General features: G+C 38.0%; 4 protein-coding genes across 8 annotated transcripts; 1 reads left to right on the top strand and 3 right to left on the bottom strand.

The window, feature by feature from the left end:
* Positions 1–9780: 9780 nt before the first annotated feature.
* On the top strand, positions 9781–39743 carry LOC122069784 (glycerol-3-phosphate acyltransferase 9-like). 4 transcript variants are annotated; one of them, XM_042633874.1, is made up of 13 exons: positions 9781–10106; positions 10202–10259; positions 11999–12117; positions 16106–16205; positions 23608–23703; positions 23839–23935; positions 24309–24396; positions 24482–24578; positions 26859–26944; positions 36269–36388; positions 36566–36664; positions 38308–38370; positions 39568–39743. In XM_042633874.1, exons 1-12 carry the CDS (start codon positions 10000–10002, stop codon positions 38354–38356), a joined length of 1116 nt encoding a protein of 371 aa, XP_042489808.1. In that variant the 5' UTR covers positions 9781–9999; the 3' UTR covers positions 38357–38370; positions 39568–39743. The 4 variants fall into 4 exon arrangements, with proteins under 4 accessions (XP_042489808.1, XP_042489810.1, XP_042489809.1 ...); XM_042633876.1 differs by lacking the exon at positions 39568–39743 and adding an exon at positions 39060–39102; XM_042633875.1 differs by lacking the exon at positions 39568–39743 and adding an exon at positions 38689–39102.
* A 1044-nt stretch (positions 39744–40787) lies between these two features.
* Positions 40788–42100, bottom strand: LOC122069783 (protein NDR1-like). The gene has a single exon (XM_042633872.1). It carries the CDS (start codon positions 41884–41886, stop codon positions 41251–41253), a length of 636 nt encoding a protein of 211 aa, XP_042489806.1. The 5' UTR covers positions 41887–42100; the 3' UTR covers positions 40788–41250.
* A 17171-nt stretch (positions 42101–59271) lies between these two features.
* On the bottom strand, positions 59272–60285 carry LOC122069779 (NDR1/HIN1-like protein 26). The gene has a single exon (XM_042633869.1). It carries the CDS (start codon positions 60026–60028, stop codon positions 59336–59338), a length of 693 nt encoding a protein of 230 aa, XP_042489803.1. The 5' UTR covers positions 60029–60285; the 3' UTR covers positions 59272–59335.
* A 3571-nt stretch (positions 60286–63856) lies between these two features.
* Positions 63857–65738, bottom strand: LOC122069774 (peroxidase 3-like). Of its 2 annotated transcripts, XM_042633864.1 has the most exons (5): positions 65492–65738; positions 65196–65387; positions 64944–65106; positions 64172–64594; positions 63857–63931 (listed from the first exon to the last, which is right to left on the bottom strand). In XM_042633864.1, the coding sequence occupies exons 1-4, from the start codon at positions 65735–65737 to the stop codon at positions 64179–64181; spliced, it is 1017 nt and encodes a 338-aa protein (XP_042489798.1). In that variant the 5' UTR covers position 65738; the 3' UTR covers positions 63857–63931; positions 64172–64178. The 2 variants fall into 2 exon arrangements, with proteins under 2 accessions (XP_042489798.1, XP_042489797.1); XM_042633863.1 differs by lacking the exon at positions 63857–63931 and having other exon boundaries at positions 64056–64594.
* Between the last annotated feature and the right edge of the window lie 4328 nt (positions 65739–70066).

Raw genomic sequence — 70066 nt, 5'->3', positions numbered from 1 at the left:
TGGGGTGGGGGGTGAGATAATGAGACCGAACAAAACTTGTATTTCTTAAAATCCCAAACCCAAACTGAACCAAGAACATAAACGTTTGGTTGGTTTAGGTTTTATCGGGTGGTTTTGGCTTAGTTTTGCTCCTCTCCTCCTCAAATCCCCATAACAGTAAAATTTGGTCAATCAAATACCATGGACAGGGGGAATAATCAGGACCCAAGTAGATGGGCCCAAAACCATAAAACACCCACATCTTGAGTCTCAATTCTATCATACTAAATCTGTTTGGGTTCATAGCAAGGCCAAAATTAAATTTTTTTTCCCCGAATTCAAAATAAAAAATACCATCTTCATCTTTAGGACTCTATTGTCTAATGTCAGGTCCCTTCTCTCATCTGCTCTCCTCCTTTCTCTATTCTCTTTCTCTTCTACTTTCCTTTTGTTTTAAAACTCTTACCTCTCTCTCTCACTCTCTCCTCCTTTCTCTACTCTCTTAGTCTCCGTCTCTTTCCCGTCTACTTTCCTCTTTGTTATAAAGGCCATTGTGAGTGGGAGAAAAATGAATATTGAGAAAAGCTTATCCAACCACAGAAAGCGTTTAATGGCATTGAACAGTGAGAGCCCTTGAGGTTGAAATATCTTCCCTCCCTTTTTCTTTCAGTGTATGGTATTGTCCTTATCACTATCAAGCTTAGTGGTTTGTTTAATGCGTAGGTATTCAGCAGCAGATGTCTTTCTAGTGGGTGCAAAACCCGTCATCTATCATTTGAGTGAGGCCCCAGCAATAGGTAATCATGAATACCAGAAAAAGACTTCCAAGCCATCTTTTAAAGTCCACAAATTTTGGAAATCAGCTTTAGACACAGACATGCAAACAGTAATGAATTTTTGGCAGTTACAATACAATGGGATATTATAACACAATTTTCTATAACTCCTCGGATGAGATTCAAAGAGCATCGGCCATTTTTTAATTCAAATTTATAGTCTTTGATGGAAAAAGCATCTTTTTCCTCCAATAGGAGTAAAGAATGATGTTTGACAATTAGCATGAAAGCAGGATGTGAGGAAGGAATCTGAAATTTTACAATTTGGAAATGAAACTCAGGAGCACTACCAAGACAAATTTCCAAATAATTGATAATAACAACAATTGAGTGACCTTGAGCATAACAAAATGTGCCAATCACAACGATAAGAACAAATTTTTTTCCCCCTTTTCTCAGAGTAGGTGAGGTAAGATTCATTTGAAAAGAAAAAAGAAAGAAAGAAAGTTAGTTAGGAAGGTGAAGCTCAAGAGAAATAGAAGTCTAACTTATCAGATATACAAAGGATAAGCAGCACAGACTATAACGGTGAAGTGCAAGAGATAGAAGTGCCTTTCATTCTTATGGAGCTTATCCTACACTTATCCTACAAGAAGAATAAGGCGGAACACGTTTCGGCAATCTACTACATTGTGTATTCTCTATCTAATATTAAGAGAAGAAATAAGGACAATTTTCATTCTTAGAAGACAAATAATCAAGAAAAAACTCGATCAAAGTAAAGTAAGAGTGAAAAAAGTCGATAGAACTTACTATTGCTTTCGTTCTCATCCTCCTGGAGTCGGCAACATACCCTAAATCGATTCTGAAGTTACAAAATAATCTGTGTTGTCTGAAAGTTGCGACCTTTAACTACAATATTGTTGCCATCAACACCTTGTGTCCAAATTGCATCACGCCTTATCAAGATTACCATCACCATCAACTGCCATTGCATGTATAACATCAAAGGAAGCACAATTTCAATTCATAAAATCAAGTGTGATTGATTCTCCTTTGGTATAAAATAATTTCACACTCAATAGATAGGGTGAGAAGCATTATCTTACTTGTAAATTAGTCATTTGTACAAGATCCAAATTAAGAACATGCCTTAGAAGCAATCCCAAGAAGTGAACTTGAGTGGCACACAACTCTTAAGAATTTAAAATCCCAATTCTTCTAGATTTGGATAACCGATTCCGATTACTCAGACCTTGCTTCTTTTTCATTAGAAAGAATTGAGTTGATGATCAAGAATGTGGAAACCCCAAAGAGAACATAAAATTTTCAGTACAAATGACAATCAAGGCAAAAAAAATTTCCTAGCCTCAATGTAAATAATCACGTACATGCCCCAATCTTCTTTCTGATCTTTGAGTTTCTTGAGCTTTGAGAGAGATAGAGAGAGGGGCAAAAAAGAAAGAGTGAGTGGATAAAATCTTGTGAGAGTGAGAGGGAGAGTTTTAGTAAGAAAATGAAAGAAAGAGTTTTAATTAAAAAAAGAAAGTGGAAAATATCTTATGAGAGTGAGAGGGAGAGAAAGAGTTTTAGTTAAAAAAAGAAAGTGGATAATATCTTATGAGAGTGAGAGGGAGAGAAAGAGTTTTAGTAAAAATAGAAAAGTGGATAATAGGAAAAATCGTGTGAAAATAGGAGAGAGAGATAAATAGTATTTAAGTAACATAAAAATACAATAATATAAAGGGTACCAGTAATTTAAGAAAATGAAAAAAGAATAGAAAAAAAGATAATGAAGAAGAAAGGATAAAATTGGCAAATCTTTCACCTGACTACTTTACCCTTTACTTATTATTTAAATACCATATTTCCTTCACTAATCTCCTTCTCTTTGATTTTTTATAAATTATAAATTATTGGTACCCTTTTATTTATCTTTATTAACAATTTTCACTACTTTCCTTCTCTCTCAAACTCCCCCATATAGACTCACTTCTCTTTCCTTCTCTCCCCAAACTCTCCTATTGTCACGATCTCCTTTCCTATCCATTCTCTACTTTAAGATAAGAGAGTTGCGAAGGGAGAATTTAGGAACATGATTTCCTTATCTACAAACTCTCCCCTTGCACACAAGGCTAATTTATTATCCATAAAAGCTAAAGTTTAAGTCTAGGCTCATGTAGGTAGATCGTTCATATCTTTTTTTGAGTTCAGAATCCAGATCCTCTCCAACTGCGTTCTACTAAAAGAAATCCTTTCAAACTACAATTTCTATCCATTGACAGAGGAATCCTTCATTATCTTTTATTTACTTCCTATTTTCCTCCTCCCCCCCTCCCCCTCTTTCTCCCTTTTTTTTTTTTATAGTAATACATTCAATGTAATTCCTACCAAATAGGAAATTAAGATAATCAAATTCTTTCCTTGAATCCAATCTCTCAGGTCTCTCATTATTCAATCTCTTCCGCGCTCCTTGCCAGTTGCCTTCCCCATGCGTCATCAGTAGTTCACTATGCATGTTGAGCTTAATTATTCCAATCAAATGGTAATGATTGGTTTTTGATAGATTAGAGAATAGCTCCTTCTGCCAAGGTGTAGTCGGGAAATCAAAATGTACTGATGATATCTCCAATTCATGGATTGAAGAATGTGAACCAGAATTTTATGAACTCAGTGATGCGAGTCTTTCGCTCATTTTGGAATTGTAGGTGGGCTCAGATTGCAGTACAATTATGCAGGAGAACAAATAATGAGATTAAGAACTTTTGGAATTCATATCTGAAGAAGAAACTCAGACAACGAGAGATTGACCTAAAAACCCACAAGTCCTGGAGTGTATTTGAAGCACAAGATGAGAAGAGATTACAGAGAACAAGAAGACTTCTTGCAACCATCTTGTTCTCTTGCAACCATCTCAATCCAAGAAACAGATGACCCCATTAGTTTCCATTAATGATTCAAGCTACTATGATCCCGAGCCAATATTTGATCCCTTTCCTTTGTTTGAATTGCAAGAAAGCACAATCAATCCAACGTGACCTAATTCCAACTTTCTATACCATCAATACAACCAAGATTTAAGACTTTTAAATCAAAATCAGAACCAGAACCATTTGGAGATGACCTCAGATTTTGGGTTTTCTTCGATGCTCCATCTAGCTGCTTGGGATAATGTGATAGAGACATATACTTTGAGATAATTTCATCACTACATCAAGAGTGAGTATTATGTTCTTCTTCAATGAAGCAATAAGAGAGAGTTCTAGCAACAGCTGCAACATGAACAGTTCTAACGTGGCATAATTTCAGGCTTGGGATTCAATGTTTCTGTTGGATCTGGGTCAAAAACTGATCTACGAAGTCATCGTGAAGCTCCAGTATTGTAGGTAGCACTGTACCTCACTATTCGATGCAAGAATTGTAGAGGATTTGGATTCATGGATAACCAATCTTACCATATTTTCAGGTAACATGCTACTTAAAACCACCCAAAGCAGAATACTATGAATAAATCATATATAACGTCGTGTCTTTTTTTTTTTAATAAAAATTGTGTGGTTCTAGCAAGGAAAACTTTTTGAAGGCTTTCCCATTTTATGATTCAAGGCCACTTCCTTGTTCACATCCTCATATACTTTTTTTAATATTCCTTTCGTCTGTTACTGATATAAAATAGTCTCCACTCTCTAATGGTTTAACAGTACATTGGCAATTATTTACTATAGCAAATCATGACTTTCGTTTGTGGTGATACGATTTCTTTTGAATTTGGTTAGTTTTTGGTTTTCCCATTTTATGATTCACTTTAGCTCTTGTTTGTTCTTAGAGGGAGCTTATTTCTTTATAGGACAAGTCAAAATTCCTCAGACATGTGTGAATTTCCGCAAGGTGAGGTGACAGAGTTCAGCTGCTTCCTTGGTGATCAACGACATTGGTAAGTTTAATTTCTTCTCCCTCTGTTTGAGTGGTGATTGAAATTCTGACTTCTCCACAACATTGTCGACCCTATGGAAGATGTCAGAAATATGAAATATATCTCTCATATTCCTTTGCCATTGTAAGTGTTTGAGTTGAAGATACTTGGGACTTTCCCTCCATAGGATAGAGTATTACACTTTCTTTTTTCTTTTATTATTAATTTTTTTAATTTTAAAGATTTTCTGCATTGAGGGTCTCATGATCTTTTCAACTATAAAGGCATTGATGGTTACTTGATTTTTTTTCTTCTTTTAGTTTGCTATCTTATTTGCCTACTTATTTTGAGATTTGGCCTAATCGTAGTAGCTCTTTAGAGTGCTCTAATTAGCTATCTTCTTGGTATCAATGGCACTTTCTTTTTCAATTACTATTTTGATTAGTCCTCTTTTTCTTCCTTTCTCCAATATTGTTTTAATTTCGATAAATTTTAATTATTTGTGCTTATTTGGCGGAACTTGTGATATAGGTTTTGAAGGTATAATGGTGGATGAGAGTCATGAGAGAAAACTATTTTACTATTTCATTGTTTCGATATGGAACCCATCGAAGGACTCAGTTGTTCTGTGGCTTAATAGAGGACCAAGCTGCTCTAGATTTGATGGCTTTGTGTTTGAGCATAGTAACACTCTCATATTCTCTCTCTCTCTCTCTCTCTCTCTCTCTCAAATTGTTTTCTTATTCTTAGATGTGCAACTCATTTTATTAAGTGACTATATCATTCGCCCAATATATTTCTCTTTCTTTTTTCTACCATGTGCTTCACTATAGTAGGTGAAATTTAATGTTCTATTGATTTCCGTCATTCCTGGCACAATAAGCATTTCTCTGTTTTGATTTTCTTTAGTACATATAGCCACACGTGCATTTGCATGTGTAATTTTACTAGTGTATATATATATACTAGTAAACTTGCGCGTGCAAATGCACGTTTGGTCAAATATTTAGATATAAAATTCAAATTTTTTAGAGTTGTTACATTCAAGTGTTAGTTTTATTATTTAAAAACATATATTGATCATAAAGGATTAAAGCTGAGGCAGTAATAATACCAACCTTGCTTGTAGGAGCGGAAGGTGAAAGTAGAGGCAACAAAGAGAAATGGAGAAGGTGGTGTGGGTGTTGGTGGGGATCCAACAAAGAAATTGAGAGGATACTTGTGCAGCAGCCTCATTGAGTGACAGAAAAACATACAATCACATGGCATTTCCCAACAATCTCAATGGGTAGAGTAAGATTGAGAGAGGGAATTTGAGATTGTAATATCTGAATAATTATTAATTAATAAAGGAGAATCTAGATGGGAGTTCTATCTACAGGATTCTGTAATTCATGGTCTATTCTTCGGCAAGAACTTCCCACAAGGTTGGAGCCTAGAGGAGGTCGACAGAATAGTTGATCGGTTATGAATTTCCATGTAGACACTAAAGTATATAGATTCTAACTCTTCTTTGATCCAAGACAGAGGGTCCTATACAAGTTGAGGACTGGATATGTTTTGCTGCCATAGAAGGAGTTGAAGAGGTTGATCTAGACTTCTCTCCAAGGAGGAACTTTAACTTAATAAGGTTCCTGATTTTCTCTTAGATTGCGATAAATGTACGTCCTTATATTAACTTTGTACGTTTCGGGCCTTGCTTTCAGCTTTCAATGGTTTGTACCTATATACTCACCTGCCTATCTCTTAGACTAGTTGATGCCATTAAGACATAATCCAATATGTGTCTTGGACATGTTTGCTTCTAGAGAACGTAGTTAGGCTTTATAGTCCAGATTGTTGCAATCCATTTTGGAATTGAATATTAATGTCCCCATCCTTCGTTCACTGCATTTCTCCTCCAATTCTCAAGTCTAAAAGATGCAATGCTTGATTTCTCAGCTTCAATGCCTAAAGGGATTGATGAGACTTTATACATGAAAAAAAAATCTTTCAATTTATTTATGTACGATAAGAGAATGAGCTAATGCCCCTCTTTCCATATAGCACTCGTGGGAAGATACCAACTGATCATTCAAATACAAAAAATATATAAAATTAGTGTTTTTACTTTAAACTAAAAAAAAAAAATCAAGAATCCAACTAATAATATTTTCATCAAGTTGAGCCAGAGGCATGCTCCAAAGTTGCTAGTATCTCTTCGCAAATCGAGATTCCCCTATACACAGTACAAATTATCATATGATCTCTATATCTAATTGAATATTTTGGACAATCCCCATCCGAGCTTTCAAGATAGGAGTTGTCAACCAAATTTAGGTAAGCCCTTGCTTCCCATTTTGAAGTAATCTAAAAATTAAAATTAATTAATGAATAAGAAAATGAGACAATTCTTGATTTCAAATTACATAATGGGAAGGTCTAATGGGAAATTTTGAGGTTCATTTTGTTTTACCAGTATAGAAACTTATTGCATTGAAAACTTGACATAAACAAGTGTGAAATTTTTGTCAATTATCTAGAACCTTATCATATTTCTTCATGATCTTTGAGAATGCTAAGAGTTTCAAAAATCTGATTAATGCAATTATTAAAAACGTCGATAACCTGCTACCAGAAATATATATTTCCACTAACATAATAATTCTTTGTCCATTTCTCAATTCTTCAGGAGATCTCAGAATAAGAAAAAACCAAATCTTGTTACTCCTCTATCCAAATCTTCAAATACAAGAAACACGAAGTTCCTCTCTACATCCAGGAAAATACAAAAATTAGAGATGGAAATACATAAATACTTGTAAATTGGAACTGTAAGAAAAAATAGTCACACTAACTACATACAATAACAAGGGCTTTCTTCAGAGTTAATCTATTTCCATGAACGGGAAGAACCTGAGAGACTGAGACCATAATGTTCAATCCAACAAAAATTTCTACCGCAAATGAACCAGAAGCAGTAAAATCTGGTTTCTAAGCGAATCTCTCGATCTAGAAATGCTTCAACTATGAATCCATCTGAAAATGCAGGCTTCTACACAGTAGAGAAAAAACATGCAAGTACGTAATAATCAAAGAAGAAAGTAAGAAAGCAGTTTCTTTGTGATTTTCAATGTTTTTTTAAAAACACTGAAAGAAAGAAAAAACGGAAGAAGAAGCATTAAAGCTCTGGTTCCACCATGAAGAGCAAAACCAGATTCTGAAGAGGAAACCCAAAAATACCAAGAAAAAAGGGAAAATGGTATTTATAGGAGAAGAGTAAGAGAGATTCTAAGGCTAAAAACCGGTGGTTTTGTTGGAAACCTAATACTTAATAATTATAATTAATTATTACTTCCCTTTCTCCTCCACGTTTAGGGAGAGAGGGAGAAGGAGTTATAGAGAGTTTATTATTAATTTTGATCATCTTCCATTTTGAGGGGTGAGAGAATTATAGTGAATTATATAATTATTATTTGTTTCATCTTCCATTTTGAGGGGTTTTTTGTCATTTGGAGATTTTTTTTTCAGTGTTTTTTGGTCATTTGAAATTTTTTTTGAGTAGATGTCAATGGTTTTTTGGTCTTTATGAAAAAGTATACCAAAGAAGGGGAGTAAGCACTTTTATATAGTAGTATGATATTATTATTATTATTATTATTATTAATTATGGAGAATTATAAAGATTTTTACTTCCTTTTTCTCCTCCATGTTTAGGGAGAGAGAATTATATAATTATTATTTGTTTCATCTTCCATTTTGAGGGGTGAAAAGATGAGTGTGGTTTTTTTTTAGTATATCTCTCTCCATATTTACCTTTTTAATATCTCCATAATTGTTCTGGGAATTATTTTCCTTTTCTCCTATACGTTGAGAGAGAGAGAGAGAGAGAGAGAGAGAGAGAGAGAGAGAGATAATTATTATTAGGATTTACTTACCAAAGACACTGAGAGGATGAGTGGGGTTGTTTTTGTTTTTTTTAATATATCTCACTCGATATTTACCTTTTTAATATATCCATAATTGTTCATTTCTTCCCCATTCTCCATAATTCTCTCTATTTCCTCTGTACACTCTCCCTTTCTCCTCCATGTTTAGAGAGAGAGAGAGAGAATTATAGTGAGTTTATTATTATTAATAATAATTATAGAGAATTATAGTTAATTTATTATTATTATTAATAATAATAATTATAGAGAACTATAGTGAATTATATAATTATTATTTGTTTCATCTTCCATTTTGAGGGGTTTTTTGTCATTTGGAGATTTTTTTCAGTGTTTTTTAGTCATTTGAAAATTTTTTTGAGTAGATGTCAATGGTTTTTTGATCTTTTAGAAAAAGTATACCAAAGAAGGGGAATACGCACTTTTATATAGCAGTATGATAATATGATATTTATAAGGTTGAATTGGGCCGGATTGGTCTCAACCCAAGCCCAGCCCACCCTTGCATCGGGTTTGACAATTCCAGCCCAGGCCTTGATAGAGCTTAGGGCAGGCTAAGGTGGGTTCAAGTTGGCCGGACTTTTTTGACACCCTTAACTAGACACTCCTTACTGATGAAATCTCTATGAGCTGTTTTTTGATTTATCTCTATCTCTATAATATCTCATTTTCCATTCTTATCCCTTCATATGTGTATGTTTACTTGTATATATTTCACATCTCCAATAATAACAACACGTGTAATTTTTTTAGACATACCTTAAAGTAAGGGAGGATTCTCTTTGGAAGCGAGAATTTTATTTTGGTAAAACTGAGCAAACGAGATAAGGTAAGCAAAACATGACACCACATGTCAATATAGTGCCGGGGAGGAAAGAGAGTGTCAAGCATGATTTCAAGAATCGGTATTAGATGGGTCGAATCGATCCCTGTATCAATATTGACAGAGGCTGATACCGATTCTCAGCCAGGCCCAATCCCATACCTATCCATCGATACGGATCAATGGTAAAATTATAAATAAAAACCAATTTTTATTGAATCCGTTTGATCCATTCAATATTGACCGATAGGATTGATATCGTATCGATATCGGCCAAGACCGATACCGCATCCAATATCGTACAGAGCCTAATATTCCTTGTAGCATCCAGTGATCCACACGAAATTACAGAATCATCATCGTTATCATGCCACTCTTTCCTATTCCCGAGAGAGAGAGGGGGAGAGAGGAAGAGAGAGAGAGAGATGATGTAAACACGTGTTGAAGCGCCAGGGAATCTAAGCAAACTCTGAAATAGGGATGACTTGTGACTATTATCCTCCAATTTAGCTAGGAAGAGCTGAAGCATATTACAGAGTGAAGCACTTCTTGAGAGAGAGAGAGAGAGAAGGAGAAGGCATCATGAGCAAGGTTCACTCCTCGACTTCGGAGGTGGATTTAGATCGACCAAACATTGAAGAATACCTGCCCACCGATTCCATTCAAGAATTTCACGAGAAGCTTCGCCTGTAATGAATTCCCTTGTTCCTTGATCCTGTTACCTTTTTTCTTAATTTAATTTGTCTATTTTAAATGTTTCATCTCTTTTAATTATGGCAATCAGGCGCGATTTGCTCGACATTTCGCCTGCTTTGACAGAGGCTACTGGAGCTATCGTTGATGTATGGTTCTGTTTACTCTTCTTAGCTTCTTATATGGTGTTCTGGTTCTGTTCAATTTAGATCCTTAATGGCATCCTCCTTTATATATGCAGTGATCTTAAGGAGAATTATATGATACTAGTTCATGCATACCTGATTTAGTAGATAATTTCGATAATTTAAGGCTTCACAAGTAGGATGAGGTCTGCTTATCCCGCACTTCTTCATCACATTGAATGAAATGGTTCCATTGTTATTTCTTCATTGAATCGATGTAAATAGAATTATGGATATTTTCCTTTCCGCACTTAAATATGAATAACTAACCAGTTGACAGGTTCTCTAATTTTATGATACACTTAAAAAAAAAAAAAAAAGAGAAGGTTTCATTCCATGAATACCTTTAGACAACATTAATGATGTCATTTGTATTTTCCCAGTAACAAACCATTAAATTGAAAAAATAAGCTTTTGCACACAAATGGTTCAAGTTGAAGTTAGCTCCTTTTCGTATTCCAATTAAAATTACAACCTGTCGAGGGAAAATGAAGAATTTCATGGGGAAAGTAAATCCTTTCAAGCAGGTTATATTTATGGGTTATCTTATCAGGAAACAAAAATGTTATGATGGACCTTTCTGATAGCTCTGTATTGCCACTGCAAATTTTAATAACCAATATTTTTCGCTATGTTTTTTTCTGAGGTCGAGGGTACATCCTCAAATGATTTTTGTTACATTGCTCTACCTCTTCGCTCCCCTCCTTGTCATAGATCCACTGTTTCCTGAGTTCCTTGCACTTACTCGAGGTAATATCTAGATTGGTGGTGTAGTTTGACACACCTTTTGTTTGTAGTCCTTGGTGCCAGTAAAATTTTTTGACAATAATGATCGTTGTTGTTAAAATCTATATTTAAAACTTGAAACCAGCTGAATATAGAATGTCTAGTTATTTTATACAAGTTCAACTTTTGTAAAGGTAAAAGTGAGAGTATGACATCTTCACGAACCTTCTTTTAAGAAGAGATATCTTTATACTGTTGAAAGCTTTTGGTTTAAGGGCAGGCCAAGCAAAAGCTTCATATTAGTGGAGAGACATTATTCCTCTTGCATATAATTTCTTTTTTGATTTGGTAATTCTTGACTTCTTATGATGCTTATGCTCAAGAGAAAGGGTTTAGCTGGTTTTAATGGTGGTGGTCGGTCACTGTAGAATTGAGTGATAAGAAAGAGATGGACCTCGAGAAAATCACCACATGATTTAATTCCATTGTATGCAAGGAATAAAACACCTTATTTCATATACCAGTCAAAGTTTGGGTCTGCATTCTGCTTCAGAAGAAAATGATGAAATCAAAAGAAATGATAGAACTATATCCATCTCAAGGCCTTAAATAAAATATTGAAAAGAAAAGGGATAATTAATTAGAGTGCAAATTGAGAAAGGATTGCTTGATAGATACAAAGCCAAGCCATAAAAAAATAAATTGTCATCTGTGTTCACGAATATTATATATTATTCATGGTCTTTCAAAATATTTATTATATATGCGCCCTGTTTTATGCCTTGCACCATTTTCCGTGGAAGGTCTTGGCACATTGTGAGCACCTTCTCCTTTATGACTTTGAATGGCATTTCCTTGTATTAATCCCTTGACATAACCATATCAGTGGTGGGTTTTTTAGCCCCCATTATATATGTCTTTAAAATATCTTGAGGTTTTTACCTGTAATCTATTGAAATTCTTCTTTTGATGAGCAGGATTCATTCACACGTTGTTTCAAATCAAATCCTCCGGAACCTTGGAATTGGAATATTTATTTGTTTCCTCTCTGGTGCTTTGGGGTGGTAGTTAGATATGGGATTCTTTTTCCGTCAAGGTTAGATCTCTTCTCCTTTGATGGCACTTGCTATTGTCTCTGCACGGGATAAGATCAGTATTCCAATTTTTTGACTTTACTTTTGCATATTATATTATTCTTTAGTATGTATTAATTGTGAATCTTTTTTTCACCAACATACTTTCTCTCACTTGTCAGTTGTTAGGTTATACAGCGACAATTAGGAGTTTAGGACATGGAATAAAACTCAAGACTAATGGTTTTCAAGTTTGTTCCTTACAGGCTTTTTGAACGTGGAAAGTGGGAAACCTTGATATTGCTGACATGGTTGAATGATGTATTGCAGCTTTCTTTCAATTGTTTTTGTTCCCGTCTCCTTCTTTGTTGAATTTTTCCCCCTCTTTTGAAACTATGGCCATGGTGATGGAAAATAAAATCTATAGACATGTTGATAATAATTGGAGAAAGACACTTTGTTTATTTTTTTTTATTTCATGAATTTGATGGTGAAAGAACAAACTGAATACATGTGCAGGGTTACGATTGCATGCACCTTTTTTGGAGGATGAAGTTGCAGTGTTGAACGGTTTTTGATGAATAAATGATTTTTATCAAAGAAGTTAATATCTTGATAAGTCACATGGGTTTGAACCACCACACGTTTGTGCAAGTATGAGAATGGGAGGGGTTGGTGGATTGCTGCTGATGATCAAGGCATTAAACAGGCAGTGGTCCTTGGATCTAGATGCCTCCAATTTGGCGTCTATATTCAATGTATTTTGTAGTTAGAGCCTTTAGTTTTTTTTTTTGGGGGGGGGGGTGAACACAGGAATTTTGGTTAAAGTGCTGGCCTCTTGCAGTAAAAAGGTATTGGGTGCAGTAATTAAGACTTATTAACGTATTTTATTGTGGCCAGATACACTTTTAATAGGGCTATAGCTGTGTGTCATACATGGCTCTTAATCTCGGTCGAAAGTTGCAGTTTCAATCGAGATATCTCGGTTTCAACTGATACTGGTATGAAATCATGGTTCAAAACTGTCCCGTACCAGGTTTTGACCAAAAAATACTGAGTTTCGACCAGTTTCTGTAGTTTCAAACAGCCTATGACATTTCGAGTTTGGCCCAGAAAAATACCAGGTTTCAATCGAAATACCGAAACCTGGGCCTGGGAAATTTCGTTTTTGGCCAGGGTCAAACCGGCCTTGAAACCGAGATTTAGAACCTTGGTGTCAAAGTATTGACCTAGCAACAAGAGAAGGAAGATAAGGAAATGATGCACAAAATAGACTATTGAATTACCTTCCTCTCCAAAGAGTAAGGCTTGAAGTTTTGGTTTAAATTGTTGGTATTGAATAAACATGTGCACATCTGTGGCATCTCTCGTATTTCTCATCTGTATGGCTCTTGGAAGTATTTCAGAGTGCACGAGTAATTAGGCAAGGTACACCCATATCCCCCTTTCTTTTATTATTGGTGATGGAGGGTTTGAGTTGGCTAGTATAGAACAGGGAATGATAGAATGGGTGAAAATCAAATGAGGAGCCCCTAAGAATCACATTTACAGGGGCGGATGATAAATTTAGAAACCTTGGGGCTTTTCATTGATGATGGAACTTATGGGGGCTATGTTATTTGCGTTGTCTAAACTTTGAGTCAATTTGAAGAAAGTCTCCTTATTTGGGAGCTACATGGAGGTGGACACTTTGGCAAAAATAAAACTCTTTCTCAGCTGGCTGATCTCTACTACTGGCCACATCTTCAAACGGATGCTCCACACATGATAAAAACATGTCGTACGTGCCAGTTTTCCAAGGGAGCAAAGCAAAACAAAGGATTGTACTCCCTGCTGCCCATTCGTCATGCATCATGTCTTCTCATCAGTATTGACTGTGTCATTAGGCTACCCACTACTCAGGAGTAGCACGATTCCATATTTGTAGTGGTGGACAGATTCGTGAAAATGGATCACTTTGTATCTTGTTGAAAGACCTCTAATGCTAGCCCTATTACAGCCAAAATTTTCAAGGTAATAAATGTGACTGCATGGACTACCGGAATCGATTGTTTCCGATTGTAATTTTAAGTTCATAAGTTATTTTTGGAAGACTCTGTGGATGAGGACAAACACAAAGCTGGTCTACAACTTTTTTCACTCACAGATGGATGGACAAACCGAAGTTGTGAACCAAAGCTCAGGCAATTTTTTGCGATGTCTTATTCGATACTATGAGAAGACTTGGCTGTCAATGCTTGACATTGTTGAGTTCACCTACAATAGTTCCTTCAACCGCCATTGGTTGAACACCTTTCAAGATAGTGCTTGGTATGCAACCTAAGAGGGCAACAGATTTGGTTCCTCACTCTTCTATGTTCGAGTTAGCATTGAAGCTGACGAGTTCATATGGCACATCACTGAAGTAAAAAACCAACGTATGCCTACACATTGCAATGTGCAATGATGTGTACAAGGCTGTTGCTGATCGGCACTGCTGATTCAGTGAGTTTCAGCTGGGTGACATGGTGAGGCTACGGATTGCACCAGAGAGCTATATGCCCGGTACCAACACAAAGTTGCACCTCAGAAGATGGGCCCATTTCAAGCGCATGAACCCAGTCTTTTGTGAGCATTATATGTCCTTTCTACATTCTGATGTAGGACAGGTTTGGGAAATCTATTACAAGTCTTCCTTTGCTGTCTTGCTGCCTCCTTGCTGTTAATTGATGAACCCAGTTGTGGGAAAATTGGGACTGATAGAAAAGGAATTGGGTTGGGGGGGGGGAAGGAAGAGGGTGGTAGCACAAGAGGGAAGAGTTAGGGAAGAGAGAGGGGGCATTGCTGCATAGAAAGAGAATAATCTCATTAGTTCCAAAATACTTTTCAACTCTGCTACGTGGATCCTAGCCCTCCGGTCCACTCTATTCGAGGCCATACTTGGGACAAGGCCAAAACTGTGCCTGTATTTCCTCATAAGCTCTCCTATGGTCATTTTTGGCCTGCCCCTAGCACTTTTGGATCCTTCTATCTGGATTAGATCACTCCTCCTTACTGGCGATGGCCTCCGTTGAACATGGCCATACCATCTCAAATGACTTCGCAGCTTATCATTTATTGGGGCAACTCCCAAATCAGCCCTAATACGATCATTCCTTACCTTATCCTTCCTAGTTTTCCCGCGCATCCACCATAACATTCTCATCTCCTCTCCACATAGCTTATCAATATGCCGCTTCTTAACAGCCCGACATTCCGACTTGTCTATCATAGCTGGTCGTGCGACTATACTATAGAACATTCTTAAAGTTTTACAGGGACATGTTGGTTGCACAAAACTCGGATGCACCTCTCCACTTCGTCCATCTCACTATCCATATAACTACATATTAAACCTCTACTATTAAAACTCTAGATTGGAGAAGCTCACCTTTGTGCTACAATTAATCTTAACTGAACGGAGCAGAACCTTCATAGATGGATGTCTAATTCTCGTTCCTATGATAAGATTTGCAAAGCCATCTATTCTGACGTCAGCTTCAAATTTGCTTCTCTCAAGCCTCATACTATAAGAGACTCCCCAAGGAACAAGTTATTGTTGTATCCTGGGGCCCTCCATTTTGTGTGTTGTTCCCCCCTTTGATGGTTATTTTCCCCTTCTGGCTAGCGGCTAGTGCTTTGTTTCCCTTCCCCCCTTTGGGTTTGTCCCTCTTTTGGTTTGCTGGTTCCTCCCCATAGCCCAGTAATGGATTTTTCATTCATCCGAAAAAAAACTCTACGTTTCTGATAGTACTAGAAACTATAAATGTACGACCCTAAGCTGCCCTTGTCTTATGAATGCCACAAGCAAGAAAGAACCATAATAGAAAGTTGACCTCTTGTTGGTTGTCACTAGAATTGATATGATCCTTGGGAGATGATACTTATACATCATATAAAGTTGCAACTTATGCTTGTCTACCTATATGTTATATTAGACTTGCATTGTAACATCAGTTCATCATTTTGATTTGTCTTGTTTTAAATCTGCAGGGTTTTGGTATTGACACTAGGTTGGATAATATTCCTGTCATCCTTCATCCCGGTACATTTCTTACTCAAGGGACATGATAAGTGGAGGAAGAAAATAGAGGTACACATTATTATTTTATCCATTATATGTTTATAGTTTTTTCTTTGATCAATAACGGTAGAAATGTTATTAATGAGTTAAAACCAGATAACAACATGTAATAGACACTAGGATGGATAGCAACATGGTGAAAACTGAGAAGAGGGAGATATCGCAAACTGACTTTTTATATGTTTGGGGTCAACCATACATAAAGAAGGTGATTTAGAGGATGATGTTTCATGGAGAATTAAAATGGGATGGATGAAGTGGAGAGGTGCATCTAAAGTGTTATGTGACCAACTTATCTCCTTAAAGATTAAAGGAAACTTCTATAGGACAATCGCATGACCGGCTATGATGTACGAGGGTGGAATGTTGGACAGTTGAGAAGCGCCATATAGATAAGTTATGTGTAATAGAGATGAAGATGTTGGTATGGATGTGCAATAAAGCAAGGAAGGATAAATTAAGGAATGATCATGTTAGAGATGATTTGGGAGTTGCCCTGATTTATGATAAGCTCCGAGAAAGTTGTTTGACGTGGAATGGCCATGTTCAAGGGAGGATTAGGGATGCACCAATAAGGAGAAGTGATATGATTCAGATTGAAAGAACTAAAAAAGGTAGGGGCAGGCCGAAAATGACCATAGGAGAAGTGGTGAGGAAAGACATGCACAATCTAGGCCTTATTTCCAGTATGACCTTGAATATAGCCAATTGGAGGGCAAGGATCCATGAAGCAGACCCCATTAGATGTGTTTCTATTTATTAGTTGTTATTGTGCTACTTTCCTCACTTTTAATTTTTCTATATTTTCCTTTCTCGGATCCATGTAGCCGACTCCATTAAGTTGGGATAAGACTGAGTTTGTTGTTGTTGATAAAATTACAAGGAATGGTAACCCTGCCATACGTGGGGTTACTTGGTTGCTAAGACACTAGGATCTTCCAGAAGGAAATCCAATACTACTAGAATAAATTAGAAACTCTCTAAAAACAAAAGAGAGACTCCTAGTTGCATTACTATACTTAGAGCCTACCATATATATGGAAACTAAGCATAATCGAAACTAAAGTAGTTTGTAGCAACACCCATGTGGAAGCCACATGGACCTACAAAATCCACCAAAGAGATCCTCCAACCAAGCTGGCTGATGGCCATGTAAAGGCCGCTTATGGGATTAAGTGATAACCATCAAATGGGCCACATATGGGCCTGACTAATACTCAAGTCATGGCCTATTATTAGAGTTAATAAGGTACTTTAGGCCCATGTTTGTTAAGTGGTAATATGTTGTAATGTGTTAATCTGTATTTTACCTTTTTACTTTTACCTTCTTACTTCCCTTGTCTATGTTATGTGGACATGGGGGCGTGGATGTAATTTCTCAATACATTTGGCAACAACAACTAATAACCTTATCCCAACTAAATGAGGTTGGCTACATGGATCCGATATGGTCTAAAAAGTAATAGAAATACAATTTAAAAGAACTAACAAAAGGAAGTAGAAGATGGTAAAAGAAGAGGTCAAAGAAGTAGATAGAACAACATTATAGGAACATCCCCTACAAGGGGTCGGTTACGCGGGTCCTTATCCTCCACAAAAGTCTATCAGTGGTCATACTAGAATCGAGCCCTACCATTTGTATGTATTTCCTTACCACTTCGTCAGTAGTAATTTTAGGTCTATATTTGGTCAAGTGAATCAATATAGGGGTGAAGGAATTGATCCTTGTTACCCAAGTTTCACCGAATTTCTTTCTCTCCTTCCTCTTGTTTCTACCACCATCTTCTTCTTCCTTCTCTCATCTTCTTTCCTCTTTGTTGCTTCTTCATAACTCCTAAATTCCAACTCTATCATGGGCTTGTTATGACTTAAGTTGTTGGGCCTAAGTACGGGCCTTTTTGTGGCCTTTATTCCTTTATATACTTTGATATAAAACACTCCAATCATTGAAAGAAAAGATAAATGAAGTAAAAATTATTAACTCATCTGGTTCAAGCATCACATTCCTCGCCAAAGCTTTATGAACTGCCTTCCCACACAAGCCTTCCTTATTCAAAGAAGTATCCAGGTTTCTCCTTTATGCTACCTTTGCGGATCTGAGCTGGAAGACACGAATCGCCTATTCTTTGCTTGCCCTGTCTCCTCCTCCATCTAGAAGCTTGTTCTCTCCAAATGCTAGCCGGTTAATAAAAGAATTCTCCCTTTCCAAAGGGAGTGTGTTTGGATGGATATGACCTTCCAAGGAAAGACTATTTGTGACTACGTGGGAAAACTTGCCTTCTGTGCTACTTTAAACCAAATTTGGATGGAGCGAAATCATAGGGAGTGGACCTCCAACTCTTAGCCGTTAGGAAAGATTTGGAATTCCATCATCTTTGATGTCAAAGTGAAGATCTCAAAAGTTTCTTCTACCTGTCCCCCCTCCCCCATAAATTGTCACATTGTTACTTCCTGGGAGCTTATTGTGGTAACCCGGCAGTCACTGAGAGGGGGTGAATCAGTGAGTTCAAGTCCGATCCCAAAAAACCTGTCCGATGTCTGGCCAAGAAAAACCTGATACACCTGTCTCTGTTTGCACGTATGCACACTTAGCCTCTCATAGGCACTTCTAAGTGTGCAAACCCATTCCGCATTCCACACACTTCAATATAAAATGCAAATAACAAGCACTCACAACACAGGGTTTTTACGAGGTTTGAAAATTTGCTTACATCCCCAGAGTAGTGCCTGTAAAGGCTTCGTTCCTACTCAATACACTACTTTTGACTACACCTACAGTCAGGAGCACTCACTCCCAATTTTCTCATGCCAAAGCTGAGATGCACTCACAGTGTCGGTACAATGTGTAACACCTACTACATGGGAGCACCCACTCCCGGTGCTTAGCACCCATTAAGCACTCAATAAAGAATACAGTAATTTTGGGCTTATATCAATGCCCTATAGTCGAGCCCTGCCTAGCATAGACATCCACAACTAGCTAGCATGTTTACAGTTCATCCACACCTAACCTTAGCATACATACATGCATATAATGAAAATCAAAGGTTATGGAATCTCACAACCGGTTGCCTGGGATGACTGGAAACTTGCACTAACAAGCTTGGTGTTCACACCTACTCTCCCCTTTGGCTTTTTGCTCTTCAAAGTAACCACAAGAAAACCCACATTTAGTTTCTTCTCTTTCTCTTTGGCTTTGAATCAATGCATCATCAACACACATTAACCACCTCCTCAAACCCTCATTAATGGAGTAAACAAAACTCCCATTGAGCAACAAAACCCATTCATGGTTCTGCCAACAAAGGGGGAAGCTTCTCTCTCCATTTTTCTTTTTCCCTTGGCTTAGAGACAAGAGGCCATCAATACCACCCAACTACCCTTTTAAACCACAATTAATGGAGTGTAAAATAACTCACATGAAGCCTTCAAGCTTTTCAATGGTCAACAATGGAGGGAGGAGATTCACACACGAAAACTATAGCCTTACAGTCCCTAAAACCCTTATTTCTCTCTTCCATTGTGTAGAGCTCGGAGAGGTGAAGAATCTACAATTTGGTTCACCCAAATCGGAGTTAAAATGAGGGAGATATGGCCATCTGAAGTTGGAGCAATGAGATAGCCTGAAATGAAATCTTCGTAGGAGTGGCGTAGGCTACACCGGCGGCACGCGAAACAGGGGCACAAATCTGGCCGTAGATCTCATCAAAGAGAATCTAATAATCTGAGCCATCGGATTCTCATAACCGATAGTGAACATGAACCGTAGATCTAGGATCAGATGACATCATGATGACGTAGGCAGTCAATGCTTGCGTCAGTGGTCAGAAGCGTTGTCGACGTGCCATTGGTTGGTGCAGTGCGTTTCACGGTACGTTGTCGGCTGACTTTAATAAAGCTCCATTGATCTTGACCGTTAGATCGGAACCAATCTGATATGATTGGTTCAGATCAAGATATATAGAATCTCTATATATTTTCTATGCAAATGCGCTACACTTGATCTAGACCCACTTCTTTAAATCGTGCACCAACCCCTGACTTCTTATAATTACAAAAAAACCCTCCAAAAATTCAACCAAAATTCTAAAAGAACCCCCATTGGCCGAGAGCTATTGTTGGTTTTTTTATTTGGATTTTCGAACCGGCTTTACGGAAACACGTGACTTTTTCATACGATATCTGATTAAGATGAAACGAAGTGCGTTGGAACCGCGACTGGAAACTCTACGACTTTCCAGAAGACTCGATCATCTAACTCAGCCATGTAAAAAGACCAAAATGCCCCTAGACCTTTCCAATAATGCATCTTCCTCATATGGAATCGGAATGTGATGAAATCAGAACCGTTGGGAAGATCAGATTTTTTTCGTATTGTTACATGGAGAAAACTTCTTTTAAAATACTAATCATCAATGCTGAAATTTCCCCCGAATGCCATAAATGTTGTAACTTCTTCATATGGTATCGGAACGCGATGAAATCAAATGCATTGGACTAGATAAATTACAATCTATCTTTTTCATGAGAAAAGGTCTTCCAAAAATATTTTTTCACTGCCGAAAATGCCCCCCGAGTGTAAATAGGCCAATTTTACCAGTTTTGACCTAGAAACCCGCACCACCTACCATGGATGAATAAAACCACTCCATACACACAATATGGCTATATTTTCTCATCAGTGACACTCAACGCTGCCATGTCATCACTTTGACCACGTCACCCAAACTAGCCACATCATCACTCCACGTGGCCAGGTTGCCAACAAGGACAACCATGCAATAACACTTATAAGCTCTGTAATCAGGAATCTTGTTTCCCCCTGACAGTCTTGTTTCTCTTCTTCCCCCTCCCCTCTTTGGGGTTGTATTTTTTTTTTCTCTCTTTGGTAATGAATTATTTATTCACCCAAACAAAAACATAATCTTGCCAGTCTTATGTTTCTTTTTAAAAAATTTCGCTTTTTATTAGTGGCAAAATTTGAGTTCTTGGAAGACTGCATTACCCATCAAGACACCACATGTCATAGATATGTACAAAATATTAGGGTTTTTGAAGCATAAGAAGCTTTAAGGACAATGAAAGTAGGCAAGGCACCAGCCCCGGTTGAAGTCCCAATAGAATTGTAGAAGAGCTTAGGAATCGGTGGTTTTATCTTGGCTAACCAAGCTATTTAATAAGATTATAAGCACAAGTGTTAGATGAATGGAGGAGAAGCATTGTGGTTCCGATTTACAAAAATATAGGTGACATTTTGATGTGTGCAAGGATTCTGTAGAGAAAAAATAAGAAAATTAAGACAAGAGAGGGATTGAGAAAGAAGAAATAAATAAAATATAATAAAGGATAGGTTAGCTTTAAGGACGAAGCCATGATGTCCTGGCCTATTGGGAAGTAGCCGACCTCTTTTCAAGATAACATCAAGAGATAATTTAGGATTTCATTAGTTGCCTTTACTTTTTTGTCCTTTCTCTTAAATAGGATATGATAACAGCTACAAAAGAGCTACAACCTCTTACTCCATTAACACCACTTCTCTAATAACTACTACAATAGCTGATAATTCCTACAAAATTGAAAATTCCTAAACAACCAAATTCTATCTCAAAAGTAACTATTCCCGCTTATTTGTGCACATATCACATTTTGAGCTGCATTTACTATAGACGCAAAAAATTAATTAGTCATACTATGAAATTATGGGAGAAGATTATTGAAACCCACCATACAAGAAACTACTATTATAGAGAACCATTTTGGTTTTATGTTAGGAAGATCCACGACAAAAGCTATTTACTATGAAGACTCATGGAAAGATTTAGAAATTGCAAGAAGGATCTCCATATGATCTTTTTTTACCTGAAAAAATTCTTATGACAAAGTTCTTAGAGAGTTAATTTGGCAAGTGCTAGTGAAAAATGTTTTAAGTAAATATGTGGACATCTAAAGATATGCATGATGTGTGGTGACTACTGACTAGTGTAAGAACTGTAGGGAGGTTAAGGTAGTGAATTCCCAATTACTTGGGTTACATCAAGGATCAACTTTATGTCCTTATTTGTTTGTGCTTATTATGATTATTTAACTAGAAACATTCAAGATGAGGTTCCTTGGTGTATGCTTTTTGCTAATGATATTATTTTGGTGATGAGACAAAAGTAGGGATTAACGCCAAGTTAGAGTTATGGAGATCAACCTTGGAATCAAAAGGTTTAAGGATAAGAACGGAGACGGAGTATATGGTAACTAGGATGGATAATGAGGTGGTGAAAATTAATGAGAGGGAGGTTCCGCAAATTGATTATTTTAGGTATCTGGGCTTAATCATAAATAAAGAAGGTGCTATAGAGGATGATGTTCCACAAAAAATAAAATTAGGATGGATGAAGTGGAGAGATGCATCTGGAGTGTTGTGTGATCGATGTATTCCTTTAAAACTTAAAGGAAAATTTTTTAGGACAGTCATATGCCTGGCTACGATGTATGGTGTAGAATATTGGGCAGTCAAGTAAGTATCATGTAGATAAATGGAGATAAGAATGTTGAGAGGGATGTGTAGCAAAACTGGGAGGATGAAGTAAGGAATGACCAAGTTCAATAAAGGCCTTTAGATGCTCCCGTACTGAGGAGTGATTTGATTCAGATTGAAGGAACTAAAAGAGGCTGGGGCTTACCTAAGATGACCCTAGGAGAAGTGAGGAAAGACATGCATAGCTTAGGCATTATGTCAAATATGAGCTCGAATAGAGCTTGATTGGAGGGCAAAGATCCATATAGCCAACCCATTCAGTTGGGAAATGGATGAGTTGTTGTATAGTTTGAGTTCGGAATTTGGGATGGGTGCAACTTGCGGTGGGTTGGACTGTGTTGATGTTATGGTGTGATCGTTATTCAGACACAGGGTGGATTCTCTGAATTGTAGACTGTCCCAGTCCTACTCTTGTTGAGGTTCCCTAACACTAGTGAATCCTGCTTTCTTTGGTCTCATCCTAACATGGGACCGATAACCTATTCTTTATATTGGGTGGGTCACATCAGTTCGCTCTTCCAACCTGGCCCAAGTTGCACACCTACTTCATACTTCATAACTATAAGCTGCAATATATATATATATATATATATACACACACACACGCACATATACACATAATGTATGTTATGTACTTAAATGAGTCGGGTTCTGGCTGTCTAGGTTAACCCAAGATAATAATCCTAACCTGGTTCAAACTGACATTGGTTTTAGATTTCTGTTACCTAAACCTTCCCATGGCTGGGAAAAACAGCTTAGGCTGCCAACCTGGTCGGGTGAGGTTAGCCTGCCAACTTGATGCGAATGATTTTGTGCTTTGCTTTGAATTCCAGTTATAATTTAAAACCCTCTATTGTTTTCTTGATTTTTTTTTCTCTTCAGAGGTACTTGGTGGAGTTAATGTGTTGCTTCTTCGTTGCATCATGGACCGGGGTTGTGAAGTATCATGGACCACGACCCAGCATGCGACCAAAGCAAGTATGATAAATTACCATATTAGTTCTTTACATTGTTTACATATGGTGATGCTTCAGTCTTTCCAAAATTTAATAGTCCTCAATGTTGTTCTCTATATCTTGACACATCCAATCTTCCATTTCATGGTTTGGACAGGTATTTGTGGCCAATCACACTTCCATGATAGATTTCATTATATTAGAACAGATGACTCCATTTGCTGTTATTATGCAAAAGCATCTTGGATGGGTTGGTAAGTGTTAATTTCATTTAGGATGGAGCTTTGTTTTGAAATTTGGTGTTTATAGATACCTTCAGAGATTTAAGTGGTAGGTTTCCAAATTACTGAGCCACGTCTAGGAAGAGGTTTGTAGCCTTGATCACTACTTTATCTTGTCTGTATATCAATCAGTCAGGCTGTTCATTCAATAGGCACTTCTTGAATGACTTATTGTGAGTTGATAGTTACCTTGGTGTCCATATTCCCAAAAATGATAAACAACTTTGGAAGTAGAAACTCTCAGCAGCCTGCCAAGAGATGGTCTTCTATTAGATTGTTTCGACTTTTGCCCTTCACAGCCTCCAAATTACTTGCCTTTTATTTTCTAGTTTATGCTTGTGAATAGGACTGCTACAAAGCACAATTTTGGAGAGTGTGGGTTGTATCTGGTTTAACCGCTCTGAAGCAAAAGATCGTGAAATTGTTGCAAGAAAGTAAGCATTATGTTCTTTGCATGTTAAGATTTGAAATATTCTGTTGTAAGACATAGTTCTTCATCCTAGGTCTACATTTTTCCAGGTTAAGAGAACACGTTCAAGGAGTTGACAACAATCCTCTTCTCATTTTTCCAGAGGGAACATGCGTAAATAACCAGTATACAGTCATGTTCAAGAAGGTTTGTCACTTTTGTTTGTATAATCTCTTCAGATAAAATGATTTCCTATTTTCTCTATACCTTGGGGAGGGGGTTGGGGGGGGGGGGGGGAGAAGGCATTCCTCATTTCAAGAGATGGTTGGTCCAAGATTGATGGATATTGAATCATCTAATCTTCTGGCATCAATGTCATGACCCAAACCCAGATACAGGTAAGGGTACATCCCTCGCAGGCAATGATCAAATGATCCAAAACATTCCCCAAAAATCAGGCGTATGAGAACTCATAAAAATTAAAGTATCAACAAAATAAAAGAATTCCAAGATAAAATATCCCAAAATCATACTTACTGGTGGCAATCTAAGGTGTGATCCCAAAATTTAAAAAAACATTTTGTTAGAGTTTACACGAAACGGCAGCCTACTACAATTATCTACTAGAGAAAAATAAACTAATAGAAGCTTTAGGTCACCCTCGAAATCCGCTCCAAGCATATCTTCATATCAATTATCTGTGATGTTAAAATAATGGATTAAACTCAATAGCTCAATAAGGGAAAATAGTAAGAGCACATCACAGGGCAAACAATCAACCATAAACAATGGTTAAAACAAGCAGTTTTAGTTTCTCAAACTACACTTTTAATAAAACACGATCATTTAAAAATATCCCCTTTTTTATCATACTTTAGCCGGCACTGAAGGAAATAAGCTACCACTTCCCATAATATGAGAGGAAAACACGGCCCCCACAATCACTCGATCATACAATCACATTGTCGTCACCACTTTATGACTAAATATACACCACTGTGCACAGTGGGTATAAGTCCCGCGGCTTAACAGGACACCCCTCTTTGGTTTGGTACAGAGTAGTCTATTTACACTCTCTTTTCACATTTTCACAAAATCACCGTTCATAAAATCACTTTCTTTAAAAACACGAACATAGGTAAAATCTCCATGTAAGAATCAACATCAATATACATCACACTAATAGTCACCTTCATCAAATATCAATTACTCCCATAAATTCATGTCACACATAAACACAATTCAAAAAGTATAAGTTAGCACATATCAATGATACAAGCACACCAAACATCACATCATACAATCAACCCACACACCTGTGGTGTAATCCCACTATAATCCACTTACCTCCATTTGCAAAAGTGTTACCTCCCCTTTGAGTCTCAAGTGTCCAGGAGGTCCCAATTTGAAATTAGTAATAGCCAATGTTAATTACTAACTCGCCCAAGATTTGGGTCCCATGAAGAATATTGTATGTGGTCCCTATGAATTGAATCCTAAGCCTTGATATGAAATAATATTAGATTTGGGTCACAGTTTGGGTCCTAAAAAAAACCCTAATGGTTTCGAAGAAAACATTAACCCTAAAACAACACCCTAAAAACAATTAGGGTCCCAAAAAACCTAAATATTAGGTCATTTGAGTCCCAAAAAGAATATTCATATGAAGAAACCAACATCAGCAGCTTAGGATAAGACCCATATTGGGTCACAAAAGAAGAACCAGCAGAACCAACAATTTAAACTAAGGATTAGAGGAAGCTTCATTACCTGGAGTGAGCAGAAAAATAGAGAAGTAGGCACCAAAATTCCCTTCCTCTCCCTTTCTTTCTTTCTCACGATTCTGCTTTCTTCCCTTCTTTCTTATTTTTTCTTTCTTTTTATAGCCCACCCCCTTTGTCCGTGTCTCTCTCTCTTTTCTCCCTCTCACATCTCTCTCTCTCTTCCCCCTTTCTCTACGTCTCTCTTTTCTCCCTCTTTCATGACTCTCTCTCCTCTCTCTTCCTTAGCTCTCCTCACTCATGTCTCTCTCTCTAGGGTGGGGTCTACAAAGAATGATTTAAAAATAAAAGAAAAGAAATCAATTAAATAAAAACCCCCTTACTACTAACAAGACTCAAACCTAGGACCTTTAGAGTCTAGATAGTCAAGGTACTAACCGCTAGGCTAACTCATTAAGTCATTAAATAAACCCTAACTTCAAATATTTAAGTAAGCTTAGGAAATAACATAAAAAAGATATATGTTCTAAGGTTCCAAAATTTGGGGCATTACAATCAGTGATTGATTCCTAGATCATCTGATCCTGTCAGTGGATTGAGCAATCTGATTCTGCTCTGGGTTGATATGCTGATTCCAATGTGGTGCCCTATCGGATTCCTTAGAACCATGTCCCGGGTCTGTTATATTGGTAGATTTTATTGAGATAGCGTTGTTTATTAGATTCTCATACACAATTTGTCTTTGTCACTGTTCTTTTGTCTCCAGGGTGCTTTTGAACTCGGGTGCACTGTTTGCCCTATAGCGATTAAGTACAACAAAATTTTTGTGGATGCTTTCTGGAACAGCAGGAAGTAAGAATCTACTTTGAAGGCACTAATTTTGTTATATATGTAGGATTGGCTTTTGTTCCAAATGTTTGCTTGTTATCTTCAAATCTGTTGCTGATCTAAACTTCTCAAATTGTTTATTGTGGTTCTGAAAGCTAATATATTTTGTCATTGTTATTGCATCGTCAAGAGAAATGCTTAGCATTCAACATGTCTCCCTCTGAACATATCGCATTGTTGCTGCAGCCTTTATAAGACTCTCTCTTATTCTGTAAATCTGCTGTTTTTTTTTTGGTCGTCTTTTTTTCCCCGGGGTAAATTACAACTTTATGGAAGCCAATCACATCAGAATAATGGTACAAAGAGGTTCATAGAAGTACGTACTGATACAAATATAAGATGCCTCAATCAAAGGATCAATCAAAGAACCCCCAACCAATAAAAAGAGGACTCACAAACCTGTCACAAGGGAATAAAATTCCCAGATCTGGGGCCTAACAACCCCTTGCTTAGTTTACTCATCCACCACCTCATTAGCACTCCTGGGCTGCCAACAGACTGTGTACTGATTTAAGTTACTGACATATTGGCCCTATTAATTGATGATAATGCATTGTCACCTCTCACATCTGTCATCCATTTCATTACTTTAGCTGAGTCCCCTTCAATTATAGCTTGAGACCATCCCTTGCTTAATAACAGATCTAAACCAGCCTTGGGAGCCATCAACTCGGCTTGTGTGAATCTCCTTCCCCTATGGGCCGGAGAACACATCAACCACACTTCCATTGAGGAGTCTAATCACTCCCCTGATACCTGAAGGACCAGGATTCCCTAATGAAAAACCACTTATATATAGCTTGGGCATTCCCCAGGGGTTGGGGGGGAAGAGGGGGCTGCCAATGAGTCTCCTTTTTACTTTTCTTTCGCTCAAAAAGAGCAAAGTGAGAGGGGGGGAGGGGAGCACTCTTTAAAGATCTGTTCTGCTGGCATATCTTTGAACTTCTCATCAGCTACCACCCAATGAGCAACTCTTTGGAACCATAAGCTACCTGCTAGGTGGTTGAATTTTTGTACGATAACAGAACCCTCAAATTTTCATGTCTGGAGTGGTCCAATGAAAATCAAACATTTTTGTTCCTGCAGAAGTCTCACAAGAATGTTATGCGTCTTTTGCAGTTATTTGCATTTTTAGGTTTACCCAAAATTGTCTTCTTAACTTTTGCTTGCCTAGGTATTCTAGATGATAAGATTTGTGATGATTGAGGTAGCTTTATGTTTTAAGTATAGCAGGGCTAACTCAACTCAACTCAAATCAAATCAACTTAGCCTTATCGCAACTAAATGGGTTTGGCTTCATGGATCTTCTTTCTCTAATAAACTCTATGCAAAGCCAGGATTGTTACTAGTCCTAAGCTATGCATGTCTTTCCTTATAAAGTCATTTTAGGCATACCCCTGCCTCTTTTAGCTCTTTTAGCTCTTCTAATCTGAATCATATCCCTCCTCCTTACTAGAGCGTTCAAAGGCTTTCATTGCACATGTACATAGCACCTCAAATGACTTACTCTCAACTTATCATGTATCGGAACTACTTCTAAATTATCTTTAATTTCTTCATTCCTTATTTTATCTTTTCTACCATTACCACTCATTCATCTCAACATTCTTTTTTCAGCTACACTAAGTTTGTTTTTATGTTGTTTATTCACAGCCCAACAGTCAGCTATAGACGCATGATTATCTTAGAAAAATTTCCTTTGAGTTTTAAAGGAATAATTCGATTATGCAACACTTTGGACGCACCTCTCCTCTTCCACCTGGCTCTAAATTTTTTTTGTGCAACAGTCAGCTCTAAATCATAAATTTTTATTTATGATTGAACCTAGGTAATGAAAATCATCACTTTGCGGTATTTGCCTATCATCAATTTTCACCACCCCACTTTAGTCCTATTGTTACTATATACTAAAGTTAACATATATTCTATTTTTGCATTACTTCTCTTAAAACCTTTTGATTCCAAGGTGGATCTCCATAATTCCAACTTGACATTTATCTTTGCTTTTGTTTAATCTGGAAAAACTATATCATTTGCAAAAGGAATACACAAGGGGACCTGATCTTGGATGCCTTTAGTGATTATTTTTTAAAAATTCTTTGTCTATTACTATTCCTACTTCGTTTCTATTATTTTTGTCCCTAGTATACCCATGTTTATAGTCATCTCATTCCTTAACCGTTTTTATCCTTCTACCTACATTCTTGCACAGAAGGTATGCTAATTCTTCTGCTTCTCATTATGTCTATCAATTCTAATTTCTAAACTTTTTCCTGTTAGAGTTCCTAGTTTCAAGATATTAACTTAATTCTATGCTTTTGGACTAGCTTCTTTACCAGCATTTGTCCATGGTGCAAATACCTTGCCCACTTGTCAACACAACCAGCCGTTGAAGCCATATGTTGCTTATAGCCTATAGGGATGCCCTAGCTAACCCTTGCTCACTATCCACTACACCCGGGTCATAGTGTAGCGCATCACTTTCAGAGGACGCCCTAGCATGAGGTCAAAAGTGTAAAACTCTAGGATCCATGCTAAAAGATTTGGCCAAAGTTTTCACCATAGTTGTCACGACATCTAGGTGACCCAAGGCATTGGAGGAGTCTTGGACGCAAGGCGACACTAACAAGTAACAAGGCAACCATAGTTGTCAAGGCGCCTGGACACCTAGGCGACGCCTTGACAACTATGGTTTTCACAATGCTGGCTGCCGATCTGATGCACCAACTGTCCTTTATCCAGGCTTAGACCGGCAGCATAAAATACTGGCGGAGTAGGGGTGTCAGTATATAAATTGAACCGATAAAACCGGTCTGAACTGCCCCGATTTATCCCGATCCAAATCGAACTGAGCTCTTATTGGGCCTGGTTTCGGTTCGGTTTAAACTGACGGTTCACCCATTAACCCAGTAATTGAAACCGAATATGAAACCGAGCTAATAAGAGCTGGTGAACCTAAACTCTAAAAAGACCTACTCCTAACCATAGTTGTCACGGCGTCAAATCGATCCAAGGCAGTGAAGGGGTGGCTAATCGATTTGGTGATGAATCGCTCGTTATGGCGTTGCCATGGCGGTTAAATCGCCCATATGTCATTTTTTATTTTCCCTATTTTCTAAAGTTATTTAGTATGCTATTTTTTTTATTTTTCTTATTTTCTAAAGTTATTTAGCATGCTACAAGCCTACAATAGTCCTGTCATATAAAACCAAAATTAAGCAACATCAAATCATCAAAAATCAACATAGTCCTATCAAAATCACCCTGCATTTTACAAAAAGTCGACTGCCTAGTGAATCAGGTGTACTTGGCATCCATGGCGGTGCCATAGCGACGCCTATCAGCCAATGGCGACCGCCATTTGTGAGTCACGTAAATCGTAGCACTGCCATTAACTTCATTTTCAGCCAGGACGCGAAATCGCCGTCTTGGCGACGCCTAGGCGATGCCATGACAACTATGCTCCTAACCCTAAGTATATAAATCCTAAAATCCCTAATTGCATAATCCTTATTCTTCTCTATTCATAACCCCAGCGATGCCAGCCTTTCTCTCGTCTCTGCCTCTCCTCACCTAGATCGGCAACGACAACGACAACGACAACGACAATGACAACGGTAACGACAACGGCAACAACAAGCTGGTTCCTCTCTCTCTCTCTTCACTGGCCTCTCTTCCCTTAGATTGGCCTGAAGTTAGGGAGGACATCATTCATTCTTCTTGCAGATAGCAGCAGAAGTGCATAGGGTTTCTTTGAGAGTGGAACATAGCAGCAGAATGCATCGTCTCTTCCCTTAGATCCCTTGCAGCTTATGATCCTTTTAGCAGTCAATGATTTATTAAAAGGGTTGATGCAAGACATAAAACGGATTCAGGAAGTGAAAATGGCGACGGTTGCCTTGCAACATTCGAGGGTTAACATCAAAAGAGGCCCATGCCCAAATCCAAAAAACCACAACTGAAAAAGATGAAAAGGAAAAAAGATGAATCTTTCAGAAGAAAAAGACTATGTGAATCAACATAAAAATCAACTTCTTGTGAATTAATCACATTCGTGGGCAACATTCGAGGGCTTTTTTTCCGTTTTGGGTTTCCTTTTCCCCCCCCCTTTTTTTTTCTCTTTCTCCACCAACATTGAGCCTGTGCCAAATCCCAAAACCCATTACAGGGGAAGAAGCTCCATGCCCAAATCATCAAAACAGGCCTGAAAAAATGGGAACCACGCCTTAACAACCTCATCGATATGTATGGTAAATGTGCTCTCCTCGAAGTCGCATTTCACCTATTGGATCCAAACCGGAATAAACCCAGTAATCCAAACCGGTGCCAACCTGAACCCAAACCGCATCGAAGCCAGAACTGAACCGATAAATCCTTATTGGGTCGGTTTCAGTTAATGTAAAACACATCGAAACCGGTGGAACCCAACCGAAACCTCACCGACCCGGACCGTTGACACCCTTATGGCGGAGTATTGTAGACAGGTTCTCAAGTATAAAAATATTAGCCCCATCAAACATAAATTCATGCCCAGGATTCTCAGTTATAAGTAGCTGAAGGGATTTCTAGTTCAGAGCATTGTTGATTGCTTGAAACAGGATGGATAGCCCAAACCGTTAACCTGAGTGCTTAGGCCCTTTGTTATCATAAAAATATTATAATTCACCTAAGGGTTAGGTTTCCCTCAGGCCATATGGTTGCATCTTGTTGTAGCCTGTGTGAACTGAGAAGTTGTAAATTTCTTTTAATTACCCCTTGTCTTATTTCCAAAAGTTCTTTGAGAAGGGTAAAAGAAGGTTTTCAGAATAATTTGAAAGTAACTTACCAATGTGTCATTCTCAAGAACTGTCATTGTCTAGCACATTTTTCGAGTACATAGTTGAAATGACATGCTTTTACCCTCATTGAGAGAAGTGTGTTACACTAAAAAGGCAAGTAAGGCCACACCTTCTGTTTTACCGCAAACACCCATTTTCAGCAAACAAGTCTTTTCCCAGGTGGAAGAGTCACTAAGTTCCCATGTAACATTCCTTTTTAAGGCATCCATTTCTTCCTCCATTGCGGCTTTCCTTTTTTTTCTAAAAGAGCTTCCTGCCAATTCTTGGGAACACAAGTAGATGAAAGAGAAGATACAAAAGCATAATATGAGGGAGAAATGGAATCATATGAAAAAAACTGATATATAGAGTGTTGAGTACAGGTCCTAGTGCCTTTTTCTGAAGGTAATAGGTTGGTCAGAAGGAGAAATCATACCTAAAGCATGAGGCTTAGTCAGTTATGGATCCAGGCTGGCGAAGGGATGTCTAAAGGTGCTGTAATAGTGGTGATGGTTTGAAGTTTCTTATTTCTGGTATATCCCCTACGATAAACTTGAAGAGTGGAGTCATCAATTTGTCTCTGGAATTCACCATTGACTCTCTAAACTAGAGTCATCTCCCCCTGAGTTGGAACAATAGGTTCCGTCCCTCACTGTCTTGTAGAATATGAGGATCTTGGAGTGAAGATGATGGGTATACAGGTGGAGCAAGAAGATTTAGAGTCATCTCTTCTTCACTAGTAATACCAGACTCCCCCTGAAGAGGTGATGATGAGTCGTACAACAGATTCATGAAACACAACATCCATTGTTACCGTAGTACGCTGGGTAGAAGGATGGTAACACTTTTCTCCGTTCTGAGTAGGAGAGTAACCTAGAAAGATACACTTAGTACTTTGAGGTTCCAATTTTCCTAGTGAATGATGATCCCTAGCATAACAGGCACACCTAAAAGTCTTTGGAGGAACCAGGAAGGATGTAGTCCCTTGATAAACCTCAACAGGAGTTCGAGAGTTTAAGACACAAGTCGGCATGCGATTGATTAGGTAGGTTGCTATGAGGACAACATCACTCCAATACTGAGATGAGAACCTATCTAGCAAGCATCATGGCTCGAGCAATATCCAACAAGTGCCTATTCTTGCATTCAGCCACTCCATTCTGAGTAGGAGTGTCAACAAAACTTGTCTGATGAAGAATCCCATGATCAACTAGGTATTTTTGAAACTAACCCTCCATGTACTCTTTTCCATTATCACTATGGAGAATTTTCAGAGTTGCATTGAATTGAGTCTGAATCATTTTATGGAACCGTTGAAAACAATTGAACACTTCACTTTTGTTGCATCATATAAATCCAAGTGGTTCTAAAGTGACACCCAATAAAGGATTCAAACCATCTTTTACCAAAAATAAATATCCGACAAGACAGACCCCATACATCAGAGTGAACCAAGTAAAAAATGGAAGAGCTTCTTTTATTTAAGGGTAAATAATTGGAACGAGTTTGTTTAGCTAGAGTACAGGATTCACAAAAGAATTCATCCCTAGTACATGATTTAACTAAAATGTGGAAATAAAAGAGATAAAGTCTCAATTTGGGTGTGCCAAATGACAGTGCCATCAATTCAGAATAAGCAGTGTAGTTGATGAGGAGTAGTCGATGCTGCAGCCGTAGGGAGACAACCATCATCAAGCAAATCAAGACCACCTGCACCTTACCACATCCAATCGTCTTCCCTGTTATCAGATCCTCAAAAACGCAATGGGAAGGAACATTACAGTTTAGGTCTTTGGTAAGACTATTAATGGACATCAAATTAGTAGTAAAATTAGGAATATGTAAAACTGAAGACAGAGGTATAGAAGAATACTTAATAAAACCTTTTTCGGAGACAGAGGATAGGGTGCCATCTGCTACCCTAACTTTATTTCTGCCTAAGATGGGTGGATACTGGTGAGATAAACTAGAGGAACTAGTCATCTAATCATTGGCATCAGAGTCAATGATCCAGGGAGTGGAGACGGCTAATGCACAATGACCACCAAATAAAATACCTGAGTGAGCAAAATTGGACCCTAAGGGGACTAAATTGGCAGGAGTTGAGGAATTGAAAGCCTTGAGCATACGTCTTAAAGCCTGGAGTTCCTTTTGGGATAGTCCTATACCAGTTGCAGGTGGAGTGTCCACAATCTCAGCCTGATGAGCTTTAGTTTTGGATCAGCCCCAAGCACATTTTACCTCAAAATCAGCATATTTTCCATGGAGCTTCCAATAGTTGTCCTTAGTATGGTATGGCTTGTGGCAGTGTTCACATTTAACAATCTCCTTGGTGATATCACTAGTTTGATTTGCTCCCTCAAAGGTCGTAGTGGATCCTGTTTGTAGGGCTGTCTTTTCAGTAGTAAGAGTATGTAGCGTAGAGTTATGACGACATTCTTCCGTATAAACCATGGCAAAAGATTGTTCCAGAGTAGGGAAGGGAGATTTGCTAAGTATCTGAACACAAATCTGATCATATTCAACATTTAAATTAGCCACAAAATCATACACCCTGATTTTATCCGCATGTTTGGTGGAAGCAGCATTGTCTTCAACATTTTTGGGATGATAATCTGCAAACTGGTCCAGTTCATACCATAGAGTTCGAAGTTCGGCATAATATTGGGACACGGCGAGTTCCAGCTACATAGTGGTACGAACCTTCTTGTGAAGATCAAATACCTGAGCATCATCCTTAGTTGCCCATTAGTTTCCTTGGCAGCAACCAAAATCTGAGAAGCAGTATCTAACAGTCTTCGAGAAATAGATTGATGAATTGAACCAATCAAGTAAGTCATTACCAAAGAGTCATTGGTGACCCATTTATCTTGAGGGGTAGTTTCTTCAATTTCCCTGTAATGTGTCCAATGAGACCTCCACCAGCAATGGTAAGATATGTAGATCTGGACCAGATGAGGTAATTAATTCTATCCAATTTCACTGAGCTAGTCCCAAAAGGCATGTAGTCATTGCGACTTTGTCCATCAGACCCAGGGTCATAGTAGTTACTTCAGACATGATTAAACACTAAAAAATTGATAATGAGAGAGAGAGAGAGAGAGAGAGAGAGAAAATCAACTGTCAGAAAGTGTCTGTACTTGGATCGAATTGCTCAATAAGGATAAAAACATTGTTACAAGCGAATTAAGGTTTGGGAGAAAACGTTAATTATTGAAGAAGAGGGGAGATTTGATACAGTGACTTGGCAGATGGAGCCACAAGTCTGGTTGATCTCCTCTAAAATGGTGACGATGATATCCTCAAAAATTCATCCAGTTCTGAGGAGGGAGTCCCAAAAATCGATTTAGTTAGGATTTTGGAAGAAAACCCTTTTTTGCACAGAATCGATTAGTATAGATCTTCAATCTTGCAAGTGATGATGCGTCCTTCTAGGGAGCTGTACTTGATCTTCAGGAGGTAGAGGTGTCTTCTTTAAAGAGGAAGAAACCGCATTCCCTGAAAGTAGAAGAATAAAAAATCGCAGAGGGTGAAGAACCCTAATTTTCTGGCAAGGGTTTTTGTTGTTTTAGTTCATGAGGTAGGGTATAGGACAGCTACTAGATTCTTAGGAATTGCCTCATTAGTGCAGCCCTATGGTAGGTTAATGGAAAAAAGGTAGATGGAGGCTAACAAAGGTGATGGAAGGTCTGCGATTCTTGAAGGAGAAGGGGCTGGAAACTGAAAACCTAGATCAGAAATTAGGCTCCGATACCATGTTAACAGGAAGAATGGAGGAGAATGCTTGTTTGTCTTTAACTGATCACACAATTCCTCTATTTATATTATAGAATCATGATAGGAATACAAAACAGAAATCATAATGTAATTACTAGTACACCCCCCATTCAGCTGCCCCACTCTAACTAGGGTCAGTGGAAGGGGGAAAGCCCCAATGTGCCCCTGCAGCACTTATTCTTATTCTAACAATGATCAATAATACAATACTTCAAGTCAAAACATGCAATTCAATTCTTAGGAGTGGTTTCTTAACAAGTATCATGAAAAAGTGACCTCTTCTTTCTACCCATCTGCCATACAAATCAGTTTTCGAATGGCATGATTATGCGTGTGGAATACATGCAAGCAGCGACTCCTTCAACCTGATGCATCGCAGCTGGGAAATATGCTGAACAAAGAATTTGTGATCTTGTTATCCTAACCATTTGATATAACAACATTTTGGAATTTTGAAAATTCTAGAATTCTCAACTCAATGAATCGTTATTCCAACTAAATGGGGTTGGCTACACTATTTCCGTTTCTTAATTAAGCTCTAATGGAATTTCTAGAGTTTGTTTTTCTAATCTTCCAAATACACCTGCTTAGCAATTAGAATTCATGCAGGAGCCATTAAATGATTGGTCTTAATTTTTGGATGTGTGTACAGTTATGGCTATGCTATGAGATCTTGAATGCTTCTATTGCACAGGCAATCCTTTACAATGCATCTTCTACGCCTTATGACATCATGGGCTGTTGTTTGCGATGTGTGGTACATGGAGCCACAAAATCTCAGACCTGGAGAGACATCCATTGAATTCGCAGAGAGGTCATATAACTTTTCTTTCTCTATCTACATTTTACTCGGTGAATTCATGATTTTTAACTTCTTTAACATTTAATCTTGGGCTCCTGGATCTAACTTCTATATAAATAAGAAAGAATTTTCTTTTTCTGCTTCATCTTTAGTTGTGATGACTTCTATCACCTATTTCTTTCTATGCAGAGTCAGGGACATTATTTCAGTTCGAGCAGGTATTAAAAAGGTCCCTTGGGATGGATATCTGAAGTACTCTCGCCCTAGCCCAAAGCACACAGAGAGAAAGTATGTTAAATCTCCTTTTATCTTTTTGTTGTAATCTACTTATCCATCACCTTGCAATCCTGGTCTGATTCCACCGCATTTATTTAGCCTATAGAGACTAGAGAGTGTCACCTAATGAGCTTTAGGCCGAAAATTTCTAATTAATTGGATGTATATCAGAACATACAGATTGTCTGGTTTGTTCTTTTCTTATACACTACAACTTTGATTTCAGTGCATGACTTAGTGCAGCCAGCCATACGACAAAGAATTGGTACAATGATATATACATATAGACATACATTAGAGCCTCTTAATGTTTTAAACCTAGAATCCTGGTCAATATTTATATCTACTCTTCCATGGTTATGGTGGGTTCATAATTTGGAAATATAGTAAACTTTTTTTTTTTTTTTTTGGGGGGGGGGGGGGGATGGGGGACATCTCTTCGAGGGTCAATTGTTTCCCCTAGCTAGATTTTGATACAGTAGGCAATTGGGGATAATACCAAATTGACACCGGAAGCATGTTAAGGTGAAGGTAAACCTTTATGATCACAAGGTGGTGCTTGGGTAGGTCTTCTCTGATTACGTTTGGATTTGAACTCTACTTGGAAAAAAGAAGTAAAAGACTTGAATCTTTAAAATTGACGTCTCAAGCCCCACAAGGGACAAAAATGTAAATTTGGTATATTTAATATACCCTTGTTGCTTGATCCAGAGAAACTATGCCAAAATCAAAACCCAAAGAACCAATGACTTGACTTCCTTCAATACTTATTTTATGCCTTGTGATACAGTGTGTCCCCATGGGCTAAGGTGAAACCCATGTCAGCTCCATGGAAGAGCCTGCTGTTTTGTATACCTTTGTCTTGATGGGGATTCTTTCTGCGCTTCCTGTGTAGCATCATTACCTTTTGACTTTGGCCCCTTTGGTGTTTCGTAATTTTTATTCTCTCCTTTTAAGGAGAACATAATGCAGAAATGTCCTTGGTACCTGTATTAAGGTGCTCTTTGTCCCATCAGTTGAAGAAGAGTTTTCTGGGGCCCACACCTCATGTTGGGCTCACTGTTTCATCTTGATCTTTGTGTAACAATCATAGTAACACCTTCAGAACCCCAAGGGGGTAGCAGTATGAACCGATCCATGCGGTTGTGGGGTCAGTATGGGCCACGGGACTAGTTTGGCCTAGATACCTGTCGTTAGAAAAAAAAAAATAAATATATATATATATATATTTATATAGTAACATCTTTAGATAAAATAAGTGTGTTAGATCATGTACTTTAGGCCATGGTGACTTGTTCAGTAAGGCCATATTTACCCTTTGCAGAGGACGAGCGAAAGGTCATTAGTGCCTCGGCAAAAGGATATGGTTTTGGTGTTGGTCTTCTAACGTTATCTTTCCAACACAGATAAATGCTGGACACACATTTTGAGCTTAATGTTGTGCCCTTTGGAATTTGGATCTGCCTTGTGCCTTAATTTTGTTCTGCATAAACTGCAAACAGCTAGAATGTAGTAAAGCTACAACATTATTCATGATTAACTTTATGAGAGATTAGTTACCTATGTATATTCTGTAGTGGTTAGGTCATAAATTATAATTTTGTAGGCCAAAACGAAAGTGCCCATTATCTTTCTGCTTCTTGTACATTTTTCAGGCAACAGATATTTGCTGAGTCAGTACTGAAGCGTCTGGAGGAGAAGTGATTTGACATGCTAATGTGAGTTTTAGCCTCTTTATCTTGATAATTTTTTAAATATTTCTTCAAAACAACACAATTATCGAATTTAATCTACCATTTTGTTTCCTTGGTTTCCTCGTCCACTTCATTGTACATTAAAAGCAAATCAATTGATCTAAACCATACTCTAATTCAAGTGGACAGCACAAATCCTTTCTACCATATCACTACCGACATTTTTCTATATGGTCTAAATCTGTTCCTTTTTGGTTTTGCTTACTTGGTGTCATGTTCCATATTGAAGTTAAGAAAGCTGAAGGCTGGGATGAAGTTGAAGTGATAAGCCATTTGTTGCAGGATCTATGTTTGGTCGTTTGTTTTGTGAGTTGCTAGATTCGGGTGAGTCGTTCAGTGGAGCTTTTGGGTGCTGAGTCTTGAGTGGCAGGATTTTATCTTGCCACCTACTAGTTGCATGTAAATGGTAGGCCAGCTAACTAAGATATTATTGATTTTAACATGAGGGATTGAAAGTCATGTACTCATGATACCCCTTGTGACTGATGCAACTCACAATGACCCTCATCTTCAGTAGATTTGGAAAGTCTGCTTAGAGACGGACTATAAAATCAAAATCCAGGCTCTCCATATAAACAACAAATGAAGGATTTTCTTCCGAAAATTGTTGGTCGGCCAATTGTAACATGGTGCATTTGTAACTTCTATTTCAGAAAACTGGGTTAATACACAAATCCCTATCAATTATTCTGATCAGCATACTCAGTTCAAGTTTGGCAAATTTTTTAGTGGGGAAAACCAATAGCAACTCAAGGGAAAAGCAATGCAGTACGCCAACGGAACTTTTTGAAACATTCAAGATCTCCAATGGTCTTGGTACCTTTCTTTTTTTGGGTGGAACTATGGTAAGAAACTGTCATGGGATCTTGACTTCTAGTTGGTTGGCCAGTTCTCCTTTTTTTTTTTTTTTTTTGGTATTCAGAATACTATGATTTACTTGATGGCTTCCATGATCCAATTCCTAGCAGTAAAGCGAGATATGCCAGACAATATTGAAAGTTCCAAGGTTATCTACCAGCTGGAATTTAAACCACTATAACCGTTTGTGCTTCCACTATGATGGTGCTGTGCTTTGCTTTCCTCTTCCAAGAATACAGAAAGGGAGCCACAGGATGGGTATTAGAGAGTTTAGACAGCTAACGTAAAATTTTGTGGTAGCAGGCGGCGCACAATTCTACTCAACAGGAGCAGAATATTTCGAGGTTTTGGCCATAAGGAAGGGTCTTACTGTAACATGGTCACAAGGCTTTGGCCATAAAGGAAGGTCTTATGTCCACACGATCACAAGGCTTTCTCCATAAGGAGGGTCTTATGGCGCTGCAAATCTATAGACGTTGGAGTCTATCATTTTGATGACAATTATGCATTTTCCTACAGTATACACACACTGTTACACGCCCTCTCACACTCTATACGCTGACAGTGGAGTCTATCATTTTGATGACAATTATGCATTTTCCTACAGTATACACACACTGTTACACGCCCTCTCACACTCTATACGCTGACAGTGGAGTCTATCATTTTGATGACAATTATGCATTTTCCTACAGTATACACACACTGTTACACGCCCTCTCACACTCTATACGCTGACACTCTCTCTATTAAATAAACAATCACTTTCCTCATGTTCTTTGGCAAAGTTGAGATGTTCTTTGGCAAAGTTGAGATGCCTGCCTTGGCTAGGTCCAGGATCAAATTCTCCCTCAAGTTGTTTTATCCTTTCGAATGCGAGGATTTGTATGAGGGCTCATAATTTCCCCCCTGGAAAGGTTGGAAGCCAATAGTCATTATAGATTGATATATCAGTCCCAGCACCAAGTATTTTCCTAAGTCCTTTTAATAAAATGGATCTCCATTTCAAAAGTCTCTTCCAAGCCCAAAAACCATTGTGGCTTTGTGGGCCTCATTGCAGAGGTGTTGGGAAGATATAACCCTTTCATCACTAATCTTAAAGGGTCTGTTTGGTTGAAAGGGAAATTAAAGGGAAGGGAGGGGAAGTTTTCCAACTTGAAAAGAAATCTTTGTAATCATGACTTCATTCGATTATATTACGAACTCTAAATTATTTCATATTTGCTTAACAAATTTATATTTTTACTTTACACTGAAAATCCTTTGGTATAAAATGTGAAATAATAACTACATGTAAAATGTATCATTGTTAATTATGATAAAATATTTAAGGCTGCGTATGGTAGCCATCTAGAAAAATGTTTGACATTCTCCGTTCTATGGGAACAATGAAACAAAATAAAGCGTTTGGTGTCAACTTGGTGTTTTTTTATTTTTGGAACGAAAAGAAAAAAAAAAAAATGCTAGAAATGCAAAATGATGAAACGATAAAATCTTGTTACCAAAAAAAAAAAAGTGAACAGCTAAGCAATTGTTCCTGAAACAGGTTCATCAAAACTCTCGAGTCTCTAAATACCTCACCCTCTTAGTTTGACACAAGTGGTCTCATTTAACACAAAATATACAAAGTCGTATTATTATCATCACAAAAGTCTTATATTTCCGATCATATTAAATTCAATGTAATCATGACCTCAAGTACACGTACCGGCCTTGAGAACAAACAATATCATACTTGAACCTGATTTGGTCTCTTCCCCTGCTGGCTGTTACTTGTAAATTCCTAGGTTAGTATTTCGTGGCCCACCTTTTTTTAATCAGTGTACCGTCTCTTATAATATCCAACGGCCAAGATCTACTTACATTAAAAATGTCTTCGTCGCAGCCCTCGAAACTCCAAGCAGATGGTTCAGGCGCCCGGGTAAATCGGTGCTACCGATTGGAATTGATGAATTGCTTCGACAGTTAAATTAACGAACTTTTTAACTACCAAACAGTAAGCAAAACGAAGAAAAAAGCCGACAACCCAGAGAAACTGGGCCGGTGACTACCGCCGTCGTGCGCGGCGGATTTCAGCTTGATATGTTTCTCTTCAATTTGCTTGCCTTGCTTGTCAACGTTCACATCTACGTGGACCTTCATCCTGTGCCTTCGCGTTATCCACCAAATGATCTTATACCTCACAGAAGTTGCCAAATACACCGTGAAACGCACCGTCCCGTTTGACGAAACATTCTTCACTGCATCTTCCCAAGAAATCTCCACCGGCTGAACGGTCACCGGCTTCGAGGCCGTCTTGTGATGGCCCTGTTGGAACTCTGGTACCGAAGTGTTCCCAACGGGGATGCTTTGGTTTTGGGGATAATAGAGGGTGATGTTAAGGGCATCGTAGTAAACTCTCTTGTCCTTGTTGGTGTTTTTGATTTTGAAATCGATGCTTATGGTGGTGTTAATGGTGGCACCGGTGGTGTTGGTGGTGTTGTTCAGGGCAGGGGCGTAGAAGTTCTGTATGTAGAAGGAGGGTGAAGAAGGACGAAGGCTAAGCCACATGAAGAGAGAGGTGAGTCCAAGAGTGAAGATGAAGCTTGTGCAACACTGGCAGCAGCTCGGCGACTCCGACATGTGTGTGTGTGTGTGTAACAAAATAGTAAGGAAGAGAAAAAAGAAAAAATGTGAATTTGGGTATTGCTTGCAAAGATTTTCCTTCTTTCAGGACAGAATCGAAGATTTCAGAGAGGAAAGAATCAGGATCAATTAGGGATTTTTGTAGTTTTGAAAAGACTTTGAAGCTTAAGATGAGGAAATTGCAGGAAAGGGCAAAGACTTTCAATTTCTGTTTCCTGAACTGATCATTATTTCTTCTTTAAGTAATTAGTTCGTTTTGACTTTTCATTTCTACTTTCTTTATAATGACAAATATGTCCTGCTCGTACTCTGCAATTTGCATCTACGTTGATGTCGAAGTGGGAACAATGGAACTCATGTGTGGTCCGAGTTGGCTCAAGCATGTGCTGAGAAGAGTTTGCATTATGCCATACCGATACAACTCACATATGTTTACCCTCCCTCTCTTGCCATATTAGCGGTAACTCCTATCTCCCCTTCCCAAATAGAGGCTGGTAGTCTCAATCTCAGAATTGGGAGGGCATCCTCCCGATGAACTGGCCATACCCCAAATCGACACAGGTGAAAAAATAGAGTATACTAGGTCGCTTGAGAGAAATATGCCGAAAGAACTCGGCAAAATAGCCCCTAACTTCGGGAGAAGGCGTGCTCTCCTATCTTTTGATTAGGAAAGCGGCACATATTAGCTGATAACGACTGTTTATTGAAAACACAAGACTCTGCATGAATCGGATCAGGAATCGTCCGATCCAATCCTAATTTCTACTATTTCAAATTGAAATATTCATGCCAAGATACATTGGTGGATTTGTAGACCAAATGGCTGATTCTATAGTTCTTGGAGCCGATACTGGCACACCAATTTCTATTTCTAAAACCTTGATGCTGAATCACTGACTCGTTCCAGAGATGAGAAAATTTCAATTGATAGACAGAACTTCCCTTAATCAATTAGTAATTGATTTTGATTTGAAAATTTCAAACTGATACATTGGATTTGATCTATATATACTGCACTCTTTAATCAAACCAAAATTAAAACCAAACCGCTAAATCAAAGCCAAATTGCTGTTCTTCTAAGTCCTACGCTCTACATGCAGAATGGCTACTGGACAAGAGCTGGACGGCTAAACCGCAAAACATATACGCTCCCGCCTAAGGTATACCTAGAACGCCCTTGATTGGTTGAATGGGCATAGGAGAGTTTCAAAACCTGGAAGCAAACGGAAAAGCTGTCCGGCTCTGGGTCGACCGTCATATCATTCCGGTTTAATAAAACTAATCCACAACATAATACTAGTGGACAGACACAGATACGGACGCAGACACGGGCACAGCTGGAAGGCCTGGTCTAAAAGATACCGAGATTCAAAAAGTAGTTGTCCGTTGTCCCCACCAGGTGGGGTCCACTTTCTCGTTGAGTCATTTCTACTTCCTCGAAGCCGGAGGGGTAGATGGCGGGAAATAACGGAGGCCGCGTTTTATTGGCGTGTGGGTAGTGCACACGGACCGTGTTGAGTGTGCCCCTTGGATTTGGACTCACCTGCGACCCTTTTACGCTGTCTCACGTACTAGAGACACAGGAGAGGGGATTTAAGTCGTATCGATTTCAGCCGATATTGATCCGGGGAAGCATGTATCGGCTTAGATTGGTCAATTTTATATTACTTTTCATAAAAATGGTATCTTATACGATTTTATCCCTGATCTAGGATCGGTCAGATAAGGCCAATACCAATAGGATACGGTGATCTGGCCAATCCAATATCCAATATTTGGTATCCGATACTTAGAATCCTGCATAGGAGTCTCGACCACTATTAGCAAAAAACGCATTTAAAACTCCATTTTAAATGTGTTCTCATTTTTTATCGTTTTAAACACGTTTTACCGTATATTTCCTAAAGATACAGAAAAATATAACAAACTTCAAGCATTCTCGTTCTAAACACATTCCTGTTTTATGGTTTTTTTTAAGATTTCATTTTTTAACATAATGTCTACTTAATTGATCATATATCTCTCTCTCGAACTTTGATTGACCTGATTCTTTCACCAACTTGAAGCTAACGCAATGGACTATATTTCTCATGATACCTTCAACTCAAATTCAATGCACAGACTCTGAAATTGAGTTACAAACTGACGTATTTTCTGAAAAATATTTATTAAGTGATGACTCTTAACTCTAACTAAACATATATCACTTCGAGAGTGTGTTGACTATGTTGACAACAATGAACAACACCATAACATAGTCACATTGCTCAATAAGACTTTGGGCATGTGTTATATGAATTTAGAATTACTATTGAATGATATTCAATGATATATCTTAAAACTTATGATAAGACATGAGATGCATAGGCATTAATGTTAGATATTGTACTTGTTTTGAACACTAGATACAGATATTCATATGAGTATATTACCCTTTTTTTAGTCATGTTTATTTGAAATCTACACATTTAAAATTCATACCATCCATTTTCTAATTTTTACCATTCTCTCCTTTTTTTTTTTTTATCATTTATTTGACCTATCATTTTGAAAAATTTCACTGTTTAAAATCCATGCCGTCCATTCTTATTCTCATTTTTGCTAAATATGGTTTGAATTCAGTATGGAGACTGGAGAGCAGCCACACATGATACTCGAGCTCAAAGAGTAAACAATAAGGTCATGTCATCATTATTCGTCAAAGGTTTAGTACAAAAAGGAGTCAAAATATGGTTCAAAGTTACACAAAATTTACAAGAGTACCTGAAGATCATCCAACTCATTGATATGATTAACAAGGGTTTAATAATCCTTTACAACTTTGTTTGACCATTTGACCCGTTAATAATACTTAATTTGGATTGAAATTTGATTGATGACACAGATTTTATCGATCTTTTATACCATTGACCACCCAAGTGTTTATCAATTGCTTACCAAGTGGAATTCTGCCCAAATGTTCAGTGATTGCCCACCAAGGGCCTTGTAAATTTTAAATTGCATTCCTAATCATAGTTACGTTTTTAAGGTTGTTGATATATTGTAATACAATCTACCAACCAAACGTTGGTCGTCTTTACCTACTATTTACCTTGAAGACGCCATTTCTACCGTCCACATATCCCACTTATAGGGTTTATCTCCATCATTTCCGTGTGTGTTAGATTCTCCTTTTAATCATAAGGTAATGACAATCATAATTGTTTATAAACCTAAACTTAATAAAGATCTCCAAACTCAACCATGGTTAGTGATATACCATAATATACATGACCACCGACCAAAGGAACCATCGACCACACGACCTGACCATACAACCTGACCGTACAACTTGGTGAACTGATCACAAGTGAACGACTCCAAATATAGCAATAACAAGGAATCTTGCGCTCTCCCAAAGATACTTTGCAATTTAAACCTAAGACAGTTAACTAACCAAAGGCAGACCATGGTTGAGTTAACCGTTATAAAGAAGGACAACTCAGCACCAAGTGGGAAAACCAACCAATAAGAAGAGAGCTCAACACCACTATATAAAGGGGATGAGACCCCCAAAACAGGTTTGTACTTCTCAGAATAGAGATTAGCTTTATCTTGATCCAGAACTGACTTGGGCATCGGAGTCTTCCACCTAGAGGAAACTCTGGGTTGGTTGCTTAACCTATGTGTGTGCAGATTTTAGCTGATCCGAAGGAGGAGATACAAAGCCCTGGATTAAGAAGCCAGGAATTGCACTAATAGTGGCATCTGTGGGAACCATGAGAAAGTCATTTCCAACAAAAAGAAGAGAAAAAAGATAGTATGCCTAAAATCACAAGAGCAAGTTCAAGAAAGGGAGAACAACCCTTCGATCCAATCCCCTTCCACACTCAACAAGAAATATTGGAAGAAGTAGAGCAAGATCCGGCCGTGGTGGATGGGAAAACCGTCAAGAACCACACAAGGTGGCCAAGAATCAAGAATCACCGGAGACGGTGAATGCTAAACAATTCAAAGAGCTCCATGAGCAAGTGAGAAACCTAACGGAGATAATCAGGGAAGCATCCAAAAACATGAGCAAAGCCCCACAAGAAGAGGAGAGTTACCACAAAGAGACTTTCATGACTCATCAGAGCCTATTGAGCTCGAGTATAAAGAGCGAGGGAGAGCACAGCTATGCACCCTACGACCAAAGAAACCCAAAATCCTCTTCACCTCATCGACCAAAGGACCGTCACAGAAATGCAAAGCTCCCCCGAGAAAAGGAAGCACGGGACAAACCCAAGAGATCCCCATCGATCGACAATGACGACAGGAGAAGAAGATTCAAAAAGGGCTGTAAAATTGGAGACATTAGCCCCGACCAGAAGGTATGGCAGGACCGCACCAATCTGCTAGAAGCATCTCTTGATTGAAAATTCCAAGAATTGCAGGCCAAGATTGAGCGAGCAATGGGCATAGAGAAAGAACCTGATGACCTCGAGATGTTTGGAGAAACACCACTGTCTAGAGAAATCATGCAAATACATGTTCCTGAAAGTTTCAAGATCCCGACATTCCGACCCTACGACGGAACCAAAGATCCTTGGGAGCATTTGCAAACCTATCGATCGGTCATGATGGTACATGGTGCTATTGAGGCCCTCCTATGCCTAATCTTCCCCGCATCGCTCCAAGGACCAGCGGCTACATGGTTCTCTTCCTAAATCATGAGGACCTTGTGAGCTTCTACACTTAGAAGCTCCTGCCTCCCGAAATCATGAGGATCTTGCGAGCTTCTGCACTTAGAATTTCCTGCCTACCTAAATCATGGGGACCTTATGAGATTCTATGCTTAGAAGCTCCTGCCTCCCTAAATCAGGAGGACCTTGCGAGCTTCTACACTTAGAAACTCCTGCCTCCATAAATCAGGAAAAACTTACGAACTTCTGCACTTAGAAGCTCTTACTAAAAAAAAAAAAAAAAACCATTACATGACACCACAATAACAAACCATTGAAAGACATATAAATGATAGGATCTCCATCATATTTCAGGAAATTGGACAATAATCACATTACAAGAAAGAGAGAAAAAAAGAACCTCCGAACAGTACCATAGAAAGACAAAAAAGAAAGGAATACATGGCTAAACATTTGTGCTTTTAGGAACATCAACATGAGTTTCAAAGGGGTGGTCACAACAACAAGAAGATCAATAGAAGTGGGAGAATCTTTAAAAAGAGCATCAACAATAGGAACCATGGTAGGAGCAGGCAAAGCCACAGCAGTGGAACTCGAAGAAGACTGATCATCCAACATTATGTGGAATCGTTCTATCTTCTCCCATTCTCGTGCAAAGTGGCTTAGGTTGAAGTTAGGCTAACAAGACCACACCTCCTTATGAATGAGCAGCATCCCTTTAAGGTACCACCGAGCGCCACAGAAGGTGAACTCACGATCAAACTGATCTGATCGCTTGTATTTCTCTATTGATTCATCACACCCCCTATTATAGGCAGACTTCGCCTCAGAGGAGTGTTTCTGAGTATATCGCACTTGCGTGTCAAGAGCATCTTTCAACTGGGCCTCTTCCTTCACCTGCTGCTCGTTCTCTACCTTCCTCTGCTCTAATTCTTTTTCAGCATGCAGCAATTTGGCCATGGTCTCCACTTTGCTCACCTCTAGATCGGCATAACGATCCTTCAGACTCACCATTTCCTTCTTCTTCAAAGCAATCTCCATCTCAACCAAGCTCCTCACCTTGTCCGCTTCTTCAAACTTGGTCCTCTAGTCAAGAGCCGCAGCCCAGGCCTCAGCAACCTTCTTCTTCAAACTCTTTGCAGAGTAATAATAATCATCCGCGTGACGTAACAACTCCCCTAAAAGCGCTTGACCCTTCAAAAAAGAGAGAGGAAAAGAAGGAGCAGACATAAAAAATAGAACACAGGAGGAAACAGAAACAACAAAGAAAAATATATAATATATAAATAATAAAAACTTAACGTACAATAGATAGATGACTATATCCCTTGCTCAGCAGAGATCAAAACTTTTTTTCCCTTGTAAGTAGCCTTGTCCTTAGGAAGGACACCCTCAATCAACACCCTTTCGGCCAAAGCTGGGTCGTTAGTAACAGATTGACCACAAGTCGCCCCATACTGAGGAACATATACGTCTTGGGAGGATAGGTCCACAACCTTTCCCTTGTCCTCATGAGACCTCTTGGAATGCTTCGCAACATACTCAGCAGTAGCCTTCACTCCAACTTTGGTAGGGTCGACAGGAATCAAATCCTCCTCCAAAAAATCCTCAGTACCAACCTCAACAGAAAGGGCACCGGACCCACCTAGGGAACTAGTACCTTCATCTTCCTCAACCTCCACAATCTCCACTCTCTTCCGCTTTTGCTCAACCCTAGCAGCGAGGGGAACACCATCCTCGGATGATTCAACAATGGTGGGGACACCTTCCCCTAGTTCTTGCTCGAGAACCCTCTCCAGCACATCATCAGCCATCTATAGGTCAACATCACCTCTTTGACTAGAAACTCCTTCAACAGTAGCATCCTCCTCCTCCATAATGTCAAGAATATTAATCATATAATTCGGATCCATAGGCGCTGCGATGACCAAAAAAAAAAAAATGCAAACATATAAAAATATATACACACAAATACAAAAACATACGACCAACAAGGATCCCTTACCCGGACTCAGACCATATTTGGCCAAGTAGGGGTGAAACAGGGCTGGGTTGGGCCGGTTTTCTTAAAATCCTAGCCCAACCATAGGTCCTCAAAATTCAACCCAGGCCCAACCCAACCCTGTCGGATTCATGTTTAGACCCAACCCTACCGGGTTCATACCAACCCAACCTGGACCTAATTGACCCTATCAGGGCCGGGTTGGGTTTGGTTGGCCTGGATTGGGTTGACCTTGGCTTCTATAATGGTTGAATTAACCTTGATTGATATATTTTTTTCATTCATGTCTCATATATTAAAAAATTATAGAGGAATAAAATACCTATTGGAGCCCTAATTTCTATTATAAAGATGCAAGGTTAAATTTCGGGTCGGGTTTGGAGTTTTTTAACCCTAACCGGCCCTTAGGGTCAAAAAACTTGGCCCAAACCTTGTTCGGGCTCAGGGCAGGCTAGGGCAGGTTTGGGTTGCTAGGGCCAAACTTTCACCCCTATGGCCAGGTATTGGTCATGGAACAAGTGAGAGGCGATGACCACTTGTACAGGTCTAGACAACAATGATAGTACTGATTCCTCTTCATCTCTATGAGTTGGCCCCTTTGTTTACCCGAGTCGTATTTACCAGGGACCATCTAGTAGGAATGTCATATGGATGAGAGAGGCGAGCAAAGAAGAACCCATCCTTCCAACGAGGATTGGAGGTTGGCAGAAAATCGACCACTTTGTGAGGCACATTACGACACCTGAAGTAGAACCACCCAGGAAAGGCATTGTGGTTGGAAAGAGAGTACACCCCAACAAACAAGCGAACATTAGGCTCCACTTTCAAATCTTTCAGTCAAACATAAAGACCCAATAGAATCAACCAAGAATTGGGGACCAGTTAAGCAGGAATAACACCATAATGACTCAACACCCGATAAACAAAAGGGGCGAGAGGGAGACGAAGATGGTTTAAGAGAGCATACTCATACAAACATATCTCCCTTTCTCGGGCAACATTGGATTTATCGTCAGTACTAGGAGCTCGGAGCACCACAGAATTAGGAATATAATATCTGACTCAAAATCTTTCTATATCAGCTGGGGTTATCACAGATCTGACTTGACTTACTGGCAACCCGACAGTAGGATCGCTCTTACTAGAACTAGAAAAGATATTTCGCCGACTCTTTTTGGGAGTAGCAACTTTTGAAATAGGTCTTTTTTGAGAGCTTCCTCCACCGCCGATGGCACAGGGAACTCTCTCCACAGGCCCAGAATCACCATCAGACTCAAAAGTTGTCATAGACCCCATTACAGAATGAGAAAAAGCGAATAAAGCGAAATGATCACTTACCAAAATAAATGAAAATGCTCTCAAAAACCTCAAAACAGTCGCAAGCACCAGGAGATGAACAAGTAGCAACCCTTTCAAAGCTTTGGATGAGATGAATCATTTTTTCATCGGATGCGAACCAAAAAAGAAGATTAAAACCCCAACGAAAACACAAAAATGCCCCAACATAGGATACCAGTCGGATGCGAATCTCTTTAACGATCAAGATTCCAAAAAAAAAATAAAAATCCGGGTCGATTAAAAAGGTCTCAATAGTAGGGGGACAAGTGGCCCGAGAAAAGGTAACCCACACGTGTGATACATCAATCATTTCCTTGTTTTACAGAATGCATTTAATGACCTAGAAACTGACTAAATCAAAGAACTACCCCAATGACAAGAGAATGATTTTTTCATAGTCCCAAGAATTCTCCTACCTCGAATATCTAAGGAGTAGGGGGGACACATGATATACCATAATATACACGACCACCGACCAAAGGAACCATCGACCACACGACTTAACCATACGACTAGGCGAACTGATCGTAAGTGAACGACTCCGAATATAGCAATAAGAAGGGATCCTCCGCTCTCCCAAAGATATTTGCAATCTAAACCTAAGATAGTTAAATAACCAAAGACATATCATGGTCGAGTTAACCGTTATAAAGAAGGATAGCTCAGCACCAAGTGGGGAAACCAACCAATAAGAAGAGAGCTCAACACCACTATATAAAGGGGACGTGACACCCAAAACATGTATGCACTTCTCAGAATAGAGATTAGCTTTATCTTGATCCAGAACTGACTTGGGCATCAGAGTCTTCCACCCAGAGGAAACTCTGGGCTGGTTGCTTAACCTCTGTGTGTGCATATCTTAGTTGATCTGAAGAAGGAGATACAAAGCCCCGAATAAAGAAGCCAAGAACTGCACTAACAGTCAGGTTGATAGTTATTTGATCTGGAGGTAACCCTGATCAAGTTAACCGTTATGAGATCAACCATCTCAGCCAAGAGAGAGACCCATCCACCAATAGTGTTCGGATCCACATCAACAGAGAAAAGCGACTAGCCAACCAATAAGCAGGAGCACCGGCCACTGTATAAATAAGAGTTGCGAAATTGAGGGTAAGACACTTAGGAGTTAGGATACCCTGAGCTCTACTTCATCTTCTTCCTTTTTCTACTAAATTACTGACTTAGGCATCAGAGCCTCTTTCCCTAAGCACCCCTTTAAACCAATTCCTCCCCTTACAATAAATACTTTAGTTATACAAATTTAACAACCTAGATCATACAAAATAGGACATTATGAGTAGAGATTATCCCCCTTGACTAGCAAGGGGTGGAAAGCTTCTCTGAGATTCTTAGATAAACTGAAATCTTCAACTCTCTCTTTTTGATGGTTAATCTTGAACTTTCAAGAGTAGAAGATGGACCGGACCGCACAAGGAACTTCTTTGTCTTTAATGAACTTGATAAAGAATAATTTCTAAATATGCCCTCAAATGTGCTCCAATTAAATAAATCAATAATTTCTTCAATTTTAATTAATGGTCCTTCACAAGCTACTTGCACCTCACACATGCAATGTGTGACATGCCTCGGAGCATCATCATGACAATATAATGACCATGCACAGTCACATCATCACCTCTGAGCACCTCATCATTGATATGTGGCCAAGGTTGCTAACAAGGACAACAAATATGTAACACATTTTAGCTCAAAGCACTCATCCCTCCCCTTTTTCTTCTTCCCCAAAATGAAGAAGGCTCTTCCAACATTCGACCTACAAACTGGAAGCTCTACTGTGTTACTTTACTCTAGCGGCCACCAAAAAAGATAGAATTTAGCCCAATGACGATCGTTATCACCCCAATAACAACTGGTGACGTCTAAGGAATTGTATTCAGTATATATTATCTATCAAGAAAAGGAAAAGAGGTGAGAAATGTCCTCCATATTGCTATTATAGGTAAAAAATAAAGATCATCAATGTTGTGGTAGAAAAGGATGAGAAACTAGTGATGCTCAAAACAAAATACCATGTTAGTCAAATCTCAATCATGATAGCTACAAGGGTCATCTATATTGTGTAGACACCGAATTTTATCACCCCTCAGCGATGATGACAATAAGAAGAATTATACACTAGATGTTACATATCTAGAGAACTTTGAACTTAGGATAGAAGATTACCACTTTGCCCCTATGAAATTTTAATAGAAAATGTTCTAAAATTTTGATTTTGACATTGTGGATTAGTGTTGTTTGTTTCCTCGAGTTGAACAATACACTTTGGTGCGAGAACTGTGAAATTGATGCCCAATTTTTCCTTTTACCAGATGATTAGGGTCCTTGCTTTACGTATATTTTTTTCAAGGTTCCCAGTTGAGACCGTATTTGTGTCTCACATACTGGATAGTGGTCAGAACGAGCTTTCCAATGACTTATTATGCGTTGAATTTCAACTGATGGTTTGAAAGATATGATCTTTAAAAATTAACCTAGAAATCAAGGTTTAGATTCTATTTCAAGTAATCTAGGAGTGCCACGTTGCCCAAAAGCACTTTTTTTTGGGACAAAGTTCTTTTTTTTTAGTCTCATATTGAAAACAAGAGAAGAGTGTCTCAATTCCCAAGCTTATAAATACAAATCATTCCTTACTTCCTAGGGCAGAAAACATTGTAAAAGGATGACATATTAAGGTTTTGGCCAACTTCCTCTCATTAAAACCAAATTTTCTCCAAGTTTGAACATTTCAATGTTCTTATCCTTCTCTGAGCTGGGAGATTGATCCTTGATCCCATCTGGTTCGATTCGAATTTAGGGCTTAAAGCTTAAAGCTTATCTCTCCTTAATTCTTGATTAAAGTCAGATTATTCAGGTAATTTTTCCTCCTTAGATTAAATTAGTTTAATGTTAAGTTAGTTAATTAATTAGATTCTATTTAACTAAATTAATGGCATGTTGGATTAGTTAATTTGGTTTAGTTTAAGTTTTTTTTTTTTTTTTTAATTTTAGGTAAGAGGTTTAGTTTAAGTGGAGACCGTGGCGTGGGTTGCTATGGTAGTCTCCCCGAGGATTAGTTGAGGTGCATGTAAGCTAGCCCAGACACCTTGGTTAACAAAAAAAAAAAAAAAATTAGTTTAAGTTAGTTGGTTCATTTGGTGGTAATTTCACTAATCTATTTTTAGTTTAAATATGTTTATTAATTTGAAACCCTAACCCTAATCTCTATCCCTAGCTTTATATCTCTTTCTCTTCTCTACAAACCTAACTGTCACTCTTCCTTAGGGGTGTCAACTGGTCAGGCCAGGTCAGTCTTAGTCGGACTTAATTGGGCTTGACCACTTGGAAGCTTTGTTCCGTGAACGCCCATTTAAGTATATGGGCCTAACTTTAGAGGGCATGGTACGATTTATAATCGAGCCGGTTGGTATTAGGCTTCCTTAACCAGACCTTAACCAGGTTACGGACATATTTAAGTCTAAACGGGCTTTAAACATGCATACCCTAAAATTCTTTTCTTAAGTTGGTTGAATGCCTAGAAATATGTGAGGCAAATCTTTAATAATAATAAAAAAATGATATGAGATTATGGTTGTTATTACAAAGAAAAAGAAGAGATTATGACCTTTACAACTTACAAAAGAAAGCTTAGTTAAATCAAATTCTATTACAAAACAAAGGGTAAGAAAGCTTAATTTGTTTCTTACTAACAGTGGCAAAATAAGTATTTTATGTAGTATTAAAGGGGTCGGCCTGGGTCGAGCTACAATGAGTTGGTTCAAACTAAGCATATAAATGTGTTAGTTCAATCGAGCATCCAACAGGCTAGCTACTTGCACCGTGAATGCCTGTTTAATAAATGTGTCGAGCTTTATCGAGCTGGTCTAAGTTGGGTAGTAAACATGTTGGGCTCAGTCGGGCCTACCAGTGTGGGCTCAGAATTAACACCCCTACTCGTCCCTTGGCTGAAACCTTCTCCTCTCCTCTTCTTCTCCATTAGAACCGAGAACCCTGAAAACCGTCACTCTCTCCCTTTGCTGAAACCTGAAACCGAAAACCCATCTCCATCTTTTCTTTTCCCCTCTTCCTCCAACCTTTCTTCTCCATTAGAATGAAGCCCAGCCGCCCATCCCCCTCTTCCTTCCTCCTTAAATTCTAAATCCTTTGGCTAATGGACCTTTGAAGCCTGCAACTCGATCCACCTATTTTCTTTGCTCGATCTTGTTAGAACAACCATGGATTCGAGTCCGAAACCCTAGTTGAGGAAATTACACAAGAAAAACAAGAACATGAAATCTAATAAAATTATGGATGATCGATTTATACCTTTCACCTAGTATGTTGAAGATAATCGATGCCGTTCTTCACCTTTTTCCCTCTCTTGGTTATGGATCTTCTATAGCCCCTTAGACCTCCTTGGTTCTCTCATTTCAGTGGTAAAGTAGGGAAGTGTGAATAATGGTTGCAGGGACCCAAAACCAAGTATTTATAATGTTGTCATGCACCCAGAACCTTAAACCACAATGAGTTGGACAACCGCATTGCAGCCCCAAGATCGGGAGCTGTGATCAGCCCTCACCTTTTCTCTTAATCAAAGGGTTTGGATCGAATAAGTCTTCTTTGTGGATCAAATCAGGCTTGGGCTAGGTTCGTTTTAGTTTGGTTCAATTTGGGATTTAGGCTTGATCTCTAAATCATTTCGGTCATGTGCATGGCAATAGATTGGATTTTGGACATTGGGTTTTGAGTCTGGATGTTTGGCCATCAAGCTTGGGTCAAACCCTCTTTATTATTCCTTTGGGCTTCGAATGAGTCCAATGACTTCCTGATTTGGATCATGGGGTTGGGGCAATTCCTGTTTGAACTCCAAATGCTAGGCTTGGGATTGAACTCTGATTCGGCTTCCAAGCCTTTTGGCTGGCAGATTGGGCCGATTGAGTCGAGACCATCTCGGGTTCCGTGTATACAAATCCATTTATAGGGTCTAGGTACATAGTCCAGGGCATTTAGTTTAAGATAGATCCCAATTTGATTTTAGTATTTATATCATTTGGACCACCCATTGGTCCCTCTTCAAAGAAATATATCCATTTAAAATTGATGAACCTTCTTAATCAAAATTCAAGAAAAATCCTTTAAGTTTAATAATGAATCATCAATCTGTGGTTTTTGTTGGCCCATTTCCCAACCCATCATGTACATCAATTTTGAAGTTCTGATTTAGTTGTTAAAATCAAGTTCAATGTAAGGTAGTTAGCTTATGTATTTTATATCATTTTTAACCTTTTTTTAATTAGATTTCTTACCATATGTGGAATATTTTGCATCATATCTTAGTTTAATTGACTCCTATTTTATTATAATCTGTTCAGTTATTTTGCTTCAACGTTTATTTAGATTTATTGTACTTAATCTAAATAATTTAGGTTAATCAATATTATCTTTTTGATTCACTAGTTTAATTAGGTAAACCATAAACTTTAGTACAATTTAGATTATTTCATATAATATATATACTTAGATTTAGTATACTCACTTTTTTTCACCTAATTTAGGGTGGTTATTTAGGCATTTAATACATTTTTTATTTAGTTGTTATAAAATTCATTAAACAATTGGATCAAGTAGGCTTCATATTGCATTTAAGATTAACTAGCTTCAATTACATCCCTTTTTTAATCATTTAAATAGTTAATAAATAGAGTTTTAATCTAGTTAAAAAGTCATTTTTAAACAAGAGTAAATAGGATCCCATACCGCGCTTTACCAACCACTTAGGATTAATTGTTTGCAAGTAGTCTATTGTAGGATTACATAACGTGTTAAATCTTTAAGCTTTTCAATTATTTCAATTTAACTTATTGCATCATAACCTAACTAGCATAGCGGATATACTTGGCTTAGGCTTTTCATATGTCATCACTTAGGTACCTAGTTTAGGCTTTCAATGACCTAGATTTAGGAATGGTTAATGGGATACAAATAAATAATGGTCAAACAGAATGAGATCATCCTTAGGGCCGATTGGGCTGGGTGCCTAACACCTTCCTAGTCTTATTTATCACTTGGCACTTGTTCAGAATCTTGGTACAAACCAGTCTTATCCATTTGAATCAATAATCTTTCTCCCTTAATTTGGGGAGTCATTTATAGGTTTGAGACCCTTTCTAAGTGATGACTCCCTATTATTAATATTATGTATCCCCCTCTTGGCATTTGAGAACCAATATACTATCTTATCATAGGGTCCAACACTAACGTGTGTCCACTCTATCATGATCCGATACATTTTCTCCCTCTCCATGTCAAAAATGGATAGGTAGATGGAGGTCCATTATACTTACAAACTGTTTGATTGATTCTTCAAAACATTTGACAGTGAGTTTCTAGGACTTGATTGATGATTTCCAGAAATACTGATTCAGCCATTATAAAAAATCATGAGTCGCAAGAATGTAAAAATATAAAGAGAAAACAGCATAACAAAAAAAAAAGAAAAAAAAAAAAAAGGAATTGTTCCTGAACCTGAGACAGATCTGTTGACATTGATTTGACAAAATGTGTTAGACTTACTTTATGAGTAAAAAGAAATACACGTAAAATTAATATTATTATTGATTTTTACCCAAAGAAAAAAATGTTGATTGTTGACTACTACAAGTCTAAAAAAGTAAAGGAACAGCCGAAGAAAATTCAGGACTCTTTGTAGCAACGTTGATGTGCTCTAACTAAATATCAATGTAAACGGAGTATGAACCAAAGGAATTGTTCACAACAGAACTCCAAACATACCCAAGTCTACTATATTGGTGGGAAGAACTACTTCTAAGGTTTGAGAAATTTTTAGAAGAACAATTGACATTGATGTTATTTCAACTCAGGAGATTGATACTAAGATCCTTTATTGGCAGCCTCGAACTGATGTCAAGGGTATTTGTGAGTACATCATGGGCTTGTTGCCCATGTTTAGTATTTGAGAATTATGACAAGAAAAAAATAGCAGAAAACATGGTGAAGACTCACATGCCTCAGCTACCATCGTTGAGAGAATTAAATATAGGATTTGTGAGGTCACTTATCCTACTAAATTCTATTCTATAGGTATTTAAGTTAAATCTTCCTTTTAGTCTGGTTAAGGCTCTGGTTCCTATTTGTTGGTGCCCTCCCTTTCATACTATTAAACTGAATGTGGATGGTGCAAGGAAAGAGAATCTAGACATTAGTGGTGGGGGAGACATTATTAGAAACAACAATGAGAATGTTCTTGCGGCATTCTCCAATTTTTATTGGGTGTGTTCAAATTCAATGGCAGAGTTGAGAGCCCTTAAAGATGGCTTGAGATTGTGTTGGGAATTGGGCCCTTTCGTTTTTATCTTAATTCAGACTCTTCCTTGATTGTGAAGCTGGTTACCCAAATGTCTTGTATTTTGTAGAGCTGCTAGTATTGGCTTCAGGAAGATGTCAACCTTTGCGATTCTCTGAGAGCTCACATCTTGTTTTCACTCTGGGAAAATAATCGAGTAACAGATTGCTTAGCTAATTGTGCATGCTAATCTACAATAAATTTGATTTTCTATGATGATGATCCTCTTCTAAGTGATTTTAGTTGCATCATTTAAGAAGACAAAGTTGGTTTACCAGTCTTTAGAATGTAAGAGTTATTTTGTATGTGTTTTCTTTGGGTTTTGAGAGTGATAGAGTGACTTGTCTCTCTTAGGTTGGGTAAGGAGGGTAATGTCTTCCCTTGTCTTTTTATTATCAGTTTATTATTTGATATAATTCTAGGAGCTATCCCAGGTCCCAGATAATATTCAGGTTGGAAAAAAAATGCCTACTATATGGATTGACTCGAGTTCTTCCTCATAGAAATGCTTCCACCTTTTCCCTTTGATTGATTCTTCCCTCTCTAAAATCCCTATAGTTTCTCTAAGTACCTAAATTAAATGTCCTCGTTTGCAATCGGGAAATTCAGGGAATGCGTTGAGAGCCAGAGAGACCCGAGACTTACCTTCATCGGAGCTTGTTGGTTCCTTAGGTGGCCGGAATTAGTTGTAGAAAGGGAAGAAACCCGTTTGCAAGTTCCTTAATGGTTGAAGCGTTAGGCTATGTGTGTTTTAGTCAAAAGGGTAAGATAGTCATTTCAACTTCAGAGTTAACACCATTAGAAAAAGTGGACCTAAGTGTAATTGTCAATAGTAAAGGGAATCGCTTTAATAATACGGTAAAACCTGGACCTGTAATTTTTTCCTTATATATAAAGCCAAAATAGGATTGTCGTACAAGGTTTTAAATGATTGAAAAATAGCCAAGAGAGGGGACGAAAATTGTGAGAGATGAAATGAGGAATGAAAGGTCACTTAAACCTTTTAAGGTGAAAACCAAAGGGTGTTGATCGTCACTTGCCTATAATTGACACTCAAGAGGGTTTAGTTGACGTTGGCTTCAACGGCTCCCCATTGGTCGTAGACCAACATCTAATGAGGACTGTTAGGAACTCTAGTCTCTTTGACTTTTGACTCTTGTGCATGGAAGACCTAAAACATTACTGAAACTAAGAAAATTTCTGAGGAATATTATCATGAAAAGGAAACTGGATTTTGAACAATCCTAAGATGCCTTTTCAACCAATATCAGTCCTCCAAATGAAATCTTCTTGTCATGAATTCCATAAGAAGGGGAATAAAAAGGGAAAGAAAGGTGGTGTCCTTTGAGGCTGGATCATGTTTTTGTACAAGAATATTCATGTATGCCTCAACAAGAGGACTCAACTCTCTCTCTCTCTCTCTCTCTCTAATGTGTGTGTGTAGCATTGATCACTGGATTGAATAGAGTCCATGTGACTTTTTGTGCGATGTACGTGAGCATTCATGTATGAGAAAGTTATTAAGCTTTGTATTTTTTCTATCATTCCCTCGTCATCATCATAGTCTCACAATTGATTATTCGTAATGAAACCCTCAATGAAGCAATCCATGTTCATTGTTTGGAATCTGTAAAATTCCAATTTCAATGTAGAGACACCACGGAGATCGCTTTCAACATGAGATTAGATCAGTTTCATGTACAAGCCTATGCCCTTGATTTTGAAATTTGGAATCCACTAAGTCTCTCTCTAATAAGTATTGGGTTTGAGTTTTGTGAATGTCAAGTGGCAAGAGCAAGACTAGGGAATAATTTGTGTTTTGTGTGTGCGTGTGTTTTTTTTTTTTTTTAAATACTTTTCTGGGTCACCACATTCTCCATATTTTTTTACTAATGAGAAGTCGAATCTGTCCGATTTTACTTATTTCCCTTTTCCCAAAAAAAAAAAAAAACCAGCATGATTGTATAGGTCCTATGGGTCCTATGGGACAGCTAATCGGAATTGGAGAGCCAAAGGCTAAGGAAATCAGGAAAATACAAGTCCACCTTACATTTTAAAACCAAAAGAATAAAAATATCCATGTCATCAACTGAAATAAAGAGGGCACCTCGTATCTCTGGAGACTGGCAAGATCATACCATCCTGGCCCACCACAACCTGACAGCTGGCATGCATCTTATGGTGCTTACCTTCCCACGTGGAAACTTTGAACCGGATCACCGACGTCAATTCCAACCGAAACCACACTTTTCCGTTCGCCTTATCCGCCATTAACGCCGCCCACCGCTCATCTGTTATCACCAAAGAGGTGGGCACACCCAACTGCGCACTTATCCACATCGTACTCTGCGGTTCCTGATAGTACGGGAGCGTTGCTGACGGTAACGGTAACGGCTCCCCTCCGATACGTTTCTCTTGATAATACAGACTACTATTCATGGAATAGTAATAAATCCCGATATCCTGGTTCGGGTTTCGGATCGTAACGTTAAACGATACCTGAGCGTTCTCGAAACCGTTATCTTGTACCAGGGTCGGAAAGGAAAAAGTACTGATGTGGAACCTAGGCCGGTGTGGGCGTACGCTAAGCCAAACGATGAAGAAGACGACACCCAAAACCAGAAGCAGAACCAAGAAAATGGAGCACACGAATTTGGAGATACGTGTCGTCAGGCTTTCACGCACCCGGTGTGCATAATAGCGAGCCCGAGCTGTGTGGCGACGCTTTGGCTGGTTTGCCGGAGCAGTGTGAATTGGTATTTCGCCGTTTTCCGACATTTTCCGACCACGACTGTCTCCGGAGTTTGTGGGTATGGGTGGCGACAGGGGGGTTTATGTAGGAAAAAGGGTGGCGGATAAGAGAAGTGATCTCTGTGGAACATTGGGTCTTTCATTTGGGAAAGGAAAGAATAGATCTTTTTTTGAGTTTTGAAACATAGGAAAAGCTTGGATTCCTTGTACTCGAGAAAAGGAAAATGAAGAAGTTGAAAGCGTTTTGTTATTGGAAGGGGGAAAGGGTTCTGTTTCTGTCTCTGTGTTGCATTACAGTTTGCAGAAAAAGAAAAAAGTGTTCCCATACTTCATGGCAAGGTATAAATACGACTACAATTGGTATGAGATGGGAAAAGTATACAGTATAGTATTGTGAGTCCGAATCCCTTCCCTTGCAGGTAATCTCATGGGGACCATCTTTGAGGTGTGGGGACTACATCCCGTGGATGGTGTGAGATGAATTGGAATGATTACTCGTCTTGCAAGGAAGCATGAATGGTAATGTAAAGATAATGATGCCGTATTAGAATAATCTTTTGTTTTATTTGAATCATGGTGACATTTCGATTAAGGATTAACTTAATGTGATTTGGTATAAATGTGTACATCTATATGAGAGTATTAAAGAAATTTGTACTGAATCAGAAAAACATTCTACATTACTATTCTTCTCACTATGTGATCTTTCTTGCTTATGTTTAGGGTTTTCTCCAATCCGACAATGTATAGGAAACCTTAGAAAACTTAAGTCTCCACTAATTACAATTTACTTGTAGTGGATTCAAAACTCAATTCAAACATATGTAAGCCCAATAATAATTATGTGATCATTGTGGAATAAAAGACATAAAAGCCTAACAAAGGTTTAATAATCATGTTTTGTTCTTTTTGTTGTAACAACTGCCATGCTTTGACTTGGAAAAGATGAAAATTTTATAAACTCAAAGATAGGTTCCTAATTGATGGGAGGTATTTCGAGGTAGGTTCATATATCCTCCAACTATTTCATCCCAGCTAGCCTAAGCTCCAATCAACTTGGCCCAATTTAGGCCCAAAGGCTTTTAGTGGGCAGCCTGTTCCAAGCCTAATTTAGCAGTGGGCAATGCTGAGCACCTTTGATCACCTTTGATGTCAATGCACCTTATGGCAAGCTTAGACTGAATGAATGATTACTCTATTTATGTACAAAGGGTGCATCAGGCATGAGGCTCCCGCATGTGCGAAGTCTCAACTAGGTGTTGATTAAGCTCGTTCATCAAAATTTCTAAACATCATTATTTAGAAAATCGTTTATAGATTATGGGAATACTCCCTCACTTTTATGACAATGGGAAGATCAGGTCCTTACCTTTCTGAAAACATAGTCTTCATTGCTTTACCAAAAACATATGCACCCTTCTCACACAAGTGACTGATCGTGGCCTTGATGACATATTTAGACTTCTTGAATTTTAAATTCAATATCCCTAACCCTATCCTGTCCAAAGTTTTTTGAACCATACTGTTGTGGGTATTTTATTATATTATTCTTTGAAATGTTGGTTAGTTAAAGCATTAAAGGGACAACCCTAAGGGATTAGTGCAATTGGCTTGGAGGGGACATGGTACTCGGCCTCAAAAAGCGAGGTCTTGTGATCAAAGCTTTGCCGTTGCACCTAACTTCTTGGGGCTACCACATGAGAGTTTTCGTCTCGGACTGACCCGGTCTTGTGTAAGCGATATCACAGGGACCCCAAGGACTAGGGACTAGTCGGGTCAAAGATCTAGACACCCTGGGTATCAAAAAAAAAAAAAAAACATTGAAGGGAATTAAACGATAAAATACAATTCAAAGGGGTAGTTTTGGATGAGGGATATCTTATGCTGTAGGAAATTATTTTTTGATCACAAATGTTCACTGGGTAAAATTATAATTATGCGGAGATTAGGGTATTTAGTATTTTCTATGTATTGTCTTTGTGGGAAAAATCTTAGATGGGATACATATTGTGAGGTGTAGAATGTTTCCGGTTTAGTAAAAAATTCTTTATTTTTCTCAAGTGGATTTAAGCATTCGTGTCATAACATGTTAAATCCTCATGTTGTTAGAGTGTGATTGTTCACTTGATTTCTTCCTTGTGTTTGTGCATTCGTTCCCATCACATTACAATATTGAGTTTTCATGCATCTGTTAGCTTCTACATTTCTCTTGTATATGAGGAAGTTAATAGATTAATAAAAGTGAACTTAATCCCCCTAAGTTTTGGTTTCATTCCACTCGTTGTCATATTGAGATAGCAACCTTGGGGCTTTGCTTTCCGTTTTTAATAAAGAATTCTGGTTCGGCCCAAGAAAGTTTTGACGATAGCAGAAAGGAAAGGGTCCATGTGGCTGATGGGCCAATTCCATAACAGCTTCTATAGATCCAGCTACCCTACTGCTAACCAGTATCTTTTCCTGATTCCTTCTCCCTAGACCGCACCAGCCATTTGCATTTTTTTCATTGTTCATCTAATTTTGAACATGAAATTACCCACGGACTAGCCTTGGGCTCATTGCGTGCAGGTTTCAGCTTTTGTCAATGCCTATACATCTCCCTTTTGTGGGTTGGATTGTCAGCAAGTGGGCTCATTCAGATGGACTCAAATCCTTTACGCCGGGTAGTGAGTGGCAGTGAGGATTCAACAGTTGGGAGGACCCCGGCATGCTTCGCAGCAATCTAATGTTCACTGCCACTCACTTCCTCACCGAGGATTTTTGTGCCATTGGAAAGTGATTCAAATTTGAATGCTTAACGTGAACTTACTTGTGTAGTTTGATCCTCAATAGACATCTTTTAATACTCTTTTAACGTGATTTTATCTGTTTCTCTGAGTTAAAGATTTTACTGTCTCGTGGATCTGCGTATCACTGTCACAGTTTCCTTCTCTAACAATCTCTTAAGATTTACCTCTCCAGTGTTGAAAGAGATGCCCTAGATATGGAAAACCATATCTTTTTATAGCTTGGACCCAAAAGATTTTACTGTCTCGTGCATCTGGGTATCACTATCACAGTCTCTCCTTTTCTAACAATCGCTTTAAGATTTACCTCTCGAGTCTTGAAAGAGATGCCCTAGATATGGAAAACCATATATTTTTTAGAGCTTGGACCCAAAAGTATTCAAGAATCCAATAACCAATACACTTTTTTAAGCTTTAACAGCTCCACCTATGGAGTGATGCCTGATGGAGAAGTGGTCCTTCAGTCAGATTAACGCTAGCCCTCACTAATTTCAAATTGGCTCCAAGTTGAGGAAATGTAGGGCAGGGCATAAAATGGTTTCATTTTGGTTTGCTAAGCCATTTCAGGGTTTATGTACTTTACCAAATAGTGACTCGTTTTAAAATTAATTAACCAGAGGGTGGATCTCAACGCAACGGTAAGTTGATCCATTGAAACTTAGTGGTCCTGGGTTTGAATTCATAAAATGAGGGTAAGATTGCATATATTATGACCTCCCCAGGCCCCACAATGATGGGAGCCTCATGCACTAAATACGCCTCTGTTTTTCAAATTAGTTAACCACAATATGGAAAGAAAAAGATCAAAGACCGTTTCATTGAACATAATTTCTGAATTAAAAAATTGAACTTTTATTTATCACAATCCATGAACTTACAAAGAAGCCAATAAAGAACTGACCCAAACCTGGGTTTGAATTCATAAAATGAGGGTAAAATTGCATATATTATGACCTCCCTAGGCCCCACAATGATTGGAGCCTCATGCGCTAGATACGCCTCTGTTTTTCAAATTAGTTAACCACAATATGGAAAGAAAAAGATCAAAGACCGTTTCATTGAACATAATTTCTGAATTAAAAAATTGAACTTTTATTTATCACAATCCATGAACTTACAAAGAAGCCAATAAAGAACAGACCCAAACCTGGGTTTGAATTCATAAAATGAGGGTAAAATTGCATATATTATGACCTCCCCAGACCCCACAATGATGGGAGCCTCATGCACTAGATACGCCTCTGTTTTTCAAATTAGTTAACCACAATATGGAAAGAAAAAGATCAAAGACCATTTCATTGAACATAATTTCTGAATTAAAAAATTAAACTTTTATTTATCACAATCCATGAACTTACAAAGAAGCCAATAAAGAACAGACCCAAACCCTGAGCTTAACTGTTCAACACTGCACAATTCTTCCTAATCTCACCTGATGATCCAGTCTTGACACCAACCTTAGTCATCTTTTCCATGGACTTGGCAAATTCTGCATAGAAATTAGAAAGTGTGCCCTGGGCAAGCTGAATGATCTCAGACCTTGTAGTGGAGTTTGTGGTCAGAGCTGCATCAGACGTAAACAGACCCCTTCTTTTAAGTACTTGTTTGTAGTAACCCAGATCAAATGTCCTGAAACTGCCTGGATCCATCTCAAATATTGTGGTGTTATCAAGGGGAGTCTTGCACTTGGCTTTCAGTGCGACAGCATACTCGCTATCTAGTGAAGGATCTTGTCCACCAGTGCCACTGAAATTGTAGAGGCGGGCTGCAAATGATTGATTGCAGTGAGCATTACCAATTGTGTGGGCGCCTGAGATAATCCAGTTGATGAGATATATGTTAGTGACCTGAACAGTGACTTTGCAGGAAATATTTTTAGTTATCAATGTAGAAAATGATGACATAAAACAAAGATTTTCGTGGTTTGGTAAGATTGCCTATGTCCATGGCGAGATGAGATCTGCTTCATTAGGGTTACAACTAGTCGTCCTCACATTTCTTTCAAATTTATTATAGGGAGAGACCATCGTAACAAGTTTATAGAGAAACCCTATACAGATGATTTATCGAAATACCCTTGATACCTTGGAATCAACCCACAAATGCAACAACGGAATACAAGACATGTTACCCCCAGCAATCGAGTTTGTTAAGCTTACCAGAGAGCAGAACAAGATCTTTCAAATTAAGCCCTTTGCTAGCAAACTTTGATACTAGGGTACTGAAATTGCTAGTGGGTGCAGGAATATTGGTTAAAGTCTCTGTAGCATTTGAGATGAGTCCATCCCTTCTTCCTGTTGGAACTGACCATGAGGGTCCTCCCTGATATTATTGTAGGAAAAGAAGATATGAGAGTGGAATAGAGATGATAAACTGAAAATATTATAATAAAAATGAAATCCATTCCTTACTATTGTGACTACTGCATCCCTTCCAACCAAAGCAATAATGTCAGCACAAGAAACTACACCAGGACACTTAGCCTCCAACAAGCTCTTTATTCTGTCAATGAAGTCGAAACCTCGGAGTGTTTGGTTTGGAACTCCAGATTTCTCAGCTTGGTTAGTTGATGTAGAGTTCAAGAGCACTGATGCATCACAACCCTGAAAAAGGAAACAGGAGAAACAGAGGAAGAAAGCCTTTAGGCCTTAAATATGAAAATGGAAAACCAAAACTTTGAGAATTATAGAGGATATATACAACTTACCCTCACAAAGCAGTCATGAAAATTCATTCTCAGCAAGGGTCCAACCAAAGATGGGGCATTGGGGATATGCTTTTTCACAAAATCTAGGACAATCTTCTCAGCTTTTGGGCAGGTCTTAGCATAAAAGTTCATCTGCAGTGCAGCTTGAGCAGAACCCAGAAAAACTAGAACACCCAAGATTATAATTGAAGAACAGCTTATGCTTCCCATTGTTCTCACTTTGAAAGAAATCTCACTATGTATCATCAGTGAGTGTCTCAGTACATATATAGCCCTCTAATTATTTGAATTGAGTTATAAGCTAAGAAGAAAAAAATGGCAAACCTGTCCACTCATAGCCAACGGCCATGTGCTTTACTTTTTTTTTTTGGCAGAACATGTGCTTTACTATAGAACTTTATTATATTATTATAATTTGAAATAATCTATCTTCATTTATTTATAAATTAGATTAGTTAAGCATGTCTTGGATAGGACAAGGGAAAGAAAGATTTTATTATTTGGGTGTTTTGCTTTATTGACTAATAGTGTTACACCTTGGCCTAAGCTTTTTTTTTTTTTTTTTTTTTCTATACACATCCAGCTTCTTCTTTTTCTTACTTTTCCTTCCTCTACGGTTGCTTTTTCTTTTTCTCTCATGATTCTCTCTCTTGGGGTTGTACATATATATATATATATATATATATTTAACAATTAAGAATTTTGAAGAATGTTTGAATGAGTCAATTCCAATGACAAACCAAACATGCCCTATATCTCGAGATTATGAATTTGAATATTTGATTGTCTCATCCAAATCTGAGAAGAAACAAGAAAAATTAATGGAGCAGGTTATAAAGTAAGGATTGCCAAGTCTATATGCAGTACCAAAGATAAGAAATGATTCAAATAAAAGGGCAGATAGTCTGTGTGCAGTACCAAAGAAAAGCTATGGTCACCCAAGGATAAGATTCAAATAAAAAGGCCTACTATTTACCAAAAAATTAAAAATTTAAGGCCTACCTGCTCTTACAATGATATGCCACAATCTCTCTCTCTCTCTCTCTCTCTCTCTCTCTCGTTTTTATGTCTGTGTATCTTTCTGCTTCCTAAAGTAGCGATCAGTTACACCAACTACACAGAGGTGTGAGTAAGTCCAACTTATAATAGTTCCATTAATGGACTAGTATGCACCAAGTATATGGTCAACAAACCGACTTCCAACTTATGATAGTTCCATTAATGGACTAGTATGCACCAAGTATATGGTCAACAAACCGACTTCCAATTTCACTCTCATTGGCTTAATATCTTGTATGTGATCACTATGATTTTGTATCAATAATTAACATGATTTAATTATACCCTTCAATGAAATTGTTTTTTGCAGATGCCTCAAACACCTACAGTTCTAATAGCTGCGCTTGTTATGTATTATTATTCTAGGTTGATAATATATTCGAAGAAATCATGCCAAACATTGAGTCTTCCATCTATGATCTTAAACATCGGAACCCACTATTTATTCACATAAATTTATTATCTCATATTCTCAACATTTTGTCGGTCCCAAGCATCCCACCTCTTGAAGATCTCAACTTTAATCATGGTTAAAGAGAATGAACTATAAGTTATACTTTGAAAGTGTTTGGAGTTGCATGGCGGACCTATTGAATTAAGATTGTGTTTGGTATAATTTTTTAGAATGCATTATTGACCTAGAATGATTCCAAATCAAATGCTATTATCTATTATTACACAGTATTAAACTTTGCCACTTAAAAATCATGTATTTGGTCTATATTTTTTTTTGAGTAACGACAAGATAAATATTAGCTTCATAAAAAAATGTGAATAATTGCAATTATGTTAGACCATAGGAGGATAAACTAGGTGAATATCAAATGCTATAGGAAGCATCTAAGAAGACTTAACCAAAGAAAAAGAGAAAAACAGAAAGCTAGGATTACTTGGAGTGTCTCACCCTAATAAGATCAAGGGGATAGCTCATTGTTCGAGGCCTTGAGAGGGAATTCTCAATATCTTTGTTCTCTTTCTTATATTTTTTCTTTAGAAAAGTTAGATAAAGGGAATATCTTGTTTTTCTTTGATTCTATCATATTGTTATTTATTCATGAAAGAGGCTTCCTTTTATAGCTTGTATGGGAAGAAGTTTTCATGCCACATCAATCACGATTTAAAAAATGATGACAAATGGGCCCAAGAGACCAAATACTATTATATCCCACATGATCAGAATGTAAGAGGGCGTGAAAAAAGATTTTTTTAATTTATTTTTTAATTGATTGATATTTTGTGGCAGTCGGGCAGATGTTCAAGTTTTTTATTTTTATTTTTTTGTTAAAAGCAAATGCTCAAGTATCTCTCTTTTCTTGGTTTCTGCACAATACAGTAAAAGGTATATAAGGCTTGCGTGCAACTAATATTGCATGGGAGCTGGTAAAGAAGCAGGTATGTGTTTTTCTATTACAAAAGTTAAAGATTTAAAGATTTCCTCTTCGGCTGAGATCAATCATCTATATTAGTCTAGGAAGCATGACCCTACTTGAAAAAAAGATGTTAAGTGGGAAGAAGATACGTCAATTATTTAGCTACGTTCATTCATTCCTGACCATGAAAAAAATGGTTCCTACAAACAAGTTCAAGAACTTCTTTAACTTAAATAAAAGGGTTGACATGGTCTACAAGACTCCTACATGTGTGAGGTTTGAAATTTTATCTTGAAAATTTTGAGAGACTCTTTCAACCACTTTATCATCAAATCACAATATTCATGCCTTACTATGGAACCAAACGACTTCAAAAACTTTACTTTCACTTTTTCACTTAGGCTCGAGCCAAGTCAGTGGGGGACCCTATCGGGCTCCTTCCACCCAAAACAAACTATATGTTGGAGTTTCTCTTTATACGGCTCGAAAATCGTTCTCATATCCCACGAGGCATCCTTTCCTTGTTTGTTGGGTTGGTTCACGCGTGGGCGACATGCACCAGCCGATGACCCAGCTGGGAAAAACAATGGAAAAGTGAACCAGTACCTGAAGTGGTTCCTACAAAAGAATAAACTTCTCCAACTTATACTCAAAGTGAAATATAAGATTAAAAAAAAAAAAAAGACAAACCTGTTTTGTCCATGCAATGAGCTGGCCCATACAGGTTGTAAAGCCAATGGACAAACACTGTTCCTCCCGGCCGCCCTATGGGCCCTATACCTTATAAGAACAAAGGACATAAAATGTCGTTTGTTATCGTTCTCCGTGCCTTATGTCATTGTTTTATCTTTGTTTCTTGAAGCATCCCGAGGACAAGTGAAACTAATGATTGCTCTTAACTAGTTGCGCAGGGACCTTAATTTCCGCTTGGACTTCCTAACCTATTTCCGCCTTTGGCTGTTAATTACATGAGTTTTCCTCTAATTTTCTAACTTTCTTTTTTTTTTTTAATCTTTACCTGCCAAATATTATAACGAATTTTCTTTTAACCATGGCCAAGGGACACTGAGAAGCCTGAAATTCAATGATTGCGATGGTGTGATGAGTATTAGATAGTTGAGAAGACTTTAAAATGTGTGTTCGGATGTTCTCAACCATTTGATGTTTATTGGATCACTGTATTCACCATAGAGAATGATCTCCCCACTAAGAAGGTGAAAAGAAGAACGAAAATAGTGAAGATATTATTAACTTTGTAGAATAGAGGTTGGAATAATTATAATTATTTTTAGATAAAGAGAATAATTATAATTATTACGTTTTGGGTGTTTAATTTCTTCAACAGGGATTACAAAAAACTTTTTATATAGAGTAAAACTTTCATGTAAACAACATTTATAAGGTACTTTACAAAGAAACAACTAGAGGTGAAACTAAAATTTTATGAAAGATCGATAAGAGATGACTGGGGCCACTTGTGCGCAAAATTTCAATAAGACTGTAAGTTTAGTTACCTTCCAAAATATGGCCTGCTTTGTTTGCCAAGATTGGGTGTCTCTGATTAAATTTATTTTAAAAATGGGTGGAAAAAAAAAGGAAGAAAAAGTTTAGTCACACATTCGGCCTACCCAAACTGTCACTCTCTCTCTCTCCCCATAAAAAAAATCTCTATACACATTTGTGTCCCACACCATTATTGGATGGAGCCGTTAACTCCATCAAAGCTAGCGGGTACTTAACCTCCGCCCATTAAAAAAAATTCTTTCTTTATTACAAAATTATTCTACACTGAAAGTGGACACGATGAATTAGGGAAATGGTAGTGTGGTAGTTAATGCTAATTGTTGACCTTTTATGATTTTTGACGTGAAAACCAAAATGGCCACTGAATAAAATCTATGCTTTTATGTTATAACCAATAAAACTAAAATACTTGATGTTGAGGAACAATCTCATAGTAATTATACCTTTGACTATGGATTTTCATAAACCAATCAAGTCTCTATCTAATAGTTTAAGATTTTAAATTTATGAGAAGAAGAACCATATCCTACTGGCGTAGGAAATGCCCAAAGACAGGATACATGAAAAGACAAAACTACCCCATGCTAGAGTGTTAATGATGCTAGTACACGCCCTCTCATTG

This window comes from Macadamia integrifolia, unplaced genomic scaffold (genome assembly GCF_013358625.1).
Source record: "Macadamia integrifolia cultivar HAES 741 unplaced genomic scaffold, SCU_Mint_v3 scaffold711, whole genome shotgun sequence".
In the NCBI taxonomy this organism is placed as follows: domain Eukaryota; kingdom Viridiplantae; phylum Streptophyta; class Magnoliopsida; order Proteales; family Proteaceae; genus Macadamia; species Macadamia integrifolia.
This window is presented reverse-complemented; position numbering and strand designations above follow the sequence as displayed.

Coding starts and splice junctions, on each gene's coding strand:
- LOC122069783 (XM_042633872.1), bottom strand. CDS start 41,886: ATGTCGGAGTCGCCGAGCTGCTGCCAGTGTTGCACAAGCTTCATCTTC.
- LOC122069779 (XM_042633869.1), bottom strand. CDS start 60,028: ATGTCGGAAAACGGCGAAATACCAATTCACACTGCTCCGGCAAACCAG.
- LOC122069774 (XM_042633864.1), bottom strand. CDS start 65,737: ATGATACATAGTGAGATTTCTTTCAAAGTGAGAACAATGGGAAGCATA. Junction 65,388..65,491: donor TTCATGACTGCTTTGTGAGG/GTAAGTTGTATA, acceptor TTCCTTTTTCAG/GGTTGTGATGCATCAGTGCT. Junction 64,595..64,943: donor AGATCTTGTTCTGCTCTCTG/GTAAGCTTAACA, acceptor GGATTATCTCAG/GCGCCCACACAATTGGTAAT.
- LOC122069784 (XM_042633874.1), top strand. CDS start 10,000: ATGAGCAAGGTTCACTCCTCGACTTCGGAGGTGGATTTAGATCGACCA. Junction 10,260..11,998: donor CTACTGGAGCTATCGTTGAT/GTATGGTTCTGT, acceptor TTTGATGAGCAG/GATTCATTCACACGTTGTTT. Junction 24,579..26,858: donor ATACAGTCATGTTCAAGAAG/GTTTGTCACTTT, acceptor TTTTGTCTCCAG/GGTGCTTTTGAACTCGGGTG.